Here is a 63952-nt window from a genome sequence, read left to right as displayed (position 1 = left end):
AGTTCCTACGTTTCTTTTCATCCCATATCAACTTGGTTTGCTCGCAACCATCCGAAGAGACCCAGCGTCTTCGCCATTGCTCATCATATTTAACCTCTATCCTGTAATGATAGGAAGATAGTGGAGGAAAAACGTCCGCTAGGACGTTGTTCGTTCCACGAGCACCCTACTTAGCCAGCGCATCCGCTTTCTCATTTCCTATTATCCCATAGTGCCCAGGTACCCAGCACAGAGTTATATTATGCTGTTCAAAGAGAACCTTGAGTTCTCGACGACAGTGGCTGACTACCCTAGACCTTATGTCAGCACTGCACAATGCCTTTATAGCTGCCTGAATGTCGATGAAGAAGCTGATATCGCTTCTGAATAACGGCCTCATCAACAGCGACTCAACAGCCTTCGTTATCGCAAAAATCTCAGCCTGAAAAATACTGCAATCACTATCCAGCGTGTAAGACTCCCTTATTGCTAGTTCACTACAATAAATTCCGCTGCCCGTTCCTTCCTCCATCTTTGATCCGTCCGTATACATGTTCAGGGTTCCGAAGTGTATCCTCCTGTCTTCCCACTCTTCCATACTTGGTATAACGTATGTCGGTTTGTGATGATAAACATGCTCCGTGGCCATATGGTCCGTCTCTCTATACTGCCCGGCCAGAATTTCAGTATGCCTGCAGGCTGTCCTCTCCATCGTGTTCCAGCTCCTAAGTCTCAGCAGTGTCAGTTCAGACGTCTTCCTTACGTGTAAATCGAGTGGAATAAATCCCATCAGTACCTCCATAGCGGCAGTGGCTGTGGTCCTCATGGCACCTGTCATATAGATGAGTGCAGTCCTATTTACCCTATTTATTCTCGATATATGATTTTGGTGTCTCACGATTGTCCACCAAACATGACAGCCATATGTGGCCACAGGTCTTACAACCATAGCACAATAGCCATTTTAGTTGCTCTCTATAAATAATTATGAACCCGTATGAATCAACTTTTTGCATGGGCAAGGGCCAAATTTCAACCGGATCGGATGAATTTTTTTCTTCCAAGAGGCTACGGAAATCAAATCTGGTTTATATGTGGGATATTACGATCCGAGGTGGACACAGTTTTGAATGGCTGCATGTATCAAATTTCATCACATACACCGAAAGAATTCTCTTCGTTAATTTTACGAAGAATTCTTCATTAACTACTCTTCGTGAATTCTTCATTAAAACAACGAAATTTTCATTCATTTTCGTAAATTTTACGAAGAACATTTTACGAATATACGAAACGTCTATGAAATATTCTACATTAAAAGTTTCATACTTCTAACGAAACTTTCTTCAAATTTCATGATTTTTGTGAAGAAGTTTTTACGAATTTATGAATATATTACAAAACATTCTGCGTTAAAATTTCTTCATAAAAAGTATGAAACATTTTCTTTAACATAATGAAGAAGTTTCATTGAAGTTGTAAAATTTCCGTTCGCCACATAAAATTGCCTCTGTTAATGTGCTTGAGTGTATACCTTTATTCTATTTTTTTTATGCATGTCTATGATACTTCCCATTTGGCTGATAAACTAAAAATAATAACTAATAAAACTAAAAATTATTCAAAAACTTAAGATGTAGAGTAGTGATGACATTATTCACACTTGTTACTACAACCTTTCGACTATAATTTTTTTTCTAAAAGTTCGAACATTTTTGAAAACAAAAAGTACGAAAGTTTTTCATAAAAAGTACGAAACATTTTCATAAAAAGAACAAAATTGTTTCATAGAAAGTATGAAGATTTTTCATAAAAACTACGAAGATTCTTCATAAAAAGTACGAATTTTTTTCTTGCAAACTACGAAAAATTTGGAAGAACTTTTCTTCGTAAAAAGTACGAAATATTTCGTACTTTTAATGAAAAATTTCTTTGGTTGTAAAACAATGACAAATTTAGTACTTTTACCGAAATTTTTCGTTCTTTTTACTAAGAAAATTCTTTCGGTGTACCAAATTTCAAGAAGAAATTTGCTCTTCCAATGGGATCCGGAAGTCAAACCTGGAGATCGGTTAATATGAGGGCTAACAGGTTGGCTGATAAGTCCCCGGTCTGACACATAGATGGCGTCGCTAGTATTAAATGCATATTATTTTTATATAGTACCAACCTTCAAATGATGCGTGTCAAAATTTGACGTCTGTAAGTCAATTAGTTTGTGAGATAGAGCGTCTTTTGTGAAGCAACTTTTTTTATTGTGAAACAAAATGGAAAGAAAGGAATTTCGTGTTTTGATAAAATACTGTTTTCTGAAGGGAAAAAATACGGTGAGGCAAAAACTTGGCTTGATAATGAGTTTCCGGACTCTGCCCCAGGGAAATCAACAATAATTTATTGGTATGCAAAATTCAAGCGTGGTGATAGGAGCACGGAGGACGGTGAACTCAGTGGACGCCCGAAAAAGGTGGTTACCGACGAAAACATCACAAAAATTCACAAAATGATTTTGAATGACCGTAAAATGAAGTTGATCGAGATAGCAGAGGCCTTAAAGATATCAAAGGAACGTGTTGGTCATATCATTCATCAATATTTGGATATGCGGAAGCTCTGTGCAAAATGGGTGCCGCGCGAGCTCACATTTGACCAAAAACAACAACGTGTTGATGATTCTGAGCGGTGTTTGCAGCTGTTAACTCGTAATACACCCGAGTTTTTCCGTCGATATGTGACAATGGATGAAACATGGCTCCATCACTACACTCCTGAGTCCAATCGACAGTCGGCTGAGTGGACATTGGTGGACCGGTGAACCGTCTCCGAAGTGTGGAAAGACTCAAAAGTCCGCTGGCAAAGCCTCTGTTTTTTTGGGGTGCGCATGGAATAATTTTTATCGATTATCTTGAGAAGGGAAAAACCATGAAGGTCGAAATCGCGGCAAAACGGACCCATATGAAGAAGAAAAAAGTGTTGTTCCACCAAGACAACGCACCGTGCCACAAGTCATTGAGAATGATGGCAAAAATTGAATTGGGCTTCGAATTGCTCCCCCCACCGTATTCTCCAGATTTGTTCCCCAGCGACTTTTTCTTGATCTCAGACCTCAAAAGGATGCTCGCAGGGAAAAAATTTGGCTGAAATGAAGAGGTGATCGCCGAAACTGAGGCCTATTTTGAGGCAAAACCGAAGGAGTACTACCAAAATGGTATCAAAAAATTGGAAGGTCGTTATAATCGTTGTGTCGCTCTTGAGGGGAACTATGTTGCATTTTAATTTTGACAAAAAAAATGTGTTTTTCTTTGTTAGACTTATCAGCCAACCTGTTACTTGTGTGATATTTGACAATCTCTCTAATATAATTGGAGTCTTATGGGAGCCGGCATTCGGGATGGCGTAGAATTGGTAACTGGTGTCTTCGTGACATGAAGAAGTAATTCGATTCGTAGATAACCGTAAGTACTTCGATTCTTTGGTTGGTCGGGATTTGATGAGAGATGCGGTTCGTGGATGTGTGCGTCGCTTTCTTGGTGGTCGGTGGTCGTTTGTTATTCGACTTGTTGGTGAGCGGAGAGCTTGTAGAGCTTCGGTAAGTGATGAGGTATTCGGTTCGTCGACAATCGGTAGTGGTTCGTCTATGCTGCGTAGTTGATGATTCGTTGACAATCGGAGGCTATTGAATTCGTTGAGACGTGGACGTTTGGTCGTTGCTGAGTAGTTCGGTTCATTGGCGATTGGGATTCGTCGATTTGTAGTTGATCGGTAACTTGCTTGTTTGTCGATTTGTAACTGATCGGGTACTGCTGATGAGATCTTAGGCTTTCAGGTGGTTGCTAGTGTTGCTGCAGTTGATTGTTGTAGAGACGGTGTGGCAGTGGTGTGACTGTCGGGATCAGCTTCGGGTCGGTAATCGGTAAAGGTCGGTTTAGTAATGTTGTCGACTGCCAGCAAACTACTACTACGGCTACTAGGTAATCTTCGAGCGAACAGTAGGACCGAAGGTCTCAGTGGTGGAACAGTGGGCCCGAAGGTCTCTGTAGGGGAACTGTAAACCCGAAGGTCTCTGTGGTGGAACAGTAACACTGCCACCAGTGTAGGCCCGAAGGTCTCAGTGGGCCCGAAGGTCTCTGTGGTGGAACAGTAGGCCCGAAGGTCTCAGTGGTGGAACAGTGGGCCCGAAGGTCTCTGTGGGGGAACAATAGGCCCGAAGGTCTCTGTGGGGGAACAGTAGGCCCGAAGGTCTCTGTGGTGGAACAGTAGGCCCGAAGGTCTCTGTGGTGGAACAGTAGGCCCGAATGTCTCTGAGGGTGAACAGTAGGCCCGAAGGTCTCTGGGGGGGAACAGTAGGCCCGAAGATCTCTGTGAGGGGACAGTAGGCCCGAAGGTCTCTGTGGTGGAACAGTAGGCCCGAAGGTCTCTGTGGTGGAACAGTAGGATCGAAGGTCTCTGTGGGGGAACAGTAGGCCCGAAAGTCTCAGTGGTGGAACAGTGGGCCCGAAGGTCTCTGTGAGGGAACAGTAGGCCCGAAGGTCTCTGTGGTGGAACAGTAGGCCCGAAGGTCTCTGTGGTGGAACAGTAGGATCGAAGGTCTCTGTGGGGGAACAGTAGGCCCGAAAGTCTCAGTGGTGGAACAGTGGGCCCGAAGGTCTCTGTGAGGGAACAGTAGGCCCGAAGGTCTCTGTGGTGGAACAGTAGACCCGAAGGTCTCTGTGGTGGAACAGTAGGCCCGAAGGTCTCTGTGGTGGAACAGTAGGCCCGAAGGTCTCTGAGGGTGAACAGTAGGCCCGAAGGTCTCTGGGGGGGGGGGGGAACAGTAGGCCCGAAGGTCTCTGTGAGGGAACAGTAGGCCCGAAGGTCTCTGTGGTGGAACAGTAGGCCCGAAGGTCTCTGTGGTGGAACAGTAGACCCGAAGGTCTCAGTGGTGGAACAGTGGGCCCGAAGGTCTCTGTGGTGGAACAGTAGGCCCGAAGGTCTCTGTGGTGGAACAGTAGGCCCGAAGGCCTCTGTGGTGGAACAGTAGGCCCGAAGGTCTCTGTGTAATATTTATTTCGCGTCTGGGAATAAATTCCTCAAACGACGCAAAGAAAATATCACCGAACTTCAAGCGGAACGATGTGCAATGAGCCACTCGTAGCACGATCTGCACCTAGCTGTACACAGTAGATGCAAGTGTTTGTCCGAAGTCTCAGTCAGTCGCCTATCCGAGTCTGCCTTTGGTTGGCAAAACGTCCACCATATAAGTAATGACTGCAATGAAGCGACTGAGAATTACCGCTCCTTGCATCAAGTATTTAAAATAAATTTTGTCACCAAAAATCATTCATATGCAGCAAATGACAAGCACTAAGATGTTCATAGTAATACATAGTGGTGGTTTGATGTGAGTGTGTGTTAGTCGGTTGACTGTTTGATAACGTAGTTTGGATCGGCAAAATAACTAAATTAATTTTATTACGTTACACCAGTCATTCAATTTAATCCTTCAAAGCATCAATCCTGGCTTTGAAATCATGTATTGAGCTTCACCATGCTTATTACTCTACATTATAGTCAAATTTGATACACTTATCGTCCATCTTCGGTATCCAACGAACCATTATTGTGACACACTAATTGATATAAACTTTATAAATTTCATTGCATCATTATTTGACTTATTTAATTTAAAATTCGTGTTTGTTAAACCTTGAACCTTAAATTGTCAAAATATGTTAACAAAATACCAAAAAGATTTTTTGAACTACACAATATTTATTTTATGTATTAACTATTCCATTGTTTTTCTTATTTTCTTTACAGGTAAGCTACTCCTTATTTATTGAAGTGATAGGGTGAGATTGGATATTTAATTTCATTTACATTCATTTATAATAAATTACATTACATCGTAGTACATAAAAATGCTTCAAAATCTGGTTTGGAATCCCAACTTGCTAACTGGAGGTAATGAAAATTTAGATCATTTCTAATTAGTTTTACGTGGACTTGTCATAGAGCAATAGTACTCCGTTTTTAGGTTCTTTGCATTGCTTTGGAAGTTGCAAAAAAAATCTAAGAAAAACTGAGTGCCCTAAATTTTGTGTGAGGTACAAGCGAATTTTACCGGGAATATGGCTTTAGATTACTGACAAACCTGCAAAATGTTAACTTAAGCAGTCTGCTTATGTTATTGGGAAAATCGAATAGGTTCAACAGAAAAATTGTGTTGAGTTCACCAGTAAAAACTAAAAGTACCTATATGTAACACGTGTTTTCAATTATTGTAGAATAGTTTAACTGAGCCTGAATTAAAACGGGCTGCCACTTAAATCTCACCTAACCTTAGCTTTTATAGCTATTGGATTAAGATCATTTTTTTACATATTGAACTTTGTATTTGAATTAAAATAGTTTATGAATAATTGCAAAATAATTACGATGTGCCGTTTAACATTTATTCATATCTAACATTTCTTGATATATGTTAGTTGAGAGTTATTACGATGAGTGCGCGTGGGTCAATAGTAACTACACAAAGAAAAAAATTATGTTTTAAAACTAATATTTAAATTAATATTCCTAGTAGCAAACTTAGAACATTTTTCTCTATATATCGAACGTAAACCCTGTCGAAAGAAAAGCAGTCACTCAACTACGAATTAATTTAGGTTTCTCTATTTTTATACCCTGCGCCACACTGTGGAACAGGGTATTATAACCCAGCAAAAAAAGCGTCGCCAAAAAAGCAATGAAAATGTTCTTTTTGGATCCGGAAGTGGTGTAAAATTGACGCAGAAGCGATGAATTTAACATGGGCTTGTCATAGGACGGAAGTCCTCCATTTCAACAGCCGTTGCACTAAATTTGCATCACTTCTTTAGGTGTGATCCGAATTCAATGTTTTGGATGTAAATTAAAAAATTCTGTGATATTTTGGCAAAGAAATATTTTTTATAATTTTTTATAATTTTTAATGGATTTTAACGCTTGTCGGAACCGTTTGACCTCAAATATTTTCAAAAAATCACAAATTTTTTACATTGGATTTTGCATTTTTTCGACAAAATTTAAATGATTTGTACCATATTATAAATTCTTACTCTGTTTTTAACCTTTTTGAAACAAAAAAGTTGAAATTACCCATTAAAAGTATGAACAAACCAAGTTATAAAAAAAATTGAATTAAAAGAACTTCCTGGGTAGTTAAAATAAAGAACATCATTCGAAGTGCATCTTCTGGAAGTGCTTTTAAAGTTGTGCCTTTGGAAGAACTTCCAAATTTTTTTGCTGGGAAGTTAGTGCATATGTTTGCAAAACCCAGAAGGAGACGAGATAGACACATGGTGTCTTTGGCAAAAATGCTCAGGGTGGGCTCCTGAGTTGATATAGCCATGTCCGTCTGTCCGTGAACACATTTTTGTAATCAAAGTCTAGGTCGCAGTTTTAGTCCAATCGAAATTTGGCACACGTATGTCTTTTGGCTCAGAATAGAACCCTATTGATTTTGGAAGAAATCGGTTCAGATTTAGATATAGCTCCCATATATATATTTCGCCCAATACACTGAAAAAAAAGCATACTCGGTTCCAAAGATTTTGTCTTTACTTTAAAAAATTTGGTATTGATTCCGAGCCAAAGAAGCGGAGAATACAAGTAAGGATACTTTTAAGACACAATTCTCTTTTAAATTTAGGTTTTGTGTACTTGCTTCTAGGAAGCAAATTTTAATTTTTCGTTTTCTCAGCTTTTTTTCTTCATATGCTATCAAAGTCCTTTAAAAACGACTTAACGGCAACTTTATTTTCCAAATTAGGGCTCGACTTCCAGTAGAAATTATGCTATGTTTGAAGTAAAAAACTTCTTTAAAATAAAGTTTTGAAAAACATGTCCTATATATGAACGATTTTTTGCTTTGCAGCCAAGATGCAAAAAGACAACAAATTTAAAGACAATTTCATTAAATTTAAAGAATTTTTCTGAATTATTAAAGTCAAGTTGACCTTAGCCTATAAATTTTTTCTTTCATGTTAAGATACCCATTTTTAAGTCAAATCACTTAATTATAAGGACAATACGACTTCATTGAAAAGTTTATCGACTTTTGGACAAAGAAAATAACTTTATTTTAGAGAAATACGTCTTCTATGCTAAGCAAAATTTGTATTCGTATTTTAAAGACATGAAATCTTTGACCTCACGACAATATTTTTTTCAGTGTATGGACTAATATAGTCCCAGAAGCCAGAGTTTTACCCCAATTTGGTTGAAATTTTGCACTAGGAGTACAATTAGTAGTGTAGTCAAGTGTGCCAAATTTTATTGAAATCTTTTTGTAACCGGTTCTGATTTAGATATATCTCCCATATATAGCTTTCGCCCGATTTACACTCATATGACCACAGAGGCCAACGTTTTGCTTCGATTTAGTTGAAATTTTGCACAGGGAATAGAATTAGCATTGTAGCTATGCGTGCCAAATTGGGTTGAAATCGGTTCAGATTTAGATATAGCTCCCATATATATATTTCGCCCGATATGGACTAATATAGTCCCAGAAGCCAGAGTTTTACCCCAATTTGGTTGAAATTTTGCACTTAGAGTACAATTAGTAGTGTAGTCAAGTGTGCCAAATTTTATTGAAATCGTTTCAGATTTAGATATAGCTCCCATATATCGTTCGCCCGATTTACACTCATATGAGCACAGTGGCCAATCTTTTACTCCGATTTACTTGAAATTTAGCACAGGGAGTAGAATTAGCATTGTAGCTATGCGTGCCAAATTTGGTTAAAATCGGTTCAGATTTAGATAGACCTCCCATATATATGTTTTTCTCATTTTGGCAAAAATGGTCAAAATACCAACATTTTCCTTGTAAAATCGCTACTGCTTAGTCGAAAAATTGTAAAAATGACTCTAATTTTCCTAAACCTCTAATACATATATATCGAGCGATAAATCATAAACAAACTTTTGCGAAGTTTCCTTAAAATTGCTTTAGATTTAAATGTTTCCCATATTTTTTTCTAAAATTGTGTTCCACCCTAGTGCATTAGGGAACTTAAATTTTGAGTCTATAGATTTTGTAAAAGTCTACCAAATTCTGTCCAAATCGAGTGATGTTTAAATGTATGTATATGGGACAAACTTTTATATATAGCCCCCAACACATTTGACGGATGTGATATGGTATCGAAAATTTAGATCTACAAAGTGGTGCAGGGTATAATATAGTCGGCCCGCCCGACTTGTTGGGTTTTGTAGTTTTGATAGATCGTTTCGTTAATATGAGAAAATTTTGGTAAAAATTTTAATTCTATAGATAATTTTGGTCAAAGTTTTATTTCTATAGAAAATTTTGGTCAAAATTTTATTTCTATAGAAAATTTTGGCCAAAATTGTATTTCTATAGAAAATTTTGTCATAATTTTATTTCTATAAAAAATTTTGTCAAAATTTTATTTCTATAGAAAATTTCGTCAAAATTTTATTTCTATAGAAAATTTCGTCAAAATTTTATTTCTATAGCATTTTTTTGTCAAAATTTTATTTCTATAGAAAATTGTGTGAAAATTTTAATTCTATATAAAATTTTGTCAAAATTTTATTTCTTTAACAATTTTGGTCAACATTTTATTTCTACAGAAAATTTTGTCAAAATTTAATTCTATTCTAATTTGTGTGAAAATTTTAATTTTGTCAAAATTTTATTTCTATAGAAAATTTTGTCGAAATTTTGTTTTGATAGAAAATTTTGTCAAAATTTTATTTCTATAGAAAATTTTTTCAAAATTTTATTTCTATAGAAAATTTTGTCAAAATTTTATTTCTATAGAAAATTTTGTCAAAATTTTATTTCTATAGAAAATTTTGTCTAAATTTTATTTCTATAGAAAATTTTGTCCAAAAATTTTCTATAGAAATAGAAAATTTTGTCAAAAATTTATTTCTATAGAAAATTTTGTCAAATTTTATTTCTTTAGAAAATTTTGGCCAAAATTTTATTTCTATAAAAAATTTTGTCAATTTTTTTTTCTATAGAAAATTGTGTTCAAAATTTTATTTCTACAGAATATTTTGTTATAATTTTATTTCTATAAAAAATATTTTTAAATGTTTTATTTCTATAGAAAATTTTGTCAAAATTTTATTTCTATAAAAAATTTTTTCAAAATTTTTTTCTATAGAAAATTTTGTCAAAATTTTATTTTTATAGAAAATTTTATCAACATTTTATTTCCATAGAAAATTTTGTCAAAATGTTATTTCTATAGAAAATTTTGTCAAAATTTTATTTCTATAAAAAATTTTTCCAAAATTTTATTTCTATAGAAAATTTGGCCAAAATTTTATTTCTATTAAAATTTTTGTCAAAATTTTATTTCTATAGAAAATTTTGCCAAAATTTTATTTCTATAGAAAATTTTGTCAAAATTTTATTTCTATAGAAATTTTGGCCAAAATTTTATTTCTATAAAAAATTTTGTCAATTATTTTTTCTATAGAAAATTTTGTCAAAATTTTATTTCTATAGAAAATTTTGTCAAAATTTTACTTTTATAGAAAATTTTGTCAAAATGTTATTTCTAAAGAAAATTTTGTCAAAATTTTATTTCTATAGAAAATTTTGTCAAAATTTTATTTCTATAAAAAATTTTGTCAATTTTTTTTCTATAGAAAATTGTGTTCAAAATTTTATTTCTACAGAATATTTTGTCATAATTTTATTTCTATAAAAAATATTTTTAAAGTTTTATTTCTATAGAAAATTTTGTCAAAATTTTATTTTTATAGAAAATTTTGTCAAAATTTTATTTCTATAAAAAATTTTTTCAAAATTTTTTTTTTATAGAAAATTTTGTCAAAATTTTATTTTGATAGAAAATTTTATCAACATTTTATTTCCATAGAAAATTTTGTCAAAATGTTATTTCTATAGAAAATTTTGTCAAAATTTTATTTCTATAAAAAATTTTTCCAAAATTTTATTTCTATAGAAAATTTGGCCAAAATTTTATTTCTATTAAAATTTTTGTCAAAATTTTATTTCTATAGAAAATTTTGCCGAAATTTTATTTCTATAGAAAATTTTGTCAAAATTTTATTTCTATAGAAATTTTGGCCAAAATTGTATTTCTATAAAAAATTTTGTCATTTTTTTTTCTATAGAAAATTTTGTCAAAATTTTATTTCTATAGAAAATTGTGACAAATTTTTTTCGCTATAGAAAATTTTGACAAAATTTTATTTTTATACAAAATTTTGACAAAATTTTATTTCTATACAAAATTTTGTCAAAATTTTATTTCTATACAAAATTTTGTCAAAATTTTATTTTTATAGAAAATTTTGTCAAAATTGTATTTCTATAGAAAAGCATGTTTGGCTCGGAATCAGTACCAAAATTATTAAGAGAAAGGCAAAATTTTTAATCCAAGTAAACTTTTGTTTTTAGTGTGCTTTTAAAATCAACTTTTATGTATTACAGTATTGCCTAACACAAGTTTGTTCTTGTTACGGAGTGTTAGTATTAGAAAACGCGTGTTCACGTTACATTGCATTGTTGTTAATAAAGTTTGTTGGCAAATTGCTACTCTCGTTGCCACATCACTTGCAATATTTTATAGTTTCGTCCTTCAATACAGCAAATAGATATTCGAATATTTTTCACATATTTAAATAAAACAATTTAGATTTGTTTCAACAAAATTTTATATTTAATACATGAGACGTAAAAAATATGAAATTTATGACAAAACAAGTTTTTTCTCCATGTACAGATTATATTAATTCAAGATTATTCTCCGATCATATTTAATATACTTAAAGAGAAAAAAAAACAACAGAAATTCAATTAATATATGTATGTAATTGGCAAATATGAATCTTATATACCCTATTCGTGCATAGCTGCTAGACGAGACAAGTGCCCGTTCTATAGTGGAGGAAATAGAAGTAGTACACGTAAAAATGTCAAGTTCGGTCGGGCTGAATCTTAAATAACCATACTGACAAAAAAATATGGAAGATTACTGCGTAGGTTAAGGTGGCAGGCCGACTTATTTTCAGGCTGACTTAGACTATTCAGTCCATTGTCACAATGGAAGATTATGCAAACAATATTTTGGGAAACAAAATTTACGCAATATTAAGGAAAATTTCTTTCAAAATTTGATATTTCAAATAAAAGAAGGTTTATAATCCTAGCTTCAAAAAGTTTGTTTGTTCGATTTATTACACAAATCTTGAAAATTTGCATCCCTCAGTTAAAACTGTAGGTGTTTGAAGTAGGGCAAATTTTCTTTAAAGTAAAGAAAAAAATTAATTTAAAGAAATAGTCTTTAAATTAACTGATATATCGAATATTTAGAGATTAGAAAAGCTTCAAATATAGGCTAAAACTTATTTTGAGGATTTAGCATCTTTGATTTAAAGTTAATTATTAATTAAATTATTACGAAAAAAATATTGTTTTAATTTTAAAATTTTGTTAACTGCACGTGAATAGCTGTATAAATATATCGCAAACAGAAAATGAAAATGCGTTAAATGAGATCTCTAGACATGCGAGATATGTATTTATTTTAAAGTCTTTATTTTAAACAAGCCACATCTTTGGCTCGGAATCAATACCAAAATCTTTAAAGGAAGATCAATATCTTTGGATCCAATGAAACTTTGTGTGCACCAATATGAATCACATATAATTTTCATAGTTTCCTATGAAAACACATCCTACCAGCGTGTTACTTGGAAATTTATAGAATTTCAGGTTGATTTAATCACAGATATTCTTTCAACACAGAAAAAATATTTTTTGTCTTCAATCACGAAATTAATTGATCCAATTAATTTTTAATTGAAATGTCTTTCATCACAGAAATGATAGTATTAGTTAAATAAAAAAATTAATTGTTCCAATTAAAAAATTAATTGATACAATTAATTTTTGTGATTGATTTTTGTTTCAATTAAAAAAAAAATTCAACAAGTTTAATTGAATATTTTTTAAAATTCAATTAAAATTTTAATTGGAAAATTGTTTTTGATAGTTTTATCTGTGAAGCTGATCGGTTCAAATAGTCCGTATACGAAGATAAATTTAAAGTTTCTACATGGAGCCTACATAGGATTCTGAGTTAACGTCATTCATATGATTTGAAATCGAAATTCTATGGATTTTTAACCATTACTCGAATGAGCACTAGAAGTTAAATCAAAAGATTGTAGAAGTTAAATCAAAAGATTTTATTTTCTGACCTCAAATATTTTTAAAAATATTTGAGGTCAGAAAATAAAAAATAAAAGAATATAAAAATGATTTTTGGCAAAATATCACAAGATTTTTTTAAATTGACTTCCAACACACTGAATTAGTATACCACCCCCACCATAGGATGGGGGTATATTAACTTTGTCATTCCGTTTGTAACACATCGAAATATTGCTCTAAGACCCCATAAGGTATATATACTCTGGGTCGTGGTGAAATTTTGAGTCGATCTCATCCGATCCGGTTGAAATTTGGTACGTGGTGTTAGTATATGGTTTCTAACAACCATGCAAAAATTGGTCCATATCGGTCCATAATTATATATAGCCCCCATATAAACCGATCCCCAGATTTGACCTCCGGAGCCACTTGAAGGAGCAAAATTCATCCAATCCGGTTGAAATTTGGTACGTGGTGTTAGTATATGGTTTCTAACAACCATACAAAAATTGGTCCATATCGGTCTATAGTTATATATAGCCGATGGCCAATCACACAAAAATTGGTACAAATCGCCAAAAATAATATACCAAAAATTTATTTCTATAGAAAATTTTGTCAAAATTTTATTTCTATAGAAAATTTTGTCAAAATTTTATTTCTATAGAAAATTTTATCAAAATTTTATTTCTATAGAAAATTTTATCAAAATTTTATTTCTATAGAAAATTTTATCAAAAATTTATTTCTATAGAAAATTTTGTCAAAATTTTATTTCTATAGAAAATTTTGTCAAAATTTTATTTCTATAGAAAATTTTGTCAAAATATTATTTCTATAGAAATTTTTTGCAAAAATTTATTTCATAGAAAATTTTTGCAAAATTTTATTTCTATAGAAAATTTTTGCAAAATTTTGTTTCTATAAAAAGGTTTTGCAAAATTTTATTTCTACAGAAAATTTTTGCAAAATTTTATTTCTATAGAAAATTTTTGCAAAATTTTATTTCTATAGAAAATTTTGTCAAAATATTATTTCTATAGACATTTTTTGCAAAAATTTATTTCATAGAAAATTTTTGCAAAATTTTATTTCTATAGAAAATTTTTGCAAATTTTTATTTCTATAGAAAATTTTTGCAAAACTTTGTTTCTATAAAAAGGTTTTGCAAAATTTTATTTTTATGTCTGTAGAAAATTTTGTCAAGCTGAAAAAAATTTTATTACTGTAGAAGGTTGTGTCAAAATTTTATTTCTATAGAAAATTTTGTCAAAATTTAATTTCTATAGAAAATTTTGTCGAAATTTTATTACTGTAGAAGATTGTGTCAAAATTTTATTTCTATAGAAAATTTTGTAAAACTGAATTATATTCGTATTTAATCGGCCTTTTTATACCCTGCACCACACTGTGGAATAGGGTATTATAAGTTATTGCATATGTGTCTTTGGCAAAACTGCTCAGGGTGGGCTCCTGAGTTGATATAGCCATGTCCGTCTGTCCGTCCGTCCGTCCGTCCATCTGTCTGTGAACATATTGTTGTGATAAACGTCTAGGTCGCAGTTTAAGTTCAATCGCCTTAAAATTTGGCACAAGTTAAGTTCAATCGTCTTAAAATTTGGCACAAGTTCCTGTTTTGGGTCAGAATAGAACCCTATTGATTTTGGAAGAAATCGGTTCAGATTTCGATATAGCTCCCATATATATCTTTAGCCCGATATGCACTTATATGGACCCAGAAGTCAGAGTTTTACCCTGATTTGCTTGAAATTTTGCACAAACATAACACTTGGTCGTATAGTCAAGTGTGCAAAATTTGATTGAAATCGGTTCAGATTTCGATATAGCTCCCATATATATCTTTAGCCCGATATGCACTTATATGGATCCAGAAGTCAGAGTTTTACCCTAATATGCTTGAAATTTGGCACCAGGAGAACAATAAATTCTATAGTCAGGTGTGCCAAATTTGATTGAAATCGGTTCAGATTTAGATATAGCTCCCATATATATCTTTCGCCCGATATATAGACTTATATGGCCCCAGAAGCCAGAGTTTTAGCCCAATTTGGTTGAAATTTTGCACTAGGAGTACAATTAGTAGTGTAGTCAAGTGTGTGAAATCGGTTCAGATTTAGATATAACTCCCATATATATCTTTCGCCCGATTTTCCGTCATATGACCACAGAGTTCAATGTTGTAGTCCGATTTACATAAAGTTTTGCACAGGGAGTAGAATTACAATACTAAGTATGCATGTCAAATTTGGCTGAAATCGATTCAGATTTCTATATAGCTTCCATATATATGTTTTTCCGATTTGGGCAAACATGACCAAAAATGACCCACATTTTCGCCACTGCTAAGTCCAAAACTTGTAAAAGGGACTCAAATTTTCCTTTATTTCTAATACATATCTATCGACCGATAAATCATAAGTACACTTTTGCGAAGTTGCCTCAAAATTGGTTCAGATTAAAATGTTTCCCATATTTTTTACTAACATAGTGTACCGTCACAGGGCATTAGCCGACTTAAATTTTAAGTCTATTGTTTATAAATTTTGTTCAGATGGAGTCAGATTTAATCTTTATATATAGCACCTAAATCTTTATATATAGCACCCAACACATTTGATGGATAAGAAGAAGTTAAGAAGTTTTAAGATACCTTGTAATCGGCAAGTGTTACCGCAACCCAAGTAATGCGATTGTGGATGACAGTCTTTAGTAGAAGTTTCTACGCAATCCATGGCGGAGGGTACACAAGATTCGGCCTGGCCGAACTTACGGCCGTATATACTTGTTTTTTTGTTTTCTTTAATGCCGTAAACTAAAAATAAGAAAAAACAGTTTGTATACAAATGTAGATCACAAACTCGCCAAAATTTGAAAATAGTTCATATTTTCCTAAAATGCGAGAAGTTTACTTAAATTGCGTTCATAAGTTTCCGAAAGAAGTAAGTTTTCCTTCCACCAAGTTTTTCCTATAAAACATGAATTTTTCTTAAACAACAGAACAACATAATTTTTAATAAATTTTCTGCAACTTGACAAAAAAATAAAAACTGATTTGTGACATGTTGCAATTACAAAAATATTTTATTTAAAATTTTCTAACGTAAACGTAAATTTTCTTTCATGGTGGCTCTAAAATTCAATTTCAAAGTTCAGGACAATCGGATATTTATTAGGGCTATACCAAGGGAGCCTTGCATACACAAGGTCGTGGGTTCGATTCCTGCTTCGACCGAACACCAAAAAGTTTTTCAGCGGTGGATTATCCCACCTCAGTAATGCTGGTGACATTTCTGAGGGTTTCAAAGCTTCTCTAAGTGGTTTCACTGCAATGTGGAACGCCGTTCGGATTCGGCTATAAAAAGGAGGTCCCTTGTCATTGAGCTTAACATGGAATCGGGCAGCACTCAGTGATAAGAGAGAAGTTCACCAATGTGGTATCACAACGGACTGAATAGTCTAAGTGAGCCTGATACATCGGGCTGCCACCTAACCTAACCTAACCTAGGGCTATACCAAAATACGAACCTGAAATATCTATAAATTTCCAACTTCAGCAAAATCCGTTAAAATAGAACGGAACGATATATACCATATTTGGCACAGCTATTTGTAGCCCTAAAATACCTCTAGATTTTCAATTTCAGGCCGATATCGCATAGAAAGCTGCAGTTTCCTGAAGACCGCGAAGTCAAGTCGACAGATTTGTCCATATGGGGGCTATACCAAAACATGAACCGATGCACACCATATTCGGCACAATTCTTTGTATTCCAAAACGCCTTTAGATTTGCGATTTCAGGCAGATTGGATAAAAACTGCGATCTCTAGAAGCCCAAGACCCCAAACCAGGGGGTTGTCGGTTTATTTATCAAAACCTAGACCGATATAGTCCATCATCGAACTTGACCTACCTGCAGACAACACCATAGCGTGATTACAACAGACTGACGATTATTTTAACTTCCACTCAAAATGTTACCAATTGCAGGACAAAACAAGTATATACGGCCGTAAGTTCGGCCAGGCCGAATCTTATGTACCCTCCACCATGGATTGCGTTGAAGCTTCTACGAAAGACTGTCATCCACAATCGAAATATTTGGGTTGTGGTATCTTAAAACTTTTTAACATCGTTTTCTAAATTGTGAGTTAGTCTATACGTGGTATATATTAGACAAAAAAAATTAAGTATAGTTAAGTCTACAAATAATTACGAATCGATTTGGACTTTCTGCACGGTACGTAGAGAGCAAGAATTGAAATATGGGGGTCGCTTATATGGGGGCTATATACAATTATGAACTTGATATGGACCAATTTTTGTGTGATTGGAAATCGATTTATCTGAGGGATATATATAACTATAGACCGATATGGACCTAGTTGTTAACGACCACATACTAACACAATGCACCAAATTTCAACTCACTCGGATGAAATTTTCTCCTCCAAGAGGCTTCAAAACGAAATCTCGGGATCGGTTTATATGGGGGCCATATATGATTATGGACTGATATAGACCACTTTTGGCATGGTTGTTAAATATAATATACGATCACCACGTACCAAATTTCAAGCAGATCGGATGAATTTTGCTTCTCCAAAAGGCACCGAAAATCTGGGGATCGGTTTATATGGGATCTATATATAATTATGGGCTGATAGGAACCAATTAATGCATGGTTGTTGGATACCATATACTAACATCACGTACCAAATTTCAACCGAATGGGAAGAATTTTGTTCTTCCAAGGTGCTCTGCAGGTCAAATATGGGGATCGGTTTATAAGGGGCCTATATATAATTATGACCGATTTCGACCAATTTTTGCATAGGAGTTTGAGGCCATATATAAACACCACGTACCAAATTTCAACTGAATCAGATGAATTTTGGTCTTCCAAGAGGCTCCGGAGGTCAAATCTGGTGATCGGTTTATATGGGGGCTATATATAATTATGGACCGATGTGGACCAATGTTTGCATGGTTGCTAGAGATCATATACTAACACCATGTACCAAATTTCAGCCGGATCGGATGAAATTTACTGCTCTTAGAGGCCTCGCAAGCCAAATCGGGGGATCGGTTTATATGGGGGCTACATATAATTATGGACCGATGTAGACCAATGTTTGCATGGTTGTTAGAGATCATATACTAACACCATGTACCAAATTTCAGCCGGATCGGATGAAATTTGCTCCTCTTAGGGGCCTCGCAAGCCAAATCGGGGTATCGGTTTATATGGGGGCTATATATAATTATTGACCGATGTGGACCAATTTTTGCATGGTTGTTAGAGACCATATACTAACACCATGTTCCAAATTTCAGCAGGATCGGATGAAATTTGCTTCTCTTAGAGGCCTCGCAAGCCAAATCGGGGGATCGGTTTATATGGGGGCTATATATAATTATTGACCGATATGGACCAATTTTTGCATGGTTGTTAGAGATCATATACTAACACCATGTACCAAATTTCAGCCGGATCGGATGAAATTTGCTTCTCTTAGAGGCCTCGCAAGCCAAATTTGGGGGTCCGTTTATATGGGGGCTATACGTAAAAGTGGACCGATATGGCCCATTTGCAATACCATCCGACCTACATCAATAACAACTACTTGTGCCAAGTTTCAAGTCGATAGCTTATTTCGTTCGGAAGTTAGCGTGATTTCAAGAGACGGACGGACGGACATGCTCAGATCGACTCAGAATTTCACCACGACCCAGAATATATATACTTTATGGGGTCTTAGAGCAATATTTCGATGTGTTACGAACGGAATGACAAAGTTGATATACCCCCATCCTATGGTGGAGGGTATAATAAAACTACCCTCATCGCTTACGGAAGGAATGTACAACTGTATTGACCAAGTATAGTATCACGCGCGTGACTTTCTCGTTTTTCTGGCATACATTAATGCACATTACATGCATTGACCTAAAGGAATGACCAGTTTGTGATCGGCTAGAAAATAAAGCATACGCAGTCGCGGATTCTAAAATCAAATGAATTGGAAATTATGGCTTGCTATATACACCACATTCTTAACGGTGGTGTTTCCCATCACCAAAGCTCTGACCCGGCAAAGTAATATTGTGGAAATATTAACGAAATTCCTTAGAGATGGCCAACAACAATTGGATTTGGAAATGAAAGATGAAGATGCTCAATATTTGGATGAATATGATTTTATTATTGTGGGAGCTGGTACAGCAGGTTGTGCTTTGGCTGCTAGACTCTCGGAAAATCCCAAATGGAAAATCTTACTGCTTGAAGCTGGTGGCCCTGAACTCTTGATTATGGATGTACCCATGATCACACATTTTCTGCAAATTACTAACGATGTCAATTGGGCTTATCGCACCCAACCCTCATCGGGCTACTGTTTGGGTTTGAAAGATCATCGGTGTAATTTTCCCCGTGGCAAAGTAATGGGAGGATCTTCGGTATTGAATTTTATGATGTATACCCGAGGAAATCGTCGTGACTATGATAGATGGGCCGATATGGGTAATAATGGTTGGAGTTATGAGGATGTTTTACCTTATTTCCAGAAATTGGAAGATTCCCTAGTGCCCAATGCTGATAGGGAATATGCTGGCCACAATGGGCCCGTAAAAGTGTCCTACCCTAAACGTCGTTCCCCTATAGCAGAAGCTTTTGTCAAAGCTGGCCAAGAGCAGGGTCTAACCAAATGTGATTACAATGGCAAGAATCAAGGTTGTGTCTCTTTCATACAAACAACCACCGATCAAGTTCATCGTTGGAGTTCAAATCGTGCTTATCTTTATCCCATTAAAGGTAAACGTGCCAATCTTCATATACGTAAATATGCTTTGGTGACGAAAATTCTTATTGACCCCAAAACCAAGGCTGCTTATGGTGTTACCTTTGAATCGAATAACCAGACATTTGAAGTTCGAGCTCGTCTGGAGGTTATCTCTTCAGCGGGGGCTATTAACACCCCTCAACTATTAATGCTATCGGGCGTTGGGCCCAGTAAACATCTAAGGGATGTGGGTATAAAACCTTTAGCGGATTTAGCTGTTGGTTATAATCTCCAGGACCATTTGGCTCCCGCTCTTACCTTCTATACCAATGCGACTTCCTTGAAACTTTTTAAAATATTTGACGTTGAGGAATTTCACAGATTATCTTCCAAAGATAGTTTACTCTCCTTGTCGGGTGGAGTGGAAGCTATAGCCTTTTATGATTTCGACAATTCGACCACGTTGAGTGATGATTGGCCTGATATAGAACTTTTTCTAGTTGGTGGAGGTATTGATACAAATCCTGCCGTGGCCAAGGGTTTGGGCATTCAAGAGAATTTATACCAAGCCCTTTATGGAGATATAATCAAAAATAATTCCTATGTATTTTTGATTTTTCCCATGATTTTGAAACCCCATAGCCGAGGTCGTATTATGCTTAAAACTAAAAATCCCCAAGATCATCCTCTTATATATCCAAATTACTTTCATGATCCCCACGATTTGGATGTTGTTGTGAATGGTATGAAAAAGGCGATTGAATTATCTCAGCAACCTGCTATGCGTGAAATTAATGCTCGAATTTTGGATCGTAAAATTCCTCAATGTCGCAAATATGGTGAGGTTACTTCACGATCTTATTTGGAATGTTATGCTCGTCATTTAACCCTAACCATATATCATCAAGTGGGAACTGCCAAAATGGGAGCCCCTACAGATCGTCAAGCTGTTGTAGATCCACGGCTTAGAGTTTATGGCATAGACAAGCTACGTGTGGTCGATGCTAGTATTATGCCAAATATTATTGCCGGTCATCCAAATGGTCCCATATTTATGATTGCCGAAAAGGCAGCTGATATTATTAAAGAAGATTATGGTTATGTTTAAGTAATAGTAAGTTATTTTTATCTAAGATTCTTATAGAATTTTATTATTAAATTTTTAGTTTTAGTTTTATAATAGAAATAAATTTAAATAAAATTTAATTAAAAAACCAATTTAATAAATACAAGTATATACGGCCAGGCCGAATCTTATGTACCATCTACCATGGATTGCGTAGAAACTTCTACTAAAGACTGTCATCCACAATCGAATTACTTGGGTTACGGTAACACTTGCCGATGGCAAGGTATCTTAAAACTTCTTAACACCGTCTTCAAAATTGTAAGTTAGTCCATACGGGATATATATTAAATAAAAAAAATTGGCCGATTAAATACGTATATAATTCACTTTGACAAAATTTTCTATAGAAACATTTTTACAAAATTTTCTATAAAAATTAAATTTTGACAAAATTTTCTATAAAAATAAAATTTTGACAAAATTTTCTATAGAAATAAAATTTTTAAAAAATTTTCTATAGAAATAAAATTTTTAAAAAATTTTCTAAAGAAATACAATTTTGACCAAATTTTCTATAGAAATAAAATTTTGTCAAAATTTTGTGTAGAAATAAAATTTTGACAAAATTTTCTAAAGAAATAAAATTTTGACAAAATTTTCTATAGAAATAAAATTTTGACAAAATTTTCTATAGAAATAAAATTTTGACAAAATTTTCTATAGAAGAAAATTTTTGACAAAATCTTCTATAAAAATAAAATATTGACAAAATTTTCTATATAAATAAAATTTTGACAAAATTTTCTATATAAATAAAATTTTGACAAAATTTTCTAAAGAAATAAAATTTTGACCAAATTTTCTATAGAAATAAAATCTTGACAAAATCTTGTATAGAAATAAAATTTTGACAAAAATCTTCTATAGAAATAAAATTTTGACAAAATTTTCTATAGAAATAAAATTTTGACAAAATTTTCTATAGAAATAAAATTTTGACAAAATTTTCTATAGAAATAAAATTTTGACAAAATTTTCTATAGAAATAAAATTTTGACAAAATTTTCTATAGAAATAAAATTTTGACAAAATTTTCTATAGAAATAAAATTTTGACAAAATTTTCTATAGAAATAAAATTTTGTATAGAAATAACATTTTGACAAAATTTTCTATAGAAATAAAATTTTTACAAAATTACGGACAGGCCGAATCTTATGTACCCTCTACCATGGATTGCGTAGAAACTTCTACTAAAGACCGTCATCCACAATCGAATTACTTGGGTTGCAGTAACACTTTCCGATGGCAAGGTATCTTAAAACTTCTTAACACCGTCTTCAAAATTGTAATTTAATCCATACGGGATATATATTAAATAAAAAAAAATGGCCGATTAAGTACGTATATAATTCACTTTGACAAAATTTTCTATAGAAACGTTTTTACAAAATGTTCTATAAAAATAAAATTTTGATAAAATTTTCTACAGAAATAATATTTTTAAAAAATTTTCTATAGAAATAAAATTTTGACAAAATTTTGTGTAGAAATAAAATTTTTAAAAAATTTTCTATAGAAATAAAATTAAAAAAAAAAAATCTATAGAAATAAAATTTTGACCAAATTTTCTATAGAAATAAAATTTTAAAAAAAAATTGTGTGGAAATAAAAATTTGACAAAATTTTCTAAAAAATACAATTTTGACAAAATTTTCTATAGAAATAAAATTTTGACAAAATTTTCTATAGAAATAAAATATTGACAAAATTTTCTATAGAAATAAAATTTTGACAAAATTTTCTATGGAAATAAAATTTTGACAAAATTTTCTATAGAAATAAAATTTTGACAAAATTTTCTATAGAAATACAATTTTGACAAAATTTTCTATAGAAATAAAATTTTGACAAAATTTTCTATAGAAATAAAATTTTGACAAAATTTTCTATAGAAATAAAATCTTGACAAAATTTTGTATAGAAATAAAATTTTGACAAAATTTTCCAAAAAAAAAAATTGACAAAATGTTATATAGAAATAAAATTTCGACAAAATTTTCTAAAGAAATAAAATGTTGACCAAATTTTCTATAGAAATAAAATTTTGTCAAAATTTTGTGTAGAAATAAAATTTTGACAAAATTTTCTATAGAAATAAAATTTTGACAAAATTTTCTATAAAAATAAAATTTTGACGAAATTTTCTATAGAAATAAAATTTTTAAAAAATTTTCTATAGAAATAAAATTTTGACAAAATTTTCTAAAGAAATAAAATGTTGACCAAATTTTCTATAGAAATAAAATTTTGTCAAAATTTTGTGTAGAAATAAAATTTTGAAAAAATTTTCTATAGAAATAAAATTTTGACAAAATTTTCTATTGAAATAAAATATTGACAAAATTTTCTATCGAAATAAAATTTTGACAAAATTTTCTATAGAAATAAAATCTTGACAAAATTTTGTATAGAAATAAAATTTTGACAAAATTTTCTATAGAAATAAAATGTTGGTATATTATTTTTGGGTCCACTCACCAAATTATGAACCGATATGGACAACTTTTTGTGTGATTGGGGATCGGCTTTATATAACTATCGACCGATATGGACCAATTTTGGCATGGTTATTACCAGCGCAAACACAAAGAAAATTTCATTGAAAATAACCCAATGACCTTTTTTGTTTTAATATAACGAAAATGTGCATTAAGACAATGCAAAACTCATTAATAGTATGCAATTTTTCACTTTTCGCTGGTGGTTATCCTCCCGTCCTAGCGAAGATTATGCTAATTATTTTTTAGCGAGACATTGACAATCTGGCATGATTGTTTTGGTAATGCTCGAATTTTGGATCGTAAAATTCCTCAATGTCGCAAATATGGTGAGGTTACTTCACGATCTTATTTGGAATGTTATGCTCGTCATTTAACCCTAACCATATATCATCAAGTGGGAACTGCCAAAATGGGAGCCCCTACAGATCGTCAAGCTGTTGTAGATCCACGGCTTAGAGTTTATGGCATAGACAAGCTACGTGTAGTCGATGCTAGTATTATGCCAAATATTATTGCTGGTCATCCAAATGGTCCCATATTTATGATTGCCGAAAAGGCAGCTGATATGATAAAAGAAGATTATGGTTATGTTTAAGTAATAGTAAGTTATTTTTATCTAAGATTCTTATAGAATTTTATTATTAAATTTTTAGTTTTAGTTTTATAATAGAAATAAATTTAAATAAAATTTAATTAAAAAACCAATTTAATAAATACAAGTATATACGGCCAGGCCGAATCTTATGTACCATCTACCATGGATTGCGTAGAAACTTCTACTAAAGACTGTCATCCACAATCGAATTACTTGGGTTACGGTAACACTTGCCGATGGCAAGGTATCTTAAAACTTCTTAACACCGTCTTCAAAATTGTAAGTTAGTCCATACGGGATATAAATTAAATAAAAAAAATTGGCCGATTAAATACGTATATAATTCACTTTGACAAAATTTTCTATAGAAACATTTTTACAACATTTTTTATAAAAATAAAATTTTGACAAAATTTTCTAAAGAAACAAAATTTTGACCAAATTTTCCATAGAAATAAACTTTTGACAAAATTTTGTGCAGAAATAAAATTTTGACAAAATTTTGTGCAGAAATAAAATTTTGACAAAATTTTGTATAGAAATATAATTTTGACAAAATTTTCTATAGAAATAAAATTTTGACAAAATTACGGCCAGGCCGAATCTTATGTACCCTCTACCATGGACTGCGTAGAAACTTCTACTAAAGACCGTCATCCACAATCGAATTACTTCGGTTGCAGTATCTTAAAACTTCTTAACACCGTCTTCAAAATTGTAAATTAGTCCATACGGGATATATATTAAATAAAAAAAAATTGGCCGATTAAATACGTATATAATTCACTTTGACAAAATTTTCTATAAAAATAAAATGTTGACAAAATTTTCTATAGAAATAAAATTTTTAAAAAAATTTCTATAGAAATAAAATTTTGACAAAATTTTCTATAGAAATAAAATTTTGACAAAATTTTCTATAGAAATAAAATTTTGACAACATTTTCTATAGAAATAAAATTTTGACAAAATTTTCTATAGAAATAAAATTTTCACAAAATTTTCTATAGAAATAAAATTTTGACAAAGTTTTCTATAGAAATAAAATTTTGACTAAATTTTCTATAGAAATAAAATTTTGACAAAATTTTCTATAGAAATAAAATTTTCACAAAATTTTCTATAGAAATAAAATTTTGACAAAGTTTTCTATAGAAATAAAATTTTGACTAAATTTTCTATAGAAATAAAATTTTGACAAAAATTTTCTATAGAAATAAAATTTTGACAAAATTTTCTATAGAAATAAAATTTTGACAAAATTTTCTATAGAAATAAAATTTTGACAAAATTTTCTATAGAAATAAAATTTTGACAAAATTTTCTATAGAAATAAAATTTTGACAAAATTTTCTATAGAAATAAAATTTTGACAAAATTTTCTATAGAAATAAAATTTTGACAAAATTTTCTATAGAAATAAAATTTTGACAAAATTTTCTATAGAAATAAAATTTTGACAAAATTTTCTATAGAAATAAAATTTTGACAAAATTTTCTATAGAAATAAAATTTTGACAAAATTTTCTATAGAAATAAAATTTTGACAAAATTTTCTATAGAAATAAAATTTTGACCAAATTTTCTATAGAAATTAAATTTTGACAAAATTTTCTATAGAAATTAAATTTTGTATAGAAATAACATTTTGACAAAATTTTTTATAGAAATAAAATTTTTACAAAATTACGGACAGGCCGAATCTTATGTACCCTCTACCATGGATTGCGTAGAAACTTCTACTAAAGACCGTCATCCACAATCGAATTACTTGGGTTGCAGTAACACTTGCCGATGGCTAGGTATCTTCAAACTTCTTAACACCATCTTCAAAATTGTAAGTTAATCCATACGGGATATATATTAAATAAAAAAAATGGCCGATTAAGTACGTATACAATTCACTTTGACAAAATTTTCTATAGAAACATTTTTACAAAATGTTCTATAAAAATAAAATTTTGATAAAATTTTCTACAGAAATAATATTTTTAAACAATTTTCTATAGAAATAAAATTTTGACAAAATTTTGTGTAGAAATAAAATTTTGACAAAATTTTCTATAAAAACATTTTTACAAAATTTTCTATAAAAATAAAATGTTGACGAAATTTTCTATAGAAATAAAATTTTTAAAAAATTTTCTATAGAAATAAAATTTTGACAAAATTTTCTAAAGAAATAAAATGTTCACCAAATTTTCTATAGAAATAAAATTTTGTCAAAATTTTGTGTAGAAATAAAATTTTGACAAAATTTTCTATAGAAATAAAATTTTGACAAAATTTTCTATTGAAATAAAATATTGACAAAATTTTCTATAGAAATAAAATTTTGACAAAATTTTCTATAGAAATAAAATTTTGACAAAATTTTCTATAGAAATAAAATTTTGACAAAATTTTCCAGAAAAAAAAATTGACAAAATGTTATATAGAAATAAAATTTCGACAAAATTTTCTAAAGAAATAAAATGTTGACCAAATTTTCTATAGAAATAAAATTTTGTCAAAATTTTGTGTAGAAATAAAATTTTGACAAAATTTTCTATAGAAATAAAATTTTGACAAAATTTTCTATAAAAATAAAATTTTGACGAAATTTTCTATAGAAATAAAATTTTTAAAAAAATTTTCTATAGAAATAAAATTTTGACAAAATTTTCTAAAGAAATAAAATGTTGACCAAATTTTCTATAGAAATAAAATTTTGACAAAATTTTCTATAGAAATAAAATTTTGACAAAATTTTCTATAGAAATAAAATTTTGACAAAATTTTCTATTGAAATAAAATATTGACAAAATTTTCTATAGAAATAAAATTTTGACAAAATTTTCTATACAAATAAAATCTTGACAAAATTTTGTATAGAAATAAAATTTTGACAAAATTTTCTATAGAAATAATATGTTGGTATATTATTTTTGGGTCCACTCACCAAATTATGAACCGATATGGACAACTTTTTGTGTGATTGGGGATCGGCTTTATATAACTATCGACCGATATGGACCAATTTTGGCATGGTTATTACCAGCGCAAACACAAAGAAAATTTCATTGAAAATAACCCAATGACCTTTTTTGTTTTAATATAACGAAAATGTGCATTAAGACAATGCAAAGTTCATTAATAGTATGAAATTTTTCACTATTTTCGCTGGTGGTTATCCTCCCGTCCTAGCGAAGATTATGCTAATTATTTTTTAGCGAGACATTGACAATCTGGCATGATTGTTTTGGTACTCTGAAATTTTTAAAAATTTGTGGTAACAAACCGGTCGACCTATTTGGTGTGGGGTTTGGAGGGTTCAAAATTCTTATTCGAGGCACAACTTTCTCGTCTGTTTGTGCTCACAAGCCTAGATATAAAAGTTGTTTGGGATTTCTATTTGAATCTCTGATATTTGCCGAACTTTATGCTTCCATTGGAAAGTTCGTAAAAATATTCATATGAAAGCTCAGACATCACATATAGCCTTGCCAAAAATTTGGGTTTTATCCCCATTCGAAATTGAAACTGAAATTGGGATTGGAATTCAGTGGTACGCCATGGGGATATCTAGCGAGTCATCGACCGGAAGCATATGTAGAATAGAATCGGCTGTATATTCTATTTTTCTCTTCAAGATTGCGGTTTTATATCATAATAAGATAACACTCCAAATTTTGAAGGCCTGTTTCATTTTGGGGCTGTATTTTATTGGGGTGTTATTAGGTGGATCAAAAAACAAAACTATCATTAAAAATTTTCAAATGAAAATTTTAGGCGCCAAGAAATAAGACCCCTTGAAATAAGTCCCAAAAATCATAAATGAAAAAACTCTCCAATTTTAAAATTATGGAAGTAAATCATTATGATGAATTAGGGATAAAAACGAAAAAACTTTCCAAATTAAAGACGAAATAAATCACTAAATAAATCAAATTGGGGCCTTCGATTATTGCTATATTCTGGGGATTTATTTCATAGAGCTTTTGCTTTACTATCTGCAGCTGATGGGAGATCTTTAATGGATTTGTTTTCCAATTAACAGTTTAGGCGCCACTAAATAAGTCCCCATGATATAAATCCCCAAAATTACAAATGAAAATCTCTCCAAAATCACAATTAGGGAAATATTCCATTATGATAAAATGGGTATCAAAATTAAAAATCTTTCAAACTAAAAATGAAATTTATGAATAAATGAAAATATGTGGAAAAAAACTCTTAAAAAAATTGTTGTTTTACTCTTCGTAGGCTCCATGAAATAAGGCCCCAAAATGAAATATGAAGTAAGTTCCCAAATTTGGGTCTTATATCATTATGAAAAAAAATCCCCAATGTTTTTTATGAAATTAAACCCCCCCAAAAAATTAAATAAATCCCTAAAACTCAAAATGAAATATATCCCCAATATTAAAATGAAATAACTCCCCAAAATCCATTTCGGGAAATTATTTCCTTATGGAAATTTTTATTTCATTTGAAATAACTCCCCAAAATTGGAAGTGAAATAACTTCCCAAAATATGAAATAACTCTTTCAAAATGAAATGGAAATGAAAAAACTCCCCACAGTATGAAATAACTCTTTAAAAATCGTTGTTTTTGTTTTCTGTAGACCAAGTTGGTGCCATATTTAATATTTATTTTCTGGTGATTTATTTCATGAGGACTTATTTCACAGAGCCCGTTACTAACTGTCTCCCGCTGGTGGTTGTTCGTTAATGGATTTTCTCTGTCATTAAAAAAGTTTCAAATTAACAACTCCATGATCGAGATATCGATTTCCGATTATATAAATTATATATATTCTTGATCAGGGAGAAATTCTGAGACGATATAACCATGTCCGTCTGTCTGTCTGTTGTAATCACGCTACAGTCATCAATAATGAAGCAATGGTGCTGACATTTTGGACAAACTCGTCTTTTGTCTGCAGGCAGGTCAAGGTCGAATATGAGCTATATCGGTCCGGGTTTTGATATAGTCCCCATATAAACCGACCTCCCGATTTGGGGTCGTAGGCTTATAGAAATCGTAGTTTTTATCCAATTTGCCTGAAATTAGAAATCTAGAGGTATTTTAGGACCATAAAGAGGTGTGCCGAAAATGGTGAGTATCGGTCCATGTTTTGGTATAGCCTCCATATAGACCGATTTCCCGATTTTACTTCTTGGCTTCTAGAATCCGCAATTTTTATCAAATTTATCTGCAATTGGAAATCTAGAGGTATTTTAGGACCATAAAGAGGTGTGTCGAAAACTGTGAGTATCGGTCCATGTTTTAGTATAGCCCCCACAAGAGCGATCTCCCGATTTAACTCCTTGGGTTCCTAGAAACCGTAGTGTTTATCCGATTTGCCTGAAATTGTAAATATTCCCGTTATTTTTTTTTTTAACAGGTTGGCTGATAATTTTGACACATTTTTTTGTCAAAATTCGTTTTTATTATTCAACATAGTTCCATTCAAGAGCGATACAACGATTATAACGACCTTCCAAATTTTTGATACCATTTTGGTAGTACTCCTTCGGTTTTGTCTCAAAATAGGCCTCAGTTTCGGCGACCAGCAAATTTTTTCCCTGCGAGCATCCTTTTGAGGTCTGAGAACAAGAAAAAGTCGCTGGGGCCAGATCTGGAGAATACGGTGGGTGGGGAAGCAATTCGAAATCCAATTCATGAATTTTTGCGCCATATAATAGTCACTGTTGATGGTTTTTCCCTTCTCAAGATAATCGATAAAAATTATTCTATGCGCATCCCAAAAAACAGAGGCCATTACTTTGCCAGCAGACTTTTGAGTCTTTCCACGCTTCGGAGACGGTTCACCGGTCGCTGTCCACTCAGCCGACTGTCGATTGGACTCAGGAGTGTAGTGATGGAGCCATGTTTCATCCATTGTCACATGTCGACGGAAAAACTCGCGTGTATTACGAGTTCACAGCTCCAAACACCGCTCAGAATCATCAACACGTTGTTGTTTTTGGTCAAATGTGAGCTCGCGCGGCACCCATTTTGCACAGTGCTTCCGCATGAATGATATGACCAACACGTTCCTTTGATATCTTTGAGGCATCTGCTATCTCGATCAACTTCATTTTACGGTCATTCAAAATCATTTTGTGGATTTTTTTGATGCTTTCGTCGGTAACCACCTCTTTCGGGCGTACGGTGCGTTCACCGTCCTCCGTGCTCATTTCACCACGCTTGAATTTTGCATACCAATCAATTATTGTTGATTTCCCTGGGACAGAGTCCGGAAACTCATTATCAAGCCAAGTTTTTGCTTCCACCGTATTTTTCCCCTTCAGAAAACAGTATTTTATCAAAACACGAAATTCCTTTTTTTCCATTTTTTTTCACAATAACAAAAGTTGCTTCACAACAGACGCTCTATCTCACAAACTAATTGACTTACAGACGTCAAATTTTGACATGAATCATTTGAAGTTTGGTACTATATAAAATCAATATGCATTTAATACTAGCGACGCCATCTACCGCCATCAGACCGGGGACTTATCAGCCAACCTGTTATTTTCGGACCATCAAGAGGTTTGTCGAAAACTGTATCGGTCCATGTCTTGGTATAGCCGCCATAAGAACGATCTCCCGATTTAACTCCTTGGGTTTCTAGAAACCGTAGTGTTTATCCGATTTGCCTGAAATTGTAAATATTCCGGTTTTTTAGGCTCAAAAAAACGGGTATCGGATTAACCCTTTCACTACCGAAATAAACCTACTGATAAAAACTTTTATTTTTCTTCTGTTTTTAGTTGTGGTAACAACATGTAGAACAAAAATTGTCATTTTGAAAACCTACCTCAATTATTTCAAGAGCTATATAAGCTTGTTCTGAAAATTACATTATAGTATTGTAACCAAATGGTCTTACGAAAATAAGCGCTATTGGGCCTATAATATATTTCACAGAGTGAGAAAAAATGCAAAAAAGAACGCTTAAAAATATCAGCTATAGTTTTTGTATAAATGTCCACTTACTATAAACATACAGTACAAACATTGTCTCAAATTTTCGTATTTTTCGTTGATTCTTAAAGAAGTTTATAGAAATGTATTTTAGACCTCACCAATATGGACAAGATTTATAGCTTATTTAGATTAAAGCCTCTACTTTAAAATAACATCGAGAAGTAAATCGACACTAAGTGTGAAATAGAATTTGGTGTCTTTTTCGAATGTCCTTCTAAGTGGACATCGGTAGTGAAAGGGTTAAGTTTTTATCGGTCCATTTGGTAAGGCCTCCATATAGACCGATTTCACTTCTTGGAGGTATAGATGGGTGCACTGATCATGAAAATTGCTTGAAACTCAATATAAAATTTCCAGATTTTACTTCTCGGGTGCAAATCTACAGATTTAAGATTTCAAATCAAGACGTTATTTTATAATTTTTACACTTACAAGAGATGTTAATTATTCCTCTAAAACTCAAACAAAAATGGTTCTTATAAATCCAGAATCTGATATAGTCTTCATAGGTAAAATCTTTAAATTTATCTTGGGGAAGTGTACTGGTTGAACTGATCTGCTTGGAAGAATATCTGTCATCAAACCCCCCAGAAATTTCAAAGGAAACCTTAATATTTGATTCATGGTGGTGGGTATTTAAGATTAGGCCCGGCCGAACTTGCTGCTCTATATACTTGTTCTGTAGATCAAATTGGGTCTATATTTTTTTTTTATTTTATTTTGGGAACTATTTCATATAGTTGATGTTGGGCATTTAGATTACCTTAAATGATGACTTACTAACCATATAGATTTTTCCGCAGTGCTAGGTTAGGTTAGATTAGGTTAAAGTGGCAGCCCGATTAAATTTCAGGCTCACTTAGACTATTCAGTCCATTGTGATACCACATTTAACTAAAAGTACCTATTACATATCCGCACTTCTAGTCTTAACCACTGAACCTTCTCTATTATTTATTTTTGTGGAACCAACCAGATTGCTCCAAAAACATTAACAAACTGCTTAAGTTAACGTTTTCCAGGTCAGCCAGTAATCTAAAGCTATATGCTCCTAAAATTCGCTTACGCCTTACACCAAATGCAGGACACTCACACAAGAGGTGTTTAATTGATTCCTTTTCCTCCACGTTATGACAGCTTATACAATAGTCATTATACTTCGCACCTATAGTTTTTGCAAATTCGCCTATCAGGCAGCGACCCGTTATAGCAGATATTAGGAGTGCTATCTGACGCCTTGAGAACACTAGCATATCTAGTGTGCGGTTTAAGTTTAAATGGGGACATATTTCCCATCGAATATTGGTCATCATAACAGCCTTCTCACGCAGTAAGAGCTTGCAGGTGGCCAGAGGCATACCAACAGATTCTAGTTCCCCTGGAATATGTAAGGTAGTTCCTAGCCTTGCTAACACATCTGCTTCACAGCTCCCCGGTATGTTCCTATGACCAGGCACCCATATTAGGTGAATATTTTACTGCTCAGCCATCTCGTTGAGAGATTTGCGGCAGTCTATGGCCGTTTTTTCAATTTGGAGCCATCAGTATAGAAATCTATATATCTTTTATTCCCCGGGGTCTGTGTACACCACGCCTCACTGTTGGGAATTAGAGTTTCAAACTTTTTGTCGAAAAGTGGTTTTGCCAGGGTGTAATCCACTACGTTAGGCACATCTGGCATTACTTTGAGGACCGAACTATGACCGTAAATTTTTTCCGACCACAGCGATAGCTCGCGCAACCGCACAGCCGTTGTTGCAGCTGACTGTTTGGCCAAAATGTCTAAAGGCAATAGATGTAGCATGACATTAAGGGAGTCTGTTCCTGTCTTACTAAATGCGCCTGAGATACATAAGCTCGCCATACGCTGAACTTTATCTAAACAAGTCGGTTTCTGAAGTGCCGGCCACCAGACTACAACACCATATAGCATTATAGGTCTAACCACTGCCGTGTATAGCCAATGCACAATTTTTGGTCTTAGTCCCCACTTTTTCCCTATTGCCTTTTTGCACGACTACAAAGCTACCGTGGCTTTTCTCGCCCTCTCTTCAATATTAAGCCTAAAATTCAGCTTCCTGTCCAAAATAACGCCAAGGTATTTTGCACACTCACCAAAGGGAATTTCAGTACCCCCTAAGGAAATGGGCCTAACCGTGGGAGTTTTGCGATCTTTGCAGTACATGACTATTTCTGTCTTTGCTGGATTTACACCAAGACCATTATCTTTCGCCCATTTCTCAGTCATCCGGAGAGCTCTGTGTATAATATATCTGATTGTGGATGGGAATTTTCCCCTGACTGCTAGCGCCACATCATCTGCGTATGCCACCACTTTTATCCTTTCCGCAGTGCTAGCTGGTGTCCTGGGTGACAAACTAAAAATGTCTGCATAGTCAGATTTTATGCCTGAAATATTTTTCTTCGAAAATCTTAGCATTGAATATATATAATTTCCATGGTTTAATCGTTATGAACTTTGTAATTTGCGATTTACCCTTTGTGAGTAGAAATCATTTATAAATAATCTGAAATATTTTCCATATTCTATAACAAAAATCCCAATCAGCTAGCTTAGTGATCGTGTGAATATTGGAATAAAAATGACCAAGTAGATGTCATAGATAATTGATACCTAATAGAAATCCATTCATTTTAATGGAACTCATCACTTCTTATGATTATTCAGGTGGGATAATATTAAATATCTGGAACCATTTGCTTTTGTCCGTGGCTTTCGTATGATAGGTAGTAAACCTATAAGCAGGAGAAAAAAACAACATCCGAGAGTTAAGTCACTAAGATCAAATGGCTATTTATTGTCTTAATTTCAATGACGTTCTTACGAGCCACTATCCTACAATGCAAATGTGATTACAACAATTTTTTGTCAGAGACAATAAACTTTAATAGTTGAGATTAAATCTAAAAAAAAAAAAATAAGTTTGTGTCTAATTGTGTGCCCTTAACACAGTGTGTTCATTTGCTTGGTAGTAGGAATAAGGTAATATTCCAAATAAAAAATCCCATTGACCTTTAATTTCGCGACACTGTGCCTGTGTGATTTTGCTTTGTGGAAACGTGTGTCATGAAGTTGCATTTTTAATTGTTTTTGTATAAAACACAAAAAAAAAATAATGAATTGAGACAATGATTTTTAACTGACCAGAATAGTATACACACTCCATCTGTTTTGTTGGGGCGGAGAATTGAAAGAAAATCCAAAGAACATTGATATTTGACGGCCTACAATTGCTATGGGGAATCCAGTAGCATTTGCTTGGTGAAAAAGTTAAGATCGTTTCGGGCGCTCTTCCATACGGTATTCTAGTCATCATTCTATCGATCGGTATGCAATGGCAGTTTTGGGTAATTCCAATCGTTTTGCTGTCCTCGGAGGGCAGCCATGGTCAACAACCACAATCCCATATCCTGGATGTTTCTCTGAATTTTCTAGCCAATGGCCAAATGGATGAGGATTTAGAAATGAGTGATTCTCAGGTTCAATATCTCAAGGAATATGATTTCATTGTGGTGGGAGCAGGTACCGCAGGATGTGCATTGGCTGCCCGTCTATCGGAAAATCCCAATTGGAAGATTTTACTCCTGGAGGCTGGTGGTCCTGAACTCCGTGTTATGGATGTGCCCATATTTGCCCATTTCCTACAAATGAATCGGGATATCAATTGGGCTTACCGCACCCAACCTTCGGATAAATATTGTCTGGGTCTGAATGATAAACGTTGTAATTTTCCTCGGGGAAAGGTAATGGGTGGTTCCTCGGTACTCAATTACATGATGTATACGCGGGGCAATCATCGGGACTATGATGCCTGGGCCGCTTTGGGAAATGAAGGTTGGAGTTTTGCTGAAGTGGCTAAGTATTTTAAGAAATTTGAGGGCTCTATGATTCCAGATGCCGATAGCGAATTTGTTGGCCGCCAAGGTCCTGTCAAGATATCATATCCCAAGAGGCACACTGCCATTGCCGATGCTTTTGTTAAAGTCGGCCCTCAGGATGGTATACCCAATTGTGATTATAATGGCAAGAAACAGATATGCTTCTCCTATCTACAAACCACCACAGATCAAGAAATTCGTTGGAGTTCAAATCGTGCCTACCTTTATCCCCTTAAAGGAAAACGCCCTAATCTTCATATACGAAAATATTCCTTTGCGACCCAGATTCTCATTGATCCCCAAACAAAGACAGCTTATGGAGTTTTATTTGAGTCTCAAGGTAAATCCTTTGAAGTTCGAGCCCGCATGGAAGTTATCTCTTCGGCTGGAGCTATAAATACCCCGCAATTGCTAATGCTATCTGGGGTGGGTCCAGCAAAGCATTTACGCAAAATGGGCATAAAACCTTTGGTGGATTTGGCTGTGGGATATAATCTGCAAGATCATCTTGCTCCAGCTCTTAGTTTTGTGACCGATGCCACTCCCTTGAGGGCTGAAACAATGATGAGTGTCGAGGAAGTTGTCCGATTGGCTACCAAAGACAGTATGCTCTCTGTACCCGGAGGCGTAGAGGCCATAGCCTTTTATGATCTCGACCATCCCAAAGATCCCGATGGCTGGCCTGATATAGAAATTTTCTCTGTTGGAGGAGGTTTCAATTCAAATCCTGCCCTTGCTCCTGCGTTTGGTATACGCGATGACATCTATAACTACCTTTACAAGGATGTTTTCCGTAATGGCAGCAATGTTTTCACTTTATTTCCCATGATCCTACAGCCTCGAAGTAAGGGTCGCATAATGCTTAAGAGTAAAGATCCCCACAAATATCCTCTGATATATCCCAATTATTTTGATGATCTCCATGATCTAGATGTAGCCGTTAGAGGTATGCAAAAATGTATTGAATTAATGAAATATCCTGCTATGAAAAAAATCAATGCTCGTATTTTGGAAACACCCATACCGCAATGCCGTAAATTTGGTGATGTTCGCTCCAGAGAATATTTGGAATGTTATGCTCGACACTTTACTTTTACCATTTATCATCAAGTGGGTACAGCAAAAATGGGTCCAAAATCTGATCGTGAAGCTGTTGTGGATGCCCGTTTAAGGGTATATGGTATTCGAAATTTACGTGTGGTAGATGCCAGTATTATGCCCAAGATTGTTGCAGGTCATCCTAATGGTCCGATATTTATGATTGCCGAAAAAGCAGCAGATATGATTAAACAAGACTATGGATTTATTTAATTCGAAAAAAAATGTATTAATTAAATGTGATAGTTTGCTTTTGTTATTTAATGTGTAATAAGTTTAAATATAAATATTTAGATAAATAAATATTGTGTTCGTTGTTATATGAAATTACCATGTGATTATTTGTGTCAGTGTTATGTTAAAGCATAAAAATATATAAATTGAATGTAATGAACTTTCGATGAACAGAAATGTAAGGAAGCTTTTTCGAAAAATATTGGTCCTTCGAGGAGACAAATATAAGGACAAAGAAACATTTATTAAAATCTACCTAAAGTTACATTTAAAATGTACAAAGGAAAATTCATCCACAGTCATGTTTTAGAATCCAAAGGGTTTGTGTATTTATTGTGAATGACTGATTAAGCGAAATAATTTTTGGTCCTTCGACAAGTAGAGAAGAATTGAATGTGGACTATAAATTAGATTGATTGTGCGAGTGTTATATCAAAGCGTATAAATGGAATTTAATGGACTTGTCATCTTCTTTGGTAAACAGAAATCTATTGAAACTTTAAAAAAAAAATTGGTCCTTCGGGCAGACAAATATAAGTGCAATAAGCCTTTTATTAAAATCTGCCTAGAATTATATTTAAAATGTGCAGAGGAAAAATTCATCCACAGTCATGTTTTAGAATTCAAAGGGTTTGTGTATTTATTGTGAATGATTGATTAAGCGAAGCAATTTTTTGGTCCTTCGACAACTAGAGAAAACAATTGAATGTGGACTATAAATTAGACCTTTAGTGTGATTGTTTGTGTCAGTGTTATGTCAAAGCTTAAATTATATAAAAGGAATTTAATTGACTTCATCTTCTTTGGTAAACAAAAATCTATTGAAATTTTTTCGATAAATAGTGGTCCTTCGGGGAGACAAATATAAGTGAAAGGAGCCATTTATTAAAATCTACCTAGAGTTATATTTAAAATATGCAGAGGAAAATTCATCCATAGTCGTTAAAAAAAATTGTGAATTTATTGTGAATGATTGATTAAGCGAAATAATTTTTGGTCCTTCGACAAGTAGGGAAAAAATTGAATGTGATAGTTTGCTTTTGTTATTTAATGTGTAATAAGTTTAAATATAAATATTTAGATAAATAAATATTGTGTTCGTTGTCATATGAAATTACCATGTGATTATTTGTGTTAGTGTTATGTTAAAGCGTAAATTTTATAAATGGAATTTAATGGACTTTTGGTAAACTGAAATGTATTAAAAATTTTTCGAAAATTATTGGTCCTTCGAGGAGACAAATATAAGGGCAAAAACCCATTTATTAAAATCTACCTAGAGTTACATTTAAAAAGTGCAGAGGAAAATTCATCCACAGTCATGTTTTAGAATCCAAAGGTTTGTGTATTTACTGTGTATGACTGATTAAGCGAAATAATTTTTGGTCCTTCGACAAGTAGAGAAGAATTGAATGTGGACTATAAATTAGATTGTTTGTGTCAGTGTTATGTCAAAGCTTAAATTATATAAAAGGAATTTAATGGACTTGTCATCTTCTTTGGTAAACAAAAATCTATTGAGACTTTTAAAAAAAAAAAAAATTGGTCCTTCATGCAAACAAATATAAGTGCAAGAAGCCATTTATTAAAATCTACCTAGAATTATATTTAAAATGTGCAGAGGAAAAATTCATCCACAGTCATGTTTTAGAATCCAAAGGGTTTGTTTATTTATTGTGAATGATTGATTGCGAAATAATTTTTGGTCCTTCAACAAGTAGAGAAAAAATTCAATGTGAACTATAAATTAGATTGATTGTGCGAGTGTTATATCAAGGCGTATAAATGGAATTTAATGGGCTTGTCATCTTCTTTGGTAAACAGAAATCTATTGAAACTTTTTCAAAACAAATTGGTCCTTTGGGCAGACAAATATAACTGCAATATGACATTTATTAAAATCTACCTAGAATTATATTTAAAATGTGCAGAGGAAAATTCATCCAAAGTCTATTTTTTAGACTCCAAAGGGTTTGTGTATTTATTGTGAATGATTGATTAAGCGAAATAATTTATGGTCCTTCGACAAGTAGAGAAAAAAATTGAATGTGGACTATAAATTAGATTGTTTGTGTTGGCCTTATGTCAAAGCTTAAATTATATAAAAATAATTTAATGGACTTGTCATCTTCTTTGGTAAACAAAAATCTATTGAAACTTTTTCGATAAATATTGGTCCTTCGAGGACACAAATATAAGTGCAAAACCCCATATAGTAAAATCTATCTAGAGTTACATTAAAAATATGCAGAAGAAAATTCATCCACAGTAATTTTTTGAAATCCAAAGGGTTTGTGTATTTATTGTGAATGATTGATTAAGCGAAGCAATTTTTTTGATCCTTCAACAAGTATAGAAAAAATTGAATGTGGACTATAAATTAGTTTGTTTGTGCGAGTGTTATATCAAAGCGTAAATTTTATAAATGGAATTTAATGGACTTGTCATCTTCCTTGGTAAACAAAAATCTATTGAAACTTTTTCCAAAAAATTTGGTCCTTTAGGCAGACAAATATAAGTGCAATAAGCCATTTATTAAAATCTACCTAGAGTTATATTTAATATGTGCAGAGGAAAATTAGTCCACAGTCATGTTTTAGAATCCAAAGGGTCTGTGTATATATTGTGAAGGATTGATTAAGCGAAATAATTTTTGGTCCTTCGACAAGTAGAGAAAAAATTGTATGTGGACTATAAACTAGATTGTTTGTGTCAGAGTTATGTCAAAGCTTAAACTATATAAAAGGAATTTAATGGACTTGTCATCTTCTTTGGTAAACAAAAATCTATTAAAACTTTTTCGAAAAATATTGGTCCTTCGGGCAGACAAATATAAGTGCAAATAGCCATTTATTAAAATCTACCTAGAATTATGTTTAAACTGTGAAGAGGAAAATTCATCCACAGTCATGTTTTAGAATCCAAAGGGTTTGTGTATATATTGTGAAGGATCGATTAAGCGAAATAATTTTTTTTAACACAAATCTATTGAAACTTTTTCGATACATATTGGTCCTTCGAGGAGGCAAAAATAAGCGCAAAAACCCGTAAACAGAAATCTATTGAAACCTTTTCGATAAATATTGGTCCTTCGAGGAGGCAAATATAAGTGCAAAACCCCATATATTAAAATCTACCTAGAGTTGCAATTAAAATGTGCAGAGGAAAATTCATCCATAGTCGTTTTTTTAGAAAACAAATTTGTAAACTTATTCTGAATGACTGATTAAGCGAAATAATTTTTGGTCCTTCGACAAATAGAGAAGAATTGAATGTGGACTATAAATAAGACCTTTAGTGTATTTTTTTACCTTCGGGGAGACAAATAAAATTACATTTATCCATTTTTTAAAATGAATCATGCGTAACATTTAAAATGAGCAGTGCAAAATTCATTCCTGGCCTTTTTAGAATAAAAAGAGTTTATGTATTTATTGTGAATGACCGATGAAAGAAAACAAAAACAATTTTTAGTTATTTATTTATTACAAGATTTACAATCATAATAAATTATGAAAATAAATATAAAAAAAACAATTAGGTGCTAACAACAAAGGTTTTTGACCTACAATGTTTAGTCATTCGATGAGTAGCGGAAAAATGAATATGGTTTAAAAATTGGTCCTTCGTCATACTTGTTTGACCTTGGAGGAAGTAAATATAAGCGAATGGATCCATTTATTACACCCCCTCCTGCGGTGGGGAGGGTATAAAAATAGAATTTGATTTCTAAATTAGCCCTTCGACGTATTTATTTGATTTTGGAGGATACAAATATACATGAGTGAACCCAGTTACTAGAATCAAAAATCTATCGATAAAAACGATATGTTAGGTGTTTGATCACTTCTGCACATCTTCTTGGCTGTGACAGAATTAAATGGTCAATAATATACTTTGGTTCTAGTTCATATAGAGATAAGAGAGATTCAAGGTGATTCTGAATCGATCGCCATCTATGGTATTTTATGGGGTCTAAAATCAATACCGTGATGAAATTCGGAGTCGATCTAGCGATGTCCGTCCTTCCGTCAGTTGAAATTACGTATTGCAACTGGGCCATATCGGACTATTTTTACGTATAGCCTCCATATAAACCGACCAAAAAATTTGGCTTGCGGAGCCTCTTAGAGAAGCAAATTTCGTCCGATCTGATTGAAATTTGGTAAGTGGTGTTAATATATGGCCTCTAACACCCGTCCAAAAGTTGGTCCATATCGGTCCATAATTATATATAGCTCCCATATAAACCGATCCCCAGATTTGACCTCCGGAGTCGCTTGGAGGACATCCATACGAAAATTGGTTCATATCCGTCCATAATTATATATAGCCACCATTTAAACCGATCCAAAGATTTTGCGTGTGGATCCTTTTGAATGAGCAAATTTCAACAGATCCAGTTGCAATTTTGTACGTGGTGCAGGTATATCTTGGTTAGGTTAGGTTATGTGGCAGCCCGATGTATCAGGCTCACTTAGACTATTCAGTCCATTGTGATACCACAGTGGTGAACTTCTCTCTTATCACTGAGTGCTGCCCGATTCCATGTTAAGCTCAATGACAAGGGACCTCCTTTTTATAGCCGAGTCCGAACGGCGTTCCACATTGCAGTGAAACCACTTAGAGAAGCTTTAAAACCCTCAGAAATGTCACCAGCATTACTGAGGTGGGATAATCCACCGCTGAAAAACTTTTTGGTGTTCGGTCGAAGCAGGAATCGAACCCACGACCTTGTGTATGCAAGGCGGGCATGCTAACCATTGCACCACGGTGGCTCCCGATGTTAAGAAGATTTAAGATACCTTGCCATCGACAAGTATTACCACAACCCAAGTAATTCGTTTGTGGAAGACAGTCTACGGAATCTTTGGCCTGGCCGAACTCACGGCCTTTTATACTTGTTTTGAATTAAATTTTTTTATATCTCGTTTTTTTCATAATTTTGGACAATTTTAACTTTGTTTCAAATAGGTTACAAACAGAGTAAGAATTAATAAAATGGTACAATCTATAAAAATATTGTCAAAAAAAAGAATGCTAAATCCATTTTAGAAAAATTGCAATTTTTTTAAATATTTGAAGTCAAACGTTTCAGACAAGCGTTAGAATGCATTAAAAATCAGAAAAAATAACTAATTATTTATTTGGTAATATTATACCAATTTTTTTTTTACTTCAAATTCAAAACACTGTCTTCGAATCACACCTTAAGAAGTAATGCAAATTCAGTGCAACGGCTGTTGAAGTGAAGGACATCCGTTCTATAAGTAGCCCATGTTAAATGCATCGCTTCTGCGCCAAGTTTGTACCACTTCCGGATCCAAAAAGAACATTATCACTACATTTTTGGCGACGCTTTTTTGCTGGAACGTTTTTCTTTATAGTTTTTTTAGTTCTATTATTCTAAACTCATACTTAACAATAAATTAACAACACAACACAATACAGCTAACATTCATAAATATCCATGATCCTGTTTAATCATATCGGCAGCTTTTTCGGCAATCATATATACCGGACTATTGGTATGACCGGCAACAAGTTTTGGCATAATACTGGCATCCACTACACGCAGGTTGTTAATACCATAAACCTGTAGTCGAGGATTGACCACTGCATTCCTATCCGATTTGGGGCCCATTTTTGCTGTACCCGACTGATGATATATGGTCAAGGTAAAGTGCCGGGCAAAACATTCCAAATAGTCACGAGAAGTAAGATCACTATATTGACTACACCCTGGTATAGGACGATCTAAGAGTTGTACATTAGACTTCTGCATACGAGGGGATTTCATTAGTTCGATGGCTTTTTGTAGACCTTGTACGGTAATATCCATGTCATAGGGATCGGAAAAATAATTTGGATATATCAAAGGATGTTTATGGGGATCCTTATTACGTAGGAGGATACGACCCCTGCTACGCGGCTGCAACATCATGACGAAGATTAAGAAAACATTTTGATTAGTCCTCAGTATATCGGCATAGAGATCATTGAAAATGTCCTGCCTTATTCCGAAAGCGGGTAGGGTGGCAGGATTTGTATGAATACCACCGGATACCATGAATAATTCAATATTAGGCCAAGGATTTGAATCGTCTTCATTTTCAACATCGTGAAAGGATAAAGCCTCTACTCCACCAGTAATCGAAAGTTTGCTATTGCCAGTTTGTAACTTGAGAAATTCACTTACTGAAAAAAAATCTTCTAGTTTATTTATAGTGGAGTTGGTGAGAAAGCTTAAGGGCGGGCCTATGTGGTCTTGCAAGTTAAAGCCAACCGCCAGATCGGCCAAGGTTTCGATACCAACTTCACGCAAATGTTTGGCCGGACCTACGCCAGATAACATTAATAGTTGAGGGGTGTTAATGGCTCCAGCCGAACTGATCACTTCTAGGCGGGCCCGAACCTCAAATGTCTGACCCTGAGACTCGAACAATACACCATAGGCTGTTTTGGTTTCGTGATCTATTAATATTTTGATTACAAAGGCATGTTTGCGTATATGAAGATTGGGCCGTCGGCCCTTAATGGGATATAGATAGGCACGATTAGAGCTCCAACGCAATGTTCCATCCGTGTGTGATTGAACAAAAGATGCACACTTTTGGCTACGGCCATTATAATCACATTTGCCCACACCCTTTTCCCAACCAGTGGCTATAAACTGCTCAGCCACTATGGAATGAGCTTGGGTATATGAGACTTTCACAGGACCATTATGGCCAACAAATTCATCATCGGCATCGGGTATGTGGGAACTTTCAAATTTCTTGAAATATGGCAAAACCTCCTCGAAACTCCATCCCTCATTGCCCATGTCAGACCAGGTATCATAATCACGATGATTTCCTCTGGTATGGACCATAAAATTAAGAACTGACGAGCCTCCCATTACCTTGCCACGTGGAAAATTGCAACGATGGTTCTCCAAACCAAGGCAATAGTTTTTCGAGGGTTGTGTTTTATAGTCCCAGTTAACTGTGTCCAAAACTTGTAGGAAGTGGGCATTAACGGGAATATCCATCCTAAAGGTTTCGGGACCACCTGCTTCCAGGAGTAAAACTTTCCAATTTGGATTTTCAGATAATCGAGCAGCCAAAGCACAGCCTGCAGTTCCAGCACCCACAACAATGAAGTCATACTCTATTAAGAGCCTGACATTATCATCCAAACTCTCGAGTTGGCTTTGAGCATTTCGCTGTTGCAGTAAAGATAAGCCAAAGGATAAAATGTTATTAGTTTGTTGACAATGGACTTGATTCCTTAACAGCACAAGAAATGTGAAGAGTTGCCATATGGTTTTACTTTGAATTTTCATTTAGCAAAAATTGCAATTGAAAAATGCTAATCCTCTGTTATTGATGGCACACAAAATACTAAAGCCAGAAATTTTATGGTTTTAGTTTCAATTTTCATTTAGTGGAAATTGAAAAACTTGAATCCTCTTTTATTGATGGCACCCACAATACTGAAGCCAGAAAGCTTCAGATGCATCAGAAGTTCATATGGACAATTGTAAATTCATGCAAATTTTGTATAAAAACGTGTAAAGAGTTTCATAATTAATTGGCCATGTAATAAGTGTGCCTGTTTGAGTCAAGTGAATGTACCAAATTTTAATTTGAGGAAAGTGTATTGCATCTCGAAAAACAAACAAACCTGTGACAAAAGTTCAGTGATCGTATATCGAAGGCTTTAATGGGGAATAACTACCTGACTTTAGAACAAGATTTGGAAACGAGTTTTATTTTTTTTAATACTTGGTTTGGATATTATCTAATATCAAATCGTAAACGATCACTTTATGTGACAGCATTTAATCTGGTTGATAAGTTTCGAGAATATGAGTTCTGGAAAACAGATAAAAAAATTTTGTCAAAATTTTATTTCTATAGAAAATTTTGTCAAAATTTTATTTCTATAGAAAATTTTGCCAACATTTTATTTCTGTGGAAAATTTTGACAAAATTTTATTTTTATAGAAAATTTTATCAAAATTTTATTTTTATAGAAAATTTTGTCAAAATTTTATTTCCATAAAAAAGTTTGCCAAAATTTTATTGCTATTACAAATTTTGTCAAAATTTTATTTCTATTACAAATTTTGTCAAAATTTTGTTTCTATAGACAATTGCCAACATTTTATTTCCATAGAAAATTTATCAAAATTGTATTTTTATAGAAAATTTTGCCATAATTTTATTTCCATAGAAAATTTTGTCAAAATTTTATTTCTATAGAAAATTTTGTCAAAATGTTATGTCGAAAGAAAAAAAATTTTCAAAATTTCATTTCTACAGAAAATTTTGTAAAAAAATTATTTCTATACAAACATTTGTCAATATTTTATTTCTGTGGAAAATTTTGTCAAAATTTTATTTCTATAGAAAATTTTGTCAAAATTTTATTTCTATAGAAAATTTTGTCAACATTTTATTTCTATATAAACTTTTTTTAACATTTTATTTCTGTGGAAAATTTTTTCAAAATTTTATTTCTATTGAAACTTTTGTCAACATTTTGTCAAAATTTTATTTCTGTAGAAAATTTTAGTTCTATACAAACTTTTGTCAATATTTTATTTTTATTAAAAATTTTGTAAAAATTGTATTTCAATAGAAAATTTTATTTCCATAGAAAATTTTGTCAAAATTTTATTTCGAAAAAAATTGTCAAAATTATTTATTTCTATAGAAAATTTTGTCAAAATTTTATTTCTATAGAAAATTTTGTCAAAATTTTATTTTTATAGAAAATGTTGTAAAGGTTTTATTTCCATAGAAAATTTTGTCAAAATTTTATTTCTATACAAAATTGTGTCAAAATTTTATTTTTATAGAAAATTGTGTCAAAATTGTATTTCTATAGAAAATTTTATTTCTTTAACAAATTTTGTCAAAATTTTATTTCTATAGAAAATTTTGTCAAAATTTTATTTCTATACAAACTTTTGTCAACAATTTATTTCTGTGGAAAATTTTTTCAAAATTTTATTTCCATAGAACATTTTTTCAAAATTTTATTTCTATAGAAAAGTTTGTCAAAATTTTATTTCTATAGAAAATTTTGTCAAAATTTTATTTCTATACAAACTTTTGTCAAAATTTTATTTCTATTGAAAATTTTGTCAAAATTTTATTTTTATAGAAAATTTGGTCAAAAGTTTATTTCTATAGAAAATTTTGTCAAAATTTTATTTTTATAAAAAATGTTTTCAAAGTTTTATTTCCATAGAAAATTTTGTTTTTATTTCTATAAAAAATTTTGTTTCTATAGATAAGTTTGTCAAAATTTTATTTCTATAGAAAAGTTTGTCAAAATTTTATTTCTATAGAAAATTTTGTCAAAATTTTATTTCTATAGAAAATTTTGTCAAAATTTTATTTCAATAGAAAATTTTGTCAAAATTTTATTTCTATAGAAAATTTTGTCAAAATTTTATTTCTATGGAAAATTTTGTCAAAATTTTATTTCTATAGAAAATTTTGTCAACATTTTATTTCTGTGGAAAATTTTGACAAAATTTTATTGCTATTACAAATTTTGTCAAAATTTTATTTCTATAGAAAATTGCCAACATTTTATTTCTATAGAAAATTTATCAAAATTGTATTTTTATAGAAAATTTTGTCATAATTTTATTTCCATAGAAATGTTTGTCAAAATTTTATTTCTATAGAAAATTTTGTCAAAATGTTACTTCGAAAGAAAAAAAATTTTAAAAATTTTGTGAAAAAAATTATTTCTATACAAACATTTGTCAATATTTTATTTCTGTGGAAAATTTTGTCAAAATTTTATTTCTATAGAAAATTTTGTCAAAATTTTATTTCTATAGAAAATTTTGTCAAAATTTTATTTCTATAGAAAATTTTGTCAACATTTTATTTCTATAGAAACTTTTTTCAACATTTTATTTCTGTGGAAAATTTTTTCAAAATTTTATTTCTATTGAAACTTTTGTCAACATTTTGTCAAAATTTTATTTCTGTAGAAAATTTTAGTTCTATACAAACTTTTGTCAATATTTTATTTTTATTAAAAATTTTGTAAAAATTTTATTTCCATAGAAAATTTTATTTCCATAGAAAATTTTGTCAAAATTTTATTTCGAAAAAAATTGTCAAAATTATTTCTATAGAAAATTTTGTCAAAATTTTATTTCTATAGAAAATTTTGTCAAAATTTTATTTTTATAGAAAATGTTGTAAAGGTTTTATTTCCATAGAAAATTTTGTCAAAATTTTATTTCTATACAAAATTGTGTCAAAATTTTATTTTTATAGAAAATTGTGTCAAAATTGTATTTCTATAGAAAATTTTATTTCTTTAGCAAATTTTGTCAAAATTTTATTTCTATAGAAAATTTTGTCAAAATTTTATTTCTATACAAACTTTTGTCAACATTTTATTTCTGTGCAAAATTTTTTCAAAATTTTATTTCCATAGAACATTTTTTCAAAATTTTATTTCTATAGAAAAGTTTGTCAAAATTTTATTTCTATAGGAAATTTTGTCAAAATTTTATTTCTATACAAACTTTTGTCAAAATTTTATTTCTATTGAAAATTTTGTCAAAATGTTATTTTTATAGAAAATTTGGTCAAAAGTTTATTTCTATAGAAAATTTTGTCAAAATTTTATTTTTATAAAAAATGTTTTCAAAGTTTTATTTCCATAGAAAATTTTGTTTTTATTTCTATAAAAAATTTTGTTTCTATAGATAAGTTTGTCAAAATTTTATTTCTATAGAAAAGTTTGTCAAAATTTTATTTCTATAGAAAAGTTTGTCAAAATTTTATTTCTATAGAAAATTTTGTCAAAATTTTATTTCTATAGAAAATTTTGTCAAAATTTTATTTCTATAGAAAATTTTGTCAAAATTTTATTTTTATAGAAAATTTTGTCAAAATTTTATTTTTGTAGAAATTTTTGTCAAAATTTTATTTTTATAAAAAACGTTTTCAAGGTTTTATTTCCATAGAAAATTTTGTCAAAATTTTATTTCTATAGAAAATTTTGTCAAAATTTTATTTCTATACAAACTTTTGTAAAAATGTTATTTCCATAGAAAATTTTGTCAAAATTTTATTTCCATTGAAAATGTATACAATTTTTCTTTTTATAAATTTGTCAAAATTTTATTTCCATAGAAAATTTTTTCAAAATTTTATTTCCATAGAAAATTTTGTCAAAATTTTATTTCTTTAGAAAATTTTGTCAAAATCGTATTATTATAGAAAATTTTGTCAAAATTTTATTTCCATAGAAAATTAATCAAAATTTTATTTTTATAGCAAATTTAGTTAAAATTTTATTTCTATAGAAAATTTTGTCAAAATTTTATTTCTATAGAAAAGTTTGTCAAAATTTTCTTTCCATAGAAAATTAATCAAAATTTTATTTTTATAGCAAATTTAGTTAAAATTTTATTTCTATAGAAAATTTTGTCAAAATTTTATTTCTATAGAAAAGTTTGTCAAAATTTTCTTTCTATAGAAAATTTTGTCAAAATTTTATTTCTATACAAGCTTTTGTCAAGATTTTATTTCTATGGAAAATTTTGTAAAAATTTTATTTCCATAGAAAATTTTGTCAAAATTTTATTTCCATAGAAAATGTATCAACATTTTATTTTTATAGAAAAATGTGTCAACATTTTATTTTCATAGAAAATTTTGTCAAAATTTTATTTCTATGGAAAATTTTGTCAAAATGTTATTTCCATAGAAAATTAATCAAAATTTTATTTTTATAGAAAATTTGGTTAAAATTTTATTTCTATAGAAAATTTTGTCAAAATGTAACATGGTGCTCTTGAAACATGTTTGAGGTGCAATATGGCAGTCGGGTCACAGGAACATGCCATGGTACTGTAAAGCATAAGTTACATGCAAGGCATGTAACTACTATAAAAAACTTTAAACCAACGATTAAATCCTGAACATATGAACAACATACTTATTTTTGTCCGTGTATATATCGGCAAATACAAAGAAGTTTCAGCGGTGGTTATATTTCCTATCTAAAATTCAACAGCTGGATCTATTAAAACCTCATAAACGTGATAGTTATCAATGAGATTTTTTGTTTGTCCTAACCTGTTTAACAAAAAAAAAAAAAAAACACTTTCACTTATTTCGGCTAAATACTAAAGTAAAAAGCAAAAATGTAATTTCTATTATATTCAGTGTTGCCAGTTGTTTTCTAGATCCTAGCCCCCAAATCAGGACGTTTTCGTCCCTCCATAAAGATATCAAATCTGAACAGAAATTCCCTTCATTAAATTTTTGACTCTATGGAACAAATAAAACAAAAAATCATGTATACTCATTGACATTTAAATTTACGAGCTAGAATAAGATATAAAAAGACGTATTCTTATCCAAAGCTCCAATTCAACCGGTTTTCTTTCTTTAAATTAGATTTAGTCTGCTTAAAAATATCAGTGATTGGGTCTTCAGCTGCTTTTGACACTTCAGTTAAAGGAAAGAGTTCGTAACGCCGAAAAAATTTTTCAAAGAACCCCCTACAAAATTCCCAAAAATGAAGGCCTCATCTCATTCACGGAAAACAACCATGGTTGCCTCGGTTGGAATTCTACCAAAAATTATAGATTTTTATTTTTTGGTAGATTGGTAGAATTCTTGATGTTTTGATAGATTTTGCAAAGAGGTACTTCATAAATGTTCCAAATATAGCTTTAGTTGATAGTGCTTAAAATTTTTTTTATTTGTTGTATTATCTAAAGAAATAAAATTTTGACAAAATTTTCTATAAAAATAAAATTTTGAAAAAATTTTCTATAGAAATAAAATTTTGACAAAATTTTCTATAGAAATAAAATTTTGACAAAATTTTCTATAGAAATAAAATTTCGACAAAATTTTCTATAAAAATAAATTTATGACAGAATTTTCTATAGAAATAAAATTTTCACAAAAATAAAATTTTGATCAAATTTTCTATAGAAATAACATTTTGACAAAATTTATATGAAAATAAAATTTGGATCAAATTTTCTATAGAAATAAGATTTTGACAAAATTTATATGGAAATAAAATTTTGACAAACTTTTCTCTAGAAATAAAATTTTGACAAAATTATCTATAGAAATAAAATTTAGACAAAATTTTCTATAAAAATAAAATTTTGAAAAAATTTTCTATAAAAATAATATTTTGAAAAAATTTTCTATAGAAATAAAATTTTGAAAAAATTTTCTATAGAAATAAAATTTTGAAAAAATTTTCTATAGAAATAAAATTTTGACAAAATTTTCTATAGAAATAAAATTTTGAAAAAAATTTCTTTAGAAATAAAATTTTGAAAAAAATTTCTATAGAAATAAAATTTTGACAAAATTTTCTATAGAAATTTTCTATGCAAATAAAATTTTGACAAAATTTTCTATAGAAATAAAATTTTGACAAAATTTTCTATAGAAATAAAATTTCGACAAAATTTTCTATAAAAATAAATTAATGCAGAATTTTCTATAGAAATAAAATTTTCACAAAAATAAAATTTTGATCAAATTTTCTATAGAAATAACATTTTGACAAAATTTATATGAAAATAAAATTTGGATCAAATTTTCTATAGAAATAAGATTTTGACAAAATTTATATGGAAATAAAATTTTGACAAACTTTTCTCTAGAAATAAAATTTTGACAAAATTATCTATAGAAATAAAATTTTGACAAAATTTCCTATAATAATAAAATTTTGAAAAAATTTTCTATAAAAATAATATTTTGAAAAAATTTTCTATAGAAATAAAATTTTGAAAAAATTTTCTATAGAAATAAAATTTTGACAAAATTTTCTATAGAAATAAAATTTTGAAAAATTTTTTAAAATTTTGAAAAAAATTTCTAAAGAAATAAAATTTTGACAAAATTTTCTATAGTAATAAAATTTTGACAAAATTTTCTATAGAAATAAAATTTTCACAAAAATAAAATTTTGGAAATAAAATTTGGACGAAATTTTCTATGTAAATAAAATTTTGACAAAATTTTCTATAGAAATAAAATTTTGACAAAATTTTCTATAGTAATAAAATTTTGACAAAATTTTCTATAGAAATAAAATTTTCACAAAAATAAAATTTTGACCAAATTTTCTATAGAAATAAAAGTTTGACAAAATTTTCTATGAAAATAAAATTTTGACAAAATTTTCTATAGAAATAAAATTTTGACACAATTTTCTGCAGAAATAAAATTTTGACAAAAATTTGCTATAGAAATAAAGTTTTGAAAAAATTTTCTATAGAAATAAAATTTTAACAAAATTTTCTATAGAAATAAAATTCTGACAAAATTTTCTATAAAAAGAAAATTTTGACAAAATTTTCTGTAGAAATAAAATTTTGGCAAAATTTTCTATAGAAATAAAATTTGGACAAAATTTTCTATAGAAATAAAATTTTGACGAATTTTTTTTTTATCGAAATAAAGTTTTAATGAAATTTTCTATGGAAATAACATTTTGACGAAATTTTCTATGGAAATAAAATTTTGACAAAATTTTCTATAGAAATAAAATTTTGACAAAATTTTCTATAGAAATAAAATTTTGACGAAATTTTTTTTATAGAAATAAAGTTTTAATGAAATTTTCTATGGAAATAAAATTTTGACGAAATTTTCTATGGAAATACAATTTTGACAAAATTTTCTATAGAAATAAAATTTTGACAAAATTTTCTATAGAAATAAAATTTTGACAAAATTTTCTATAAAATAAAATTTTGACAAAATTTTCTTTTTGACAAAATTTTCTCTAGAAATAAAATTTTGACAATATTTTCTATAGACATAAATTTTAACGTTTTCTATAGAAATAAAATTTTCTATAGACGTAAAATTTGGCACATTTGCTATAGAAATGAAATTTTTAAAACATTTGTTATAGAAATAAAATTTTGACAAAATTTTCTATTGAAATAAAATTTCGACACAATTTTCCATAGAAATAAAATTTTGACAAAATTTTCTATAGAAATAAAATTTTGAAAAAAAGTTTTTATAGAAATAAAGTTTCGACACAATTTTCCATAGAAATAAAATTTTGAAAACAAGTTTTTATAGAAATAAAATTTTGACAAAATTTTCTATAGAAATAAAATTTAAAAAAAAAAAGTTTTTATAGAAATAAAATTTTGACAAAATTTTCTATAGAAATAAAATTTTGAGAAAATTTTGACATAAGATCTCGGTGAATGAAGTGTTTAAGTGAAGGTTTAAGATTTTCCTAATAGGCCTTTAGGCTCTAAGATCTTAATGGAGAAACTGTAGACCTAAAGACTACAATCAAGAAATAGCAAGTCCAATACAACGAACACTTTTGATTGAAAAATCATTGCCTTGAGGAACAACTCCATTGAATTTATGAAAGTCACATAACCTATAACAATTCCCCTAATACCAATTTATTAAGTATAGGGGTACTCTAAATCGCATTTATTCCAAATTAAGAAAATAGAAAGCAAAACTAGATTTCCAAGAGATGCAAAATATGCATCTCTCGTACTAAAAAAAAGCTGAAATTTCATTTTATCAAAAACAGTTGAGATTGGCACGCGGTTCTAAGTAGAACATTCACGATCGGTAAATAGAGACAATGGAAAATTGGTATTATTTGCTCTCAACACTCCTGATGTGTTGCGGTCCATGGCCCTCTGTATCAGGCCAAAATTCAAATACTGGATTTCTTGGAGTTCTCTTGGAATTTGCCCAATTGGGTGAAGCTACCTATAACCTAGAGGCAATGGATAATAATGTCAAGCTTCTCAAGGAATATGATTTCATAATAGTTGGTGCTGGAACAGCCGGTTGTACATTGGCTGCCCGTCTATCGGAAAATCCAAATTGGAAAATTTTACTTCTCGAGGCTGGTGGACCGGAATCTTTGCTCATGGATGTTCCGGCAGTGGCACAAATGTTAAAACTAAATCGTGATATCAATTGGTCGTATTCCACAGAACCTTCGGATAACTTCTGTTTGGGTGTTAAGAGCAGGCGTTGTTTATTCCCCCGAGGCAAAGTAATGGGTGGATCATCAGTGTTGAATGCCATGATGTATACAAGAGGAAATCGCCGTGATTATGACAATTGGGCCCAACTGGGTAATGACGGTTGGAGCTATAATGAGGTGAAACGGTATTTTAAAAAACTGGAAGGTTCTCTGATACCAGATGCTGAAGAGGAATTTGTTGGCCGTAAGGGCCCAGTAAAGATCACTTATCCCCCAAGAAGATCAGAAGTTGCTAAAGCCTTTATTGAGGCTGGCCAAGAGGATGGTCTAAGCATTTGTGATTATAATGGCAAGAAGCAAACATGTATTTCATATCTACAAAGTACTACCCATGGAGGTTATCGTTGGAGTGCCAATCGTGCTTATCTTTACCCCATTAAGGGCAAGCGCCCAAATTTACATATAAAGAAACATTCCTTGGTAACACGAATCCTTATAGATCCGCGGACAAAAACAGCCTATGGGGTGGTATTTGAAGCAAATGGACAATCTTTTGAAGTCCACGCTCGCATGGAAGTGATTTCTTCAGGCGGGGCCATTAATACACCACAGCTTTTGATGCTATCCGGTATAGGACCAGCCAAACATTTACGAGAGTTGGGTATTAAACCATTGGCTGATTTAGCAGTTGGATTTAATCTACAAGACCACATAGCACCAGTCCTAACCTTTTTGACCAATGCTACAACCCTGCAGATCCAACAATTCTTCGATGTTACAGAGCTGCTCTCGCTTCATACTCAAAATAGTACACTCTCGGTGCCCGATGGTATAGAAGGCATAGCTTTCTATGATCTAGATCATCCCTCTGACCCCGATGGTTGGCCTGACATGGAACTTTTTATGATCACCGGAGGTTTGGATACCAATCCTGGTACAGTTCGCGCTCTTGGTATTCGCGACGATCTCTATCATTTATTCTACGATGATATATTGGACGATGGTATCAATAAATTTCTAATATTTCCTATGATTCTACAACCTCGTAGTAGGGGTCGAATTATGTTACGTAGCAAAGATCCCCGTGACCATCCTCTAATCTATCCGAATTATTTTCATGATCCATATGACATGAATATCATTGTGAGAGGTTTACAAAAATCTTTGAATTTAATGAAACATCCAGCTATGCGTAAAATAAATGCCCACATTTTGGATAAAACCATACCAGCATGTCGTAAATATGGTGATATCGAATCCCCTGAATATTTGCAATGTTATGCCCGTCATTTTACCTTTACCATTTATCATCAATCGTGTACGGCAAAAATGGGTCCTAAATGGGATAGAGAAGCCGTGGTGGATCCCCGACTTCGGGTCTATGGCATTGAGAAATTGCGGGTAGTGGATGCTAGTATTATGCCCAAACTTGTTGCCGGACATCCCAATGGTCCGGTCTATATGATTGCTGAAAAAGCTGCCGATATGATTAAACAGGATTATGGTTATCTATAAGTGGGTGAAGTGAACTGTGGAATTTAAGTTTACCATTATAGTATTTTTTATGAATGTGTTAAGTTCGATGTCAAAAACAAGGCTGTGGTGTGGAGTCGAGCCAATTTTGCTCGACGCCAACTCCGACTCCAGCATTTTTCATCAGCTCGTCTCCGACTCCGACTCCGGAGTCGACTCCGGGTAATATAACTAAATCTCATTTTAATACCACTAATTTGTAGTTCTATTGTGGGGGTACCGTAAGTGGATCGATATAAAGTATCGTCTTTATTTATGTGTGCAAAAAAAGGTCTTAATTTCACTCTATATTTCAATTAAACTCTATATTTCAAATTTAGGGCAATGTTTAATAAATAAAATAATGCTATAAATACCCATCATAATATGAGAAGATACCAACAGTATATGTATTTGTGGACCAAAATTATTGATACTATCTTAAATCCTTTAAATTTGTCGCGAGCTATATAAAGGTTTATATTCCCGTATGCATGATTCAGATTCAAGAATCGATTTAGACAAAATTGTATATACTTCTACAAAATCTATGTACTTTAAATTTAAATTTAACGTTATGGGACGTAAGACAATTTTAACAAAAAATAAAAATGCAAGGAAAGTCTAAAGTCGGGCGGGCCGATTATAATATACTCTGCACAACTTTGTATTTAGATCTACATTTTGATAAAATCTCAAATCAGACTTCTACAAAATCTCGGGCAATATTTGGGAAATATTTATAATTGTTTAGACAATTTCGCAAAAATGCATTTATGATTCATTCATTGAAAAATTTGAGTCATTTCTACAAGTTTGGAAAAAATTTTGTCTAGTAAATAAAATTTTGCAAAATTTTCTACAGAAACAAAAATTTGACTAAATTTTCTATAGAAATAAAATTTTGGCAAAATTTTTTATAGAAATCAAATTTTGATCAAATATATAGAAATAAAATTTTGAATAAAATTTTTATAGAAATAAAATTTGGCAAACATATTTATAAGAATAAAAGTTTGAAAAAGTTATCAATAGAAATACAATTAAAAAAAATGTGTAGCAAACAAAATTTTTTTTTATTTTAACATATTCTATAGAAACAAAATTTTGACTAAATTTTCTATAGAAATAAAATTTTGACTAAATTTTATATAGAAAAAAATATTTCTATAGTAATAAAATTTCGAACACATTTTTTATAGCAGTGAGCATCAGTAAGAAAAAAAAATTTGAGAAAATTTGCTTTAGAAATAAAATTTGACAAATTTTTCTTATAGAAATAAAATTTTAAAAAAATTATCAATAAAAATAAAATTTTAGAAAAAATTTTGTGTAGTAAATAAAATTCTGCAAAATATTCTACAGAAACAAAGTTTTGACTAAATTTTCTATAGAAATTAAATTTTGACAAAATTTTCTAATAAAAAACCTATTGCTATAAAATTTTGGCAAAATTTTCTATAGAAATAAAATTTTGACTTAAATTTTTATAGAAATAAAATATCAATAGAAATAAAATTAAAAAAAAAAAATTGTGTAAAAACAAATAAATGCAACATTTTCTATAGAAATAAAATTTTACAAAATATTCTATAGAAGCAAAATTTTGACTCAATTTTCTATAGAAATAAAATTTTGACAAAATTTTCTATAGAAAAAAATATTTCTATAGTAAAAAAATTTTGAATAAATTTTTTATAGAAATAAAATTTTGACAAAATTTGCTATAGAAATAAAATTTTGACAAAATTTTGAACAAATTTTCTGTCAATATTCCACATATGTATATGGCCTTAAAATAAAATTTAAAAAAAAAATAATTTCGGGTATTAAAATGGATCGATCCAGCCCATCTGCTGGTCAACATCTAAAGCCGTAATTGGAAGTTGATTTTCATTTACAATCATGCTGTACATTGATCGAATGAATAACGCAATGGAAACTAATTTGCGTAAAAACTTGCTTAGTTACAAAAATGTGAAGTGTTTTAAAAAATTTGGTTTAGCCGGAGTCGGAGTCGAGCAAAATTTTTACGACTCCGACTCCGACTCCAGCAAAATCTTCAGACTCCGACTCCAAGACTCCGACTCCGACTCCGACTCCGGCTCCACAGCCCTGGTGAAAACCAAAGAAAATAAACATTATTCACATTTTATATATTTTTTCTAACTGGTTTCAAAATTTCTTAATTAATAATTTTGTTTTTAATATGACACTAAGGTGTTATTAAAAAAAAACAAGTGCATGCGGCCAAAAGTTCGGCCGAGTCGAATTTTAAATACCCAATACCATTGAACCCATTCAAGAATTTTGTTTTGAAAATATCACCTAGTGCGCCGAAAAAAATTCCATAGCTAAACTAATCCTAAATATAACTTATTTTGATTGAAAATTTTGTCAAAATTTTATTTCTATAGATTTTGTCAAGATTTTTTTTCTATACAAACATTTTATTTCTATAGAAAATATTATCAAAATTTTATTTCTATAGAAAATTTTGTCAAAATTTTATTCCTATAGAAAATTTTGTCAAAATTTTATTTCTATAGAAAATTTTGTCAAAATTTTATTTCTATAGAAAATTTTGTCAAAATTTTACTTCTATAGAAAATTTTGTCAAAATTTTATTTCTATAGGAAATCTTGTAAAAATTTTATTTCTATAGAATATTTTTTCAAAATTTTATTTCTATACAAAAATTTGTCAAAATTTATTTCTATAGAAAACGTTGTCTAAACCTTATTCCTGAAAATTTTGCTTCTATACAGAAGTTTGTCAAAATTTTATTTTTATACAAAAAATTGTCAAAATGTATTTTTTCTATAGAAAATGTTGTCTAAACCTTATTCCTATAGAACATTTTGTCAGAATTTTATTTCTATTGAAAATTTTGTTAAAATTTTATTTCTATAGAAAATTTAGCCAAAATTTTATTTCTATAGAAAATTTTGTCAAAATTTTATTTCTATAGAAAATTTTGTCAAAATTTTATTTCTATAGAATATTTTATCAAAATTTTATTTCTATAAAAAATTTTTTCAAAATTTTACTTCTATAGAAAATTTTGTCACAATTTTATTTCTATACAAAAATTTGTCCAAATTTTATTTCTATAGGAAATGTTGTCTAAACCTTATTCCTGTAGAAAATGTTGTCAAAATTTTATTTCATTCGTTTTGTTTGTTATTGTTGGCTTCTCTTCAATCGTTATTGTTGTTTTTGATCTCAGCTTAAAGCCATGCATTGACTAAACTATAAGTGTAGCTTAACCAACAGAGGAAAAGTATGCTTGTCAAATTTATTTGGGCAAAGCCCTATAGACTGCAAGATGGTTGGATGTACAGCTGTTTCGGAATTACCACATTCCTCATCAGCATCCTCTACTTGCAGCAAAACTATCAACCAATTATCAGAATAAATTCGGGTAATTCACTCAACCCAAAGTGAAATACACTTGAACCTTCCGAAAAAGGGTTTAATAGTCGGCTACAAGTAGACGATGCTGATGAGGAATGTGGTAATTCCGAAACAGCTGTACATCCAACCATCTTGCAGTCTATAGGGCTTTGCCCAAATAAATTTGACAAGCATACTTTTCCTCTGTTGGTTAAGCTACACTTGTAGTTTAGTCAATGCATGGCCTTAAGCTGAGATCAAAAACAACAATAATAATAAAATTTTATTTCTATAGAAAATTTTGTCAAAATTTTATTTCTATAGAAAATTTTGTCAAAATTTTATTTCTATAGAAAATTTTGTCAAAATTTTATTTCTATAGAAAATTTTGTCAAAATTTTATTTCTATAGAAAATTTGGGAAAATTTTATTTGTATAGAAAATTTTGCCAACATTTTATTTCTGTACAAAAATTTTGTCAACATTTGATTTCTATAGAATTTTTTTTTCAAAATTTTACTTCTATAGAAAATTTTGTCAAAATTTTATTTCTATAGAAAATTTTGTCAAAAGTTTATTTCTATAGAATATTTTTTCAAAATTTTACTTCTATACAAAAATTTGCCAAATTTATTTCTATAGAAAGGGTTGTCTAAACTTTATTCCTGTAAAAAATTTTGTCAAAATATTATTTCTACAGAAAATTTTGTCAAAATTTTATTTCTATAGAAAATTTTGTCAACATTTTATTTCTATAGAAAATTTTGCCAAAATTTTATTTCTATACAAAAATTTTGTCAACATTTTATTTCTATACAAAAATTTTGTCAACATTTTATTTCTATAGAAGATTTTTTCAAAATTTTATTTTTATAGAAAATTTTGTCAAAATTTTATTTCTATACAAAAATTTATCAAAATTTATTGCTATAGAAGATGTTGTCTAAACCTTATTCCTGTAGAAAATTTAGTCGAAATTTTATTTCTGTAGAAAATTTTGTCAACATTTTATTTCTATTGAAAATTTTTTCAAAATTTTATTTCTATAGAAAATTCTGTCTAAATTTTATTTTTATAGAAAATTTTGTCAAAATTTTATTTCTATAGAACATTTTATTTCTATAGATTTTGTCAAAATTTTATTTCTATAGAAAAATTTGTCAAAATTTTATTTTTATAGAAAATTTTGTCAAAATTTTATTTCTATAGAAAATTTTGTCAAAATTTTATTTCTATAGAAAATTTTGCTAAAATTTTATTTCTATACAAAATATTGTCAAAATTTTATTTCTGTAGAAAATTGTGTCAAAATTTTATTTCTATAGAAAATTTTTTCAAAAGTCTATTTCTACAGAATATTTTTTCAAAATTTTATTTCTATACAAAAGTTTGTCAAAATTTATTTCTATAGAAAATGTTGTCTAAATCTTATTCCTGTAGAAAATTTTGTCAAAATTTTATTTCTATAGAAGATTTTGTCAAAATGTTATTTTTATAGAAAATTTTGTCAAAATTTTATTTTTATAGAAAATGTAGCCAAAATTTTATTTCGATAGAAAATTTTGTCAAAATTTTATTTCTATAGAAAATTTTGTCAAAATTTAATTTCTATAGAAAATTTTGTCAAAATTTTAATTCTATAGAAAATTTTGTCAAAATTTAATTTCTATAGAAAATTTTGTCAAAATTTTATTTCTATAGAAAATTTTGTCAAAATGTTATTTCTATAGAAAATTTAGCCAAAATTTTATTTCTATAGAAAATTTTGTCAAAATTTTATTTCTATACAAAATATTGTCAAAATTTTATTTCTAAAGAAAATTTTATCAAAATTTTATTTCTATAGAAAATTGAAGTGCGTCTTGGTGGGAGGACTTATAAAATTAAAATTATGATAAAGATTTCATTTATCAAATGTTTCTTTCGTTTTCGTATAAATAAATTTAAACTGGCAATATAACAGATAAACTTCAATTTCTTAATTAAAAAAAATAGACAAAAATCTTCAAAATAAGTCTTACGGCCATTTTCATGTATTTCCGTTAGACTTTAACTTCCAGTTAATAGAAAGTAAAATCGAAATACCTTTTCTCCGGTTAACTTTAACTTTGAAAATTTTTTAGCAGTTAAGTGGCATATGGAATATATAAATAGGCAAGATGACAGACAAGTCCCTAGTATGGTTTAAAAGTTCGTTAGCTAACGTAGCACTAACTGATCTTCATGAAAATGGGGGTTAGTCTATATTTAATTTTTTTAATTTACTATAAAGACATACTGCATACATAAATTTTAAAAAATCAGGCCCTAGATTTAGTTTTTTCTTTTAACCAAAGAGTACACTCAAAACAAAGTTTACTTGTATCCACAGATTTTGACCTTCCCTTAAGCATTTCAGGCCAAAGATGCGGCTTCTTTAAAATAAACATATTTTTGGCGTTAAATCTAGGCTATATAAAATTAAAATTAGGATAAAGAAATCATTTATGGAATTTTAATACTCTTTTCGTGGTATATTAATATTCACTTACAAACAAATTCTAATTTAAAATTCCTAATTGTAACGGATACTTTAAAATAAAAATATTATCTTAATTCCAAAACAAAACTTTAAACCAAAGATGCTAAGTCTTCAAAATAAGTTGTAGCCTATATTTGAAGCGTTTTTATTTTAAATCTAAAGGTTAAACTTTAAGGAAAATTTGCCTTACGGCTTTAACGGAGTGATGCAAATTTCCAAAATGTGTGTCCTATACTTCAAAAAACAGTGAACCCACTAGGAAGAAAAATTTTGGTTAATTTTAGAAAATTTAGATTATTTTTAGAAAATTTTAACTAAACAGTATTACAAACGCTGATATCACGCCGATATCACAAAAAATATGTAAATATTTTTTGACAAATTTATAAAAATTTTTTAGACATAATTAATTTTTTTCACTTGTTAACCAAAATTTTATAGTTTAATGGAAAAAAATTGGAGTTCAAAATTGCAAGAATGTCTTTAGTGCTATACGAAGTTCAATATGGACGCAATATTGGTAAAATTTATTTATTTATTAATTAATTAATTTATTTATTTATTAATTTAGTAATCTTTATGCTGCATTTGTGTATATTTTTTCCAAAAAAAATATGAAAGTCATGAAAATTTTCTTAGAACGTAAGAATTTCATGAATTAAAAGAGAATTAAATCGGCTTTAGTAAAATATCTTTTTTTTAGTGTAAAGTTAATATTTTTTTTTAAACAAAAGACTATAAACTGTAGTTTAATTAAAATTTTATTATTTTATTTTTATTATTTTATTTATTTGCGCATCCTAAAATTTTGCTTGTATAATATTTAATATCAGGTGACTATTTTATTCAGTGTATGGAATTTAAAAAATGTTTATTTAATTTCAAAAACGAAAAACAATAAACATAATATTCAATATTCCGAAGAAAAGTATTTGTCTATATATGAAGGTTTTTTTGTCTTCAATTCAAAGACTAAATATAGTTAATTTAAACATAATTTCTTTAAATCAAAAATAAATTTCAGTACTTTAAGTAAAGTCATACGACTTCAACAGAGGTACGCAAATTTCAAGATTCGTGTCCTTAATTTAATGAAAACTATATTGAAGTGGTGATTATAGATTTTCATTTAATTAAAATTTCTTTATTTTAAAGAAATTTACCCGTAATATTATGTAAATGAGATGTCCTAAAATTAAGGTGGTTGCTCTAAGAGCAGCAAATTTCATCCGATCCGGCTGAAATTTGGTACGTGGTGTTAGTATATGGTCTCTAACAACCATGCAAAAATTGGTCCATATCGGTCCACTTTTAAGTATAGCCCCCATATAAACGGACACCCAAATTTGGCTTGCGATTGCCCAAAAAGAAGCAAATTTCATCCGATCAGGCTGAAATATGGTAGATGATGTTAGTATATGGTCTCTTGCAACCATGCAAAAATTGGTCCATATTGGTCCACTTTTACGTATAGCCCCCATATAAACGGACCCCCAAATTTGGCTTGCGATTGCTCTAAGAGAAGCAAATTTCATCCGATCCGGCTGAAATTTGGTACATGGTATTAATATATGGTCTCTAACAACCATGCAAAAATTGGTCCATATCGGTCCATAATCATATATAGCCCCCATATAAACCGATCCCCAGATTTGAATTCCGGAGCCTCTTAGAGGAGCAAAATTCATTCGATCCGGTTGAAATTTGGTACGTGGTGTTAGTATATGGTATCTAACAACCATGCAAAAATTGGTCCATATCGGTCCATAATTATATATAGCCCCCATATAAACCGATTCCCAGATTTGGTTTGCGGATCCTCTACGAGAAGCAAATTTCGTCCGATCCGGCTGAAATTTGGTACATGATATATAGTATATAGTCTCTAAGAACCATTCAAAAATTGGTCCATATTAGTCCATAATTATATATAGCCCCTATATAAACCGATCCCCAGATTTGAACTCCGGAGCCACTTGGACGAGCAAAATTCATCCGATCCGGTTGAAATTTGCAACGTGGTGTTAATATATGGCCGCTAATAACCATGCCAAAATTGGTCCATATCGGTCTATAGTTATATATAGCCGATCCCCAATCACACAAATATTAGTCCATATCGGTTCATAATCATGCTTGCCACTCGAGCAAAAATTATCTAGCAAAATTTGTCGAAATTTTATTCCTATAGAAAATTTTGTTAAATTTTATTTCTATAGATAATTTTGGCAAAATTTTATTTCTGTAGAAAATGTTGCCAAATTTTAATTCTATAGAGAATGTTGTCAAAATTTTACATCGTTTCAAAATTTAGTAAAAATTGTATTTCTATAGAAAATTTTGTCAAAATGTTATTTCGATAGAAAATTTTGTTAAAATCGTATTTCTATAGAAAAGTTTGTCCAAATATTACTTTTATAGAAAATGTTGTCAAAATTTTATTTTGTCAAAATTTTATTTCTATAGAAAATGTTGTCAAACTTAACTATATACGTGTTTAATCGGTCATTTTAAGTTTAATGTATACCACGTATGGACTACGTGGTATATATTACGGTATTAGGAAGTTTTAAGATACCTTGTCATCGGCAAAAGTTACCGCAACCCAAGTAATTCGATTGTGGATGACAGTCTGCAGTAGAAGTTTCTACGCAATCCATGGTGGAGGGTACATAAGCTTCGGCCTGGCCGAACTTACGGCCGTATATACTTGTTTTTTTTTTTTAATATTGCCAGAATCAATTCGAATGAAAGCATGGATTAAGTTGCATATATGACCAATCCTCTAGAAAATAAAATTCCTAATCCACTCTTTTTAATGTTATTAAAGTGTATTCACTTTTATAATATTATTTATGTTTTTAATATCAAAAGAATTCTTCTATTGAATTTTTGTGATATTATTAAATAAGATCTGGTTTTTGGTTTGAACCAGTTTTCTGCAGTTGATTATATACTTGGATGAGATAGTTTTATAATGGGATAATATTAAAAGTTAACATATCGATGACAACTACCCTATAAAATGCAACGGATAATGGTCGAATTTTTTGTACTACTTATAAATATTTTGATTATATGAATGCGATTATTAATATTTTATGTAATAAATATATATATTTGGATGAACTGAAAAAAAGAGATTTTTCCTACAAGTAAAATCTTACTTATAAATTATGTATTTGCGGTATGAATATGGGCCTGATGAAAATTAAGCTCAAAACCTAAATTAAAAAGGACCCCAAAAAATTATAAGAAAAAAAAAACGCCAACATGCCAAAGATGTCATGTGAAAATTTACACCTTTAATTAGCCACATCCTCAAACAAAAAAAATCGCTCCAGTAACATATACCCCAACCACATTTTGCTTCAAGCATATATAGTTTCTGAACTTAGGCTGTTAGTATACGGTATCTACTCCCTCAAAAAAAAAAAATCGCTTCTGTAACATATACCCCAAACACATTTTGCTTCAAGCTTATATATATATATATATATATATATATATATATATATATATATATATATATATATATATATATATATATATATATATATATATATATATATATATATATATATATATATATATATATATATATATATATATATATATATATATATATATATATATATATATATATATATATATATATATATATATATATATATATATATATATATATATATATATATATATATTCAGAATAGGTCCAAACAAAATATTGTTTGTATTGTTCAAACATATTATGTTTCACCTTAGGTCATATACTGGTAGTAAAAAAATTTAATGAAATTTTCTTTGTGTGGATATATTTTTAGGGCGCCAATTGGTTACTTCCATTATTTTACTTGCAATATACTCTCTAGGTCCCTCTTTCTAAACACATATAGGTTTTTATGCTATTTCCAAATTAATATATGTTTGCATCCAAGCATATTATATTTACAAACATTTTTTTTCTTTCTTTCTTTCTTTCTTTATTGATCCATATCAGTACAAAAAGTATGAACTTATAAATAGTACTGTATACAAAAGTTAGTTAAAAATAAAATGTGTCACAATAATGAAAATATTAAAAGTAACAATAGTTGAAATAATAAGAATTTTTAA

General features: G+C 30.3%; 4 protein-coding genes across 4 annotated transcripts; 3 read left to right on the top strand and 1 right to left on the bottom strand.

Annotated features, from left to right (window-relative positions):
* The first annotated feature begins 19148 nt into the window (after positions 1-19148).
* On the top strand, positions 19149-21187 carry LOC142229940 (glucose dehydrogenase [FAD, quinone]-like). Its single transcript, XM_075300538.1, has one exon. The coding sequence runs from the start codon at positions 19206-19208 to the stop codon at positions 21075-21077; it is 1872 nt and encodes a 623-aa protein (XP_075156653.1). The 5' UTR covers positions 19149-19205; the 3' UTR covers positions 21078-21187.
* Positions 21188-34411: 13224 nt separating this feature from the next.
* Positions 34412-36504, top strand: LOC142228960 (glucose dehydrogenase [FAD, quinone]-like). The gene has a single exon (XM_075299484.1). The coding sequence runs from the start codon at positions 34531-34533 to the stop codon at positions 36388-36390; it is 1860 nt and encodes a 619-aa protein (XP_075155599.1). The 5' UTR covers positions 34412-34530; the 3' UTR covers positions 36391-36504.
* Positions 36505-41784: 5280 nt separating this feature from the next.
* LOC142228871 (glucose dehydrogenase [FAD, quinone]-like) lies at positions 41785-43775 on the bottom strand. Its single transcript, XM_075299407.1, has one exon. The coding sequence runs from the start codon at positions 43736-43738 to the stop codon at positions 41870-41872; it is 1869 nt and encodes a 622-aa protein (XP_075155522.1). The 5' UTR covers positions 43739-43775; the 3' UTR covers positions 41785-41869.
* Positions 43776-51990: 8215 nt separating this feature from the next.
* On the top strand, positions 51991-53944 carry LOC142228872 (glucose dehydrogenase [FAD, quinone]-like). Its single transcript, XM_075299408.1, has one exon. It carries the CDS (start codon positions 52054-52056, stop codon positions 53920-53922), a length of 1869 nt encoding a protein of 622 aa, XP_075155523.1. The 5' UTR covers positions 51991-52053; the 3' UTR covers positions 53923-53944.
* The last annotated feature ends 10008 nt before the right edge of the window (positions 53945-63952 follow it).

The sequence above is a fragment of the Haematobia irritans genome, chromosome 3 (genome assembly GCF_050003625.1).
Source record: "Haematobia irritans isolate KBUSLIRL chromosome 3, ASM5000362v1, whole genome shotgun sequence".
NCBI lineage: Eukaryota > Metazoa > Arthropoda > Insecta > Diptera > Muscidae > Haematobia > Haematobia irritans.
The sequence above is the reverse complement of the archived record's forward strand: the minus strand, read 5'-3'. Positions and strand labels throughout refer to the sequence as shown.

Bases quoted from the DNA above. Each gene is read 5' to 3' on its own strand.
- LOC142228871 (XM_075299407.1), bottom strand. From the start codon at position 43,738: ATGAAAATTCAAAGTAAAACCATATGGCAACTCTTCACATTTCTTGTG.
- LOC142228960 (XM_075299484.1), top strand. From the start codon at position 34,531: ATGCAATGGCAGTTTTGGGTAATTCCAATCGTTTTGCTGTCCTCGGAG.
- LOC142229940 (XM_075300538.1), top strand. From the start codon at position 19,206: ATGAATTGGAAATTATGGCTTGCTATATACACCACATTCTTAACGGTG.
- LOC142228872 (XM_075299408.1), top strand. From the start codon at position 52,054: ATGGAAAATTGGTATTATTTGCTCTCAACACTCCTGATGTGTTGCGGT.